This window comes from Argentina anserina, chromosome 1 (genome assembly GCF_933775445.1).
Source record: "Argentina anserina chromosome 1, drPotAnse1.1, whole genome shotgun sequence".
In the NCBI taxonomy this organism is placed as follows: Eukaryota; Viridiplantae; Streptophyta; class Magnoliopsida; order Rosales; family Rosaceae; genus Argentina; species Argentina anserina.
The window spans coordinates 11,252,071-11,314,977 of record NC_065872.1 but is presented as its reverse complement, the minus strand read 5'-3'; the positions used below and the strand labels follow the sequence as shown (position 1 = coordinate 11,314,977).

The 62,907-nt window shown below is 36.1% G+C and overlaps 2 protein-coding genes and 2 long non-coding RNA genes across 4 annotated transcripts; 1 reads left to right on the top strand and 3 right to left on the bottom strand.

Annotated features, from left to right (window-relative positions):
• Positions 1-3,138: 3,138 nt before the first annotated feature.
• On the top strand, positions 3,139-8,510 carry LOC126804996 (ATP-dependent 6-phosphofructokinase 5, chloroplastic). Its single transcript, XM_050532082.1, has 13 exons — positions 3,139-3,533; positions 3,618-3,708; positions 3,866-3,939; positions 4,193-4,304; positions 5,067-5,162; positions 5,317-5,418; positions 5,515-5,589; positions 6,009-6,149; positions 6,300-6,416; positions 6,528-6,632; positions 6,729-6,809; positions 7,389-7,517; positions 7,624-8,510. Exons 1-13 carry the CDS (start codon positions 3,211-3,213, stop codon positions 7,789-7,791), a joined length of 1,614 nt encoding a protein of 537 aa, XP_050388039.1. The 5' UTR covers positions 3,139-3,210; the 3' UTR covers positions 7,792-8,510.
• A 3,917-nt stretch (positions 8,511-12,427) lies between these two features.
• Positions 12,428-15,033, bottom strand: LOC126785360 (cyclin-D4-2). The gene is made up of 6 exons (XM_050511029.1): positions 14,615-15,033; positions 14,086-14,172; positions 13,868-13,966; positions 13,564-13,765; positions 13,325-13,449; positions 12,428-13,200 (listed from the first exon to the last, which is right to left on the bottom strand). The coding sequence occupies exons 1-6, from the start codon at positions 14,936-14,938 to the stop codon at positions 12,967-12,969; spliced, it is 1,071 nt and encodes a 356-aa protein (XP_050366986.1). The 5' UTR covers positions 14,939-15,033; the 3' UTR covers positions 12,428-12,966.
• Positions 15,034-27,365: 12,332 nt separating this feature from the next.
• On the bottom strand, positions 27,366-28,439 carry LOC126798610 (uncharacterized). The gene is made up of 3 exons (XR_007672549.1): positions 28,256-28,439; positions 28,037-28,133; positions 27,366-27,381 (listed from the first exon to the last, which is right to left on the bottom strand). It is a non-coding gene; the product is annotated as an uncharacterized LOC126798610 (long non-coding RNA).
• Positions 28,440-45,796: 17,357 nt separating this feature from the next.
• On the bottom strand, positions 45,797-54,213 carry LOC126789368 (uncharacterized). Its single transcript, XR_007671522.1, has 3 exons — positions 53,663-54,213; positions 52,910-53,007; positions 45,797-46,104 (listed from the first exon to the last, which is right to left on the bottom strand). It is a non-coding gene; the product is annotated as an uncharacterized LOC126789368 (long non-coding RNA).
• Positions 54,214-62,907: the final 8,694 nt, after the last annotated feature.

The window sequence follows — 62,907 nt, the reverse complement described above, 5'->3', positions numbered from 1 at the left end:
TGAGTTTTGTGAAAGTTTGTGAGGATTAGTACCATTCCATCTTATGTAATGTTGAATTATAAATTTGGGTTGTAATAATTAGTTTTTCTGAGTTGTATTGAGAACTCAGTGATGATCCGCTGTGCACGTTAAATGATTTCGATTCCATTGAGATTGTTTTTGGTGTTCTAACGACTTTGAAATTTTGAGTTTTTAGGCTCGAAAATTTAGGGTCGTTACACACATAGTTTTTCTTCATTATACACTGAATCATTGACATTCTCTTAAATTTAAATTACAAAATGCCACTATTAAAAGCTGATTAGTCAATCAACAAATTATACTCTTATTTACTACCTTAATTATAGATTTTCATAGTCCCTTAAATATTTGAAAATTTTCTTTTACTCATCATAAATTTAGAAATAATAGAACATTTCTTAATTACATATCTAGATTTCATAAACTTTTCAAATTTAAATCAATTTAATATCGAAATCACTTAATAGTAGACAAACTTTCCATTTTTTTGAATAAATTAAATATTATATTTCATAGATAGATTTCATATGAACAACAATGCAACCTACTTTTGAGGTATATATATATATATATAAGTTTTTTCCCTATCTAGTAGGTTTTTTATTTTTAATTACAACCTAATGATTAGGTATGTATCTATATGGATGTTTACATATTTTCTAGGAATTTTTATATCAATCTTAGGTATCTATCATTTCAAAGATCTCTTTCATAGGTTGATTTGCAATTTATACTGTTATGCATGCTTCTATCTATTAGGAAACAGTAAAGAGTGAAAAAAATCTCTAATTTTCTCATATATGGGGTATTTCACTAAACACCCATTTTTTGAAACTCTTTTAAAAGAAACCCACATAGTTTTTTCTTCATTATACACTGAATCATTGACATTATCTTAAATTTAAATGACAAAATGCCACTATTAAAAACTGATTAGTCAATCAACAAATTATGCTCTTATTTACTACCTTAATTATATATTTTCATAGTCCCTTAAATATTTGAAAATTTTCGTTTACTCATCATAAATTTAGATATAATGGAAAATTTCTTAATTACATATCTAGATTTCATAAACTTTTCAAATTTAAATTAATTTAATATCGAAATCACTTAATAGTGACACAAACTTTCCATTTTTTTGAATAAATTAAATATTATATTTCATAGATAGATTTCATATGAACAACAATGCAACCTACTTTTGAGGTATATATATAAGTTTTTTCCCTATCTAGTAGGTTTTTTATTTTTAATTACAACCTAATGATTAGGTATGTATCTATATGGATGTTTACATATTTTCTAGGAATTTTTATATCAATCTTAGGTATCTATCATTCCAAAGATCTCTTTCATATGTTGATTTTCAATTTTATACTGTTATGCATGCTTCTATCTATTAGGAAATAGTAAAGAGTGAACAAAAAATGAAAAGTTGAAACCTAGAACAAATGTTTATTGCTATACAAAGTTCATGTACAATGATACGAAAAGAAAATATTTGAGAAAACATATATACATACATATTGCATGGATAACGCCATACGTACCTTATTGGTAGATTCAAAAAATTGATACGAACAAATGATAGAAATACACAACAAGCTAGTTTGGAATTCTCTCATAGAATTTATAAAAGTTGGACTACTGTTTGTGTTCTAAAACTTTAATATTAGTTATATAAAGAAGTTTTGCTCAAGAAAAATTTGAAATCAAATCTTTCAGCAATTTAATGTAATGAAAAATTATTGGAGAGTTTGAATTAGACATGTAAAATGAAAATTTTTAAATAGATGTTAAGATTAAGCAAATTAAAAATGATTAAAAGGGCAAAATAGACTTGTATAAAAAGAATTTAGGTGTAGATTGAAAAAACATGTGGGTGTGGGTTTAATTTCAAAGATGAACTCCAATATTGAGTTTATCTCTAATTTTCTCTTCCTTTTCTTATGATCGTTGTCCAAATCTTCGGCAATGGTTCTACTCGGCTTGATTTGACGATGCTCCAGACTTTTGCCATGGACATGCTCAAGTTTCATATACATTGTAAGCATATGGTCTGCGTTCTCCCAATTCACCTAATCTAGGTTCATAAACAGCTCTTCAAAAACATGAGAATCTAATTGGGGCATCCATCTGGCCATATCTCCCTTCACCTGCTACCAACTCTCCGCATGTTTTGAGGAGCTTAAAGGTGATTGAATTAATTAGGAACAAAACTTGATGTTTTGCATCTCTCCTTTAAACTTTATATGTATTTGCATGAGGTTGGGTCGGGAAAAAAACCTACAAATTTCATAAATTGTTATGAACATGACCACTCCTGAGCTATGCACAGTTGCACACAATCAAGCCGTCGTAGCCAGCATCTGAAGAAAAATATCAATTAAAACAAAAAAAATTGTTTAAAGCCAACTTACTTGTAATAAAATTACATGACAAATTTGAAGAAAATATAATTAGAGGGGTCATTTGGTCATTCTAATTAAATATGTCAATTGTCAGTTTAGTAAAGTCGTTAATAGCTCCATGGACTAATCTTCTCTTGGGGTGAAAGATAAGACACTAAAAGTTAGAATAACTGAAAGATAATGTATTATTTGAACCATTTTTCATTTTTTCTAACAAGAAAAAAATTGAATCAAACGATTTGCGCCAAATCATCATAACTTTGTGGTTTTTTTTAAACATAGAGATGAATCGGTGATGCTAGCGTCGAGCTTAAACTCACTCTATAGTCTATACAAAATATAATTCCGAGATATACATTAACATCACCACCACAAAAACAAAGAAAGAAATGCAATGGAATCTACAATAGAAACTTGTAGGTATCTCATTTTATATACCAAAGCATGTTCCTATATGTCATCATCCTACTCACCCCATTATCAGTCTTCAAGTGAAACCCAACAAAAATAAAGAAAAACAAAAGCCGGCGATCGCATTTCTCAATCGAAGCAGAAGAAGAAGAACAAGGTAGTAGGTGGGTGACGTCGCCCTGGCCTAATAATCGAGTCAATAAAACAACGCCCTTTTTTCCTTCGTCCCCAAAAACAACGCCTTTTTAAGGGCCCCACCTGCTCGGCCTACTCACTGATTCTCCTCCTCAGTTTTAGTCAGCTCCTCCCAAACTCCGCGCTCTCTCTTTAGAATTCACCATCGGCATTGCAACGGCGTCGTTTCATGGCCACTCTCTCGCATGCGGTCGCCCCCGGGCTCCCCGGCGCTGTCCGCAACCGCCGTCACGGTAACGGAATATTCTCCTCTTCCTCCGTTTCTTCTTCTTGTTCTCGAAACTCACGCTCGGCTGCTTCGAGACTGACGAAGAGGAAGAGCTTGAGAGTCTTGGTCGGAATCAAGCACGGCGGCAGCGACATCGATTTCAGCGATCCTGACTGGAAATCTAAGTTCCAGAGCGATTTCGAGAAGCGCTTCGCCATCCCTCACATCACCGACGTCTTCCCCGACGCCGTCCCCATTCCCTCCACCTTCTGCCTCAAGATGAGGTAACGCCTCCGCCGCCGCCGTTGCCTCAATTATTCTCCATGAAGTTTCTGAGAATTCTGACCGGGTTGATCGGTTGTTTGCAGGACTCCGGTGATCGAAGACTTCGCCGGCGGATATCCGTCCGACGAGGAGTGGCACGGTTACATCAACAACAACGATCGCGTACTTCTCAAGGTGAATTAGTTGTGATCATGATTTCTTTTTGCTGAGAGTAAAGTTTTTCATTTTTTTACTACTGCTAATATTTTTACTTACCGGTAATTAATGAATTGTAATTTTAGTTTGTTTAGAGTGATATGTAACAATGCAAACATTGTGTTAAAATTTACAGACTATATACTACTCGTCACCTACGTCTGCCGGTGCCGAATGCATTGATCCTGATTGTACTTGGGTGGAGCAATGGTATATAGATTGTATCGTTTAGTTATTGTCGAGTTTTCGTGTGTTGATATGTTCTGTTGTTTTCGCATTGTATAATTTAAAGCGCGTTATTGAAGGATCATATGAGCTGCTCTGCTTTTAAATTTTGCTTGAAAAAGAGTGCAACTTGAGTTTAAACATGTTGTATGGATTCTTTTTTTTACTTGTATACTCGGCTTGATTAGCATACTGGGTGGTGGGAAAATTGTGACGAGTATGAGCTGAAATTTTGCAGGGTTCATCGTGCTGGGCCACGAGAAAAGATATATTTTAAACCAGAAGAAGTGAAAGCAGCAATTGTTACATGCGGAGGGCTCTGTCCTGGTCTTAATGATGTCATCCGACAGGTATACTTTTTGAACGATATTTGTAAATAACTAGCGACGCTTCTGGTTTTTATCCACACTGGTTTTGAACTGTTATTTTATATTTACGTCTTCGTGATGTGTTGCTACTACTGTTATGTTGGGTTGTAGATGATGTAGTAAGAGCTTTAGAGAAATTAACAAGATTTTGGATCGGTAGCAGAGAAAGTAGATGTGTAGTGATGTAGGAAGAAAGCTTCAGATGAAAGAGGGGAAGACTTGGAATATGTGTTGACAATGACTCTTAGATTGACTTCCACAAACTCTATTGTTTACCATGAAATTTCACCAAAAACTCTTTACATTATATTTCCTTGTGAAATTCATATATATGTCTCTTTTTAGTAACATGAGGGTTAACTATGGAAGAAACATAGTTAACACATTTATGTGCCAAGAAGAAACATAGAAAACATCTGTCACTGTCATTTTGATTAATAACAGGGTGAAAACCATATGATAGACTCAAGAGTTGTGCTACTCTCAAATTTCTGCAAAGACTATCAACCATATATAGAAATTGGTGTCACTATGCATGTTTTGTCTATAGATATAGTAGTCTTGAATGTTGTTCCTATAGTAATATTGCTTTTAGGCAGTTGTGTTGTGGCCTAAGGCTTTAGAATCCACTATGCAAAATTTCAATCACATTGGGGTTAGAATGTTACCGACTTGTTACCCTGCCAGTCTTCGTACTTTGAGATTTATTCTATCTAACATGTTTCAATCACCTATGACATGCAGATTGTAATTACACTTGAAATATATGGTGTACAAAAGATTGTTGGGATTCCATACGGTTATCGTGGATTTTCTGATAAAGAATTAGCCGAAATGCCAGTGAGTTCCTTTGTACAGCCTTGCGAGTATGTATTGATGTAAATTAATGAAACAATCTTCTCTTGGTTGCGTTATTTCTACTATAAGCATTTATTTTCTCTATAGAAAAAAATACATTGAGACTAAGATCTTCAGAATTGAATTGGATTATCAGCTATCAAGGAAGGTGGTTCAAAATGTCCATCTTTCTGGTGGAAGTTTGTTAGGAGTTTCACGTGGAGGTCCCAGCGTTAGTGAAATTGTGGACAATTTACAGGTGATTCTACGAAAAGTTTGTTTGAGGCAATTACTCTTCTTGAAACATCCTGTTTACTGTAATTTTGTTTTACATCCATCTGTGTGTTGATATCAGGAAAGAGGGATCAACATGCTCTTTGTTTTGGGTGGAAATGGCACACATGCTGGAGCTGATGCAATACATGCTGAGGTTGGTAAAGCTTGTAGCTCTAACTAACTTGTTGCACTAGTCACTTGTCGAATCTGGTGATCAATTGTTGATAATCTTTTTTCTTTTCATTGATAAAGATGTACCCACAGTCCTTCTAGTGCTATGCGATGTCTTAAACAAGATTGGAAGTATATAATAAAGATAAAAGCAAATGGATTATGCCTTGAGTCTTTTTTGATTACTCATGTTGTTAAAAGGTCTCTGTCAATGCTCTTGGAGGTCAAGTATCTAAACTGTAACATACACATAAATGTTATGATGGATATAAACCCTGTTTATTTATGTGACAATCCTAGTCATTGAAAGTTATGCCCAAGGTGAAAAATCTCGGTTCTTTCTTTTTCCTTTATTATGTGCTAGTTTAATGGTTTTTTCCCCTCCCTTTTGTTTTCCTGTAGTGCCGCAAGAGACAGTTAAGGGTGGCTATAGTTGGTGTGCCGAAAACCATAGACAATGACATTTTGTTAATAGACAAAACGTTTGGTTTTGATACTGCTGTTGAAGAAGCCCAGAGGGCAATAAATTCAGCATATATTGAGGTATGAGAGTTATATGTTCTTCATATGCTGCTTATTCCATGTGATTTTTGCTGCCCATGCATGGAATATATTAATGTGGGTTTTGTTCAACCATCTCCTGGTTCTGATGTCTAAATGGTAAACTCACTTTTCTCTTCAATCTTTTAATAGGCACATAGTGCTTACCATGGTATTGGCATTGTGAAATTGATGGGTCGTAGCAGTGGATTCATAGCAATGCACGCATCCTTGGCTAGTGGACAAATTGACATATGTTTGATACCTGAGGTACTTCAGTTATATCTTATTTGCATTATCATTGAGGTACTTGGACTCTGTTTTAATTGCATATTAGCTTTCCAACCTGGCACTGATTGATTTGACATTTGCACTTCCAAGGTACCTTTTCAAATACATGGTGATCATGGTATTCTTCACCATCTGAAATACCTGATTGAAACAAAGGGATCAGCTGTGGTCTGTGTAGCAGAGGGAGCAGGGCAGGTAAGTTATAATTTTTCTAGGTTAAATGTTTTTCAAAATGGGATTCAATGTCGAAATGAGGAGATTATTGAGTACAGTATGGTCCATTTTATGCAGAATTTACTACAGAAAACAAATGCGAAAGATGCATCGGGGAATGTCGTATTTGGCGATATTGGTGTACACATTCAGCAAGAGGTTGGTGTTTCTGTATTGATGAAATGCCCAAAATAAATCCAACGAGTAACTAATAATCCGGTTTTATGATTTTCATTGAATCTAGGAATTTTATCTCATTGGTTTGTGACAGTTACAAAAAAAAAAAGTGAGGATCTAAATTATATAACCTTGGATTATGTTCTAATCTAACAGTTTCATCCTTAGTAACATAATGCCTGAACGCTGATTCGTAACTCATGGATATGTATTGCTGCTCTCTGGGTTATGTTCTTGTGTTTTGTCCTTTTTGGTATCAATACTTTGCTTGTATTGCATTTTGATCCTCAATTTTAACTAGATGGATGCACGTAACATTTTCTTCATGTAGGCAATGATTGAAATAAAGAGTTTCAGAAAAATGTGTTTTAGAGCCTTGTACCTGAGAAACATGTATTTCTATATCCAAATAAAGGAAGAGAAAAGAAAGCTGTGTGATGCTCGAGTCCTTGAGCAATTTTGTTTCTGTTGATATGAACTCCTGTTTGTTTGATAAATTCATGGTCTTTTGATAAATTTGGATGAAAAAAATTGCAGTAACCATCTATGTTCTTCTGCCAGACAAAGAAACATTTGAAGGAGCTTGGTGTTCCTGTTGATGTGAAATATATAGACCCCACATACATGATTCGTGCATGTCGTGCAAACGCATCAGATGGAATTCTTTGTGCTGTGCTAGGGCAGAATGCTGTGAGTATTTCTCTCCTTCCATGTCCTACTCCCTTCTTAACTATTAGATCTTAAAACTACTAAGCTGGGACTCAATGCTGAAGTTGAACATGATATGATATGACAGGTTCATGGTGCATTCGCTGGATATAGTGGCATCACAGTTGGCATATGCAACACTCATTATGTATATCTTCCAATTCCTGAGGTTATTTCTCATCCCCGACTGGTGGATCCCAACAGTCGAATGTGGCACCGTTGCTTGACTTCAACAGGCCAGCCAGACTTCATCTAATCAATAGCCTCACCACATTTTTTGAGAAATATAAGTTCAAAGAGTAAATTATTAGGAAAAATAATCATCATCAGACAAATCTGGTTTATATGCTCACGTGGCGCGCGCTGTAGAAGAAATAATACAAAGGATGACAGTCACCTCATTCAAAATTTATCAGTGTATAGCAGAACTACTTCAGAGCCCTCTTAATACATCTGAAAGTTGGAATCCTAGAACCACCAAGCAATTGGTGCTTGGTTGATAATTTCATGTACATCATTGTTGTATCTTAGAAATATAATGAATGAGTTCATTGGTAACATGAACCACCCCTACCTCATAATATAGATTTGAACCGGGACTGCTTTTGCTCGGTCACATATTTCATGATATTATCTTGGTACCTCAATTCCTCGTACAAATTCTTGGTGTTCATCGACATCTTTTTAGTGTTTACAGTGCCTCACACGATGAGCTAATCTAGCAATTCCAGACACACTCCAGAGTCCAGAGCACCCTACAGAACACCAGTACTCGTGGGTTTACACAGGTAATGTTTCTACTTTCTAAAGACTACAATGAGGATGACAACAAGATCTGCAGAATATTATAGCTTAATTCCCAGTTTCTGAATTTCTGATTGACTGGTCAAAGATGTGCCTCAGCTCCTCTATTGTTGTGCAATTTAAACATTAGCTAATGGTTTGATTCTATTTTTTTTTCTCTCCCTACTGTGAAGATTCTACTTTGGATAATGATACACGAATGTAAAGTTACTGGTGTTGATTTGATCATTCCACTTTCGGTTAGGAATGGGATGAACCAGTGTTGTTTATATATATATAATGCTAAAATCAAGGCCAGGTTTGAAGTTTGCATTAGGAAATAGAGGTAATTCTCCTTACCATAGATAACGAAATGTTTTATATTATGTGTGAGGAAACTCAAATTTCGGTGTAAAGATAAATGCTCTTTAACTGCTGAAACGCAGTAGACTCTCCGACTTGAAATGATCTCTGTACTCAAACCTGTTCCACAAGATGGCCATATTATAATTACCAAAGAAAACATGAGATGGGGATTTAGGGTCAAAACCCTCGACCCCATTTTGGGTAGTGGTAAATGCTCTAGTCCTCCACTCATGTTAGGACTTCTTACACTTGGTTACATTTTTACATACCCAGAAAGTGGAAACCATTCTTTCACTTGGCCTCTCTCACAAAATCTTGCTGAGCATTGGATGAAATAGTAACTTCAAGTGGGGTAGTGACAGAGCATCAGCATGGCTAGGGGATTTGAAGTTGCTGACAATAATATATTATCATCCAGAGCTATGGACAAGTTAAAGAAGTGGGTAGTGAATGTGATTCTTCTGGGTCTCTGACCAGCTCCTTTTGGGTTCTCCTTTGTTTAACCACCACCACCACCTCCTCCTCCACCTTCACATATTCACATCCCCTTTTATTTTGTTACAGTTTTCCTTCACGCACTCTCGCACAAGTGTTCCCTGCACTGCTGCTCCAAGCTTGCCCTGCAGTTAGGTATATATTTCTTGGTCTCGTCCATTCAACATTCAATTTCTCGGTATACCCAAATCCAGCTAAGCCGCTCAGCCTCACAAAAGCCATATACATCGATCACCATTCTCCAACTCTAATCATATGTAATGGACCAATAATGTCTCAATCTACCATGCTAGCATTGACTGTTCAAACTGCATTATGTCGATCTACAAACTCACCTTGAAGTGTCTGATCACGTTGGTGTGTAAATGTGTCATATGACAGACTTTATTTTTTTGGGTATGATATGACATAACTACGACATTAACATGGGAGAGTTTGGTTACGTTAGTCAAAGAAGACCATACATGATCAAACCCTCCCAATATTGAAATTAGTTTCTAGTGTCGTGCACATTGATATGTCACAACTATAACATTGACATGTAGAGTGTCCCTGATCGCTTTAGTTTAGGAGCGTGATCAAACACTCTCCATGTTGAAGTTGTGTCATATACATTGATTTTAGAGAACTATATAGCATCGAGTGATTGTGGACAAAGATTATATCGCGGGGTAGTCCTTTCGATTAAGTTTATCACATAATGTTTGATTAACAATTAGAGACAATCCAGTAAGATTAGAAGAGGTTAAAGTTCTATCTTTGAACAAACATGTCAAATAATTGACCTGGCATTGGGGGCATTGCGCCATGAATCTTGAGATGCTGGGGGTATACAAAAAGAGACATAGATGCAATGATACGTACGAATGAGAATAACAACTTGCGGGTTTCTGTGTTATCAGTTCAATTCACAGGGAGCTGTTAAAACCTTTACCAAACTCGAACCAGATGTTGCAGTCACTGGACTTTAGGGTCCCCACGAGAACACATGCAGAGATCAGAGAGATAGAGAGAGCTTTAGAGTATAAAAATCGAGGTACGACTGTGGGGAGGCATGGTCTTCAAAACTGGACCCTGAAATACTGACGTGTATAAAATAACTTGACAAATCGGAAGGACTGGGACGAATGGCTTGTTTAAGAGTTTCAAGAAAATTAATTGTTTCTTATAGTTCTGTTGGATCATCTATGGGTGTGAAGACCTATTGGGATCCTTGATCATATAGTACAGTGCAAGGACTAAAATATCGGTAATTACGGATATATCGAGGCTTAAAAAAATGGAAATTTCGACGGAAATATCGGGGAAATATCCATCTTGAAAAATAATTGAGAAAACTGATGAAAATTTAAATAAAAAATGGAAATTTTGGATGTAATTTTAAGAGATGTTTCTTTAATCAATTGTCTACTATATTTCATAAGAAAATATTGTATAATTTTTAGTCTATAAGGAGTTGTAGTGATTTGAGATGAAACAACCATCGAGAATTCGTAAAAATTTATTTTAAAGTATAAACATCTAATTGACTTGGAAAGAATATAGTGAATAATGCATTGTTGAGCTTCTCTCATAAATTCATCATCAATTTATATGACAGTAGGTAAGTGGGAGAAAAATCTTAAGAAGAACAAATAAAATAGTAGTGGTGAAACAATGCGTTACATCTTTTTATGTATTCATAGTATAGTAAAGTTAACAAAGGAAAGAAATTAAAAATTAACTAACAATGACTTTTAGTTGAATAATAAGGAAGGAAAAAAGAAACTAGTAAAATTAGTTAGGATTAGACAAATTATTAAATGTTTTTTGTAAGATGGTATATATGACTCTAATTGCATAAAAGAACAATAACATGAATTGGTTGAAATGGTAAGGTCATTGGGTGCCTATCCATGTGATTAGGGGTTTGATTCCCCTCAAAAGTATGTTTGAATTTTATTTTGTGGTGGCGACACGTGGCAGAATGATGTTATAGTGGTGACACGTGTTTATATCGCGATATATCGGGAAATTTTGAAAATGTCGGACGAAATTATATTGGTATATGAATGATATATCCTTAGGCGAGAAAAACGAAATATCGACGATAATTTCGATTTTTCAGTCCTTGGTACAGTGTCAGTAGCTCAGTTGGTTTTGTTTTTCTAATCCAATTTAACCATGCTTTTTTTTTTGGTTAATAAATTTGACCATGCTTAGTGTTGGTAAATCCAGTCAAGGTAACTTATTTATGTATATACAAAAATATGGATAGTTTTGTATGTAAGTGAGTGCATGACTGTAAGATGCATCACACTGTTAAAAGAAAAACTAGATGCATCATATTTTCTTGAAAAGTGACCACATTGGATCACCATTTTTACCAACGAAGATGTGGTAGAATTTCATTTTCATTTTGTGCCACATAAGTAACAGTATCCATCTTCAGTGATTTGTCTTTACTAATATTTGATCAGAATAAAAAATGTCTCCCAAACTATATAACTAAGTAATGGCTAGTTTGGTGTTATTGCAACTTAAAAAAAGACGTTGCTGCTATCAATATATTTTCTGAAATAAAATCTTTTTCTGAAATCTACTACCAATTTTAGAAAACAATTGCTTATATTTGTTTTACCAAACACAATAGAATTCTATTCAAAAGTCTACTAAAATACCTTAAGTGCCAGTATTGAATTCAGTACCACCCGAGCTCATGCGTTATAATTAAGTTTATACATATATATATATATATATATAAGTTTTATTATCCAATTGAATTACAATGATTTTAAAATAAAAAATCGTTAATCACTAACATTATAATGTTAATATGAGAATTCATACTGACAAACTTGATGGACTAACTCTAGAACAAAGTGGCGGTTAATACAACATAGTTGTAACTTGTAAGTTTATATCATTTGAGTTGTTCAACATAATGGAATTTTAAAGTTAACTTTCAACTTAGTCTTATAGAGAACTTATACTAAAATGAAGTTGTCCACGAATAGATGTACCAAAAAGAAAATAGAATCACTAAAATGTTGTCACTAAATTATCGAAGAAATTGTACTGGTGTACCAAAAAAAAAATTCACTAAATTATCATGAGTCATGTCCATTATTCTTCACTCATTGGTTTATTCTCTGGACCTCACTTCCATCATTACTACTGAAACTTGCATCATATGGGTAGTTGGGTGCAGAACAAAGCTCAGATATTGACCAGTCTCTCACTCAAAACAAATTGTGGATTTGTGGTGGGCTCTCCTCTAGGCCAATGGGGGTCCATCACAGAAGAATTGTCAATCCCAATAGTAACACACTAGCCCAGAAATGGATACAAAATCTGAGCTCAAGTTTTATGTTCTTCCATCCAGTTGAAACACTGATCTAAAATTCTGTATTCATCTGAGATTGTCACTCAATGGAAAAAACCAAAGGCAAAATTTCCATATATATATTTTTTCACTTTATACTTTCAGCTTCATTGCTCATTGAACTGAAAGCTACAACAGAAAAGAAAAAACTGTATTGTGCACCACGATCACCCCCACTGTAGACCTATGGCTGTTCAGTATTGTGGTTATGAACTGCTGGTGATTTTACCTTCATGCTTATAGCATGAAACCCCTGAATGTTTTTTTTTCTACATGACTTTATTCATCAATGCTCTCTCTCCCTCTCTCTCTCTCTCTCTAAATCTCTTTCCTGTGTTACTAAAGGGAAAATCCAAAAGATACACCAAAACTTCCATTCAACCAAACTGAATGAACTAGGGTGCGAAGGAGAAAATTCACTACTCATGACTTTTCAGATGGATTGTCTGGTTTCCTCCTCTTAATGTCTGGACTACAATGTGAAGAATTTGCACATGACCCAACTGTAAATTCGTCACTTTTATAACTCAAGCACGCAGCATCCAACACCCCAACTGGACTTTGGGGCACGGACGAAGCTATGGCACTTCCTCTATTGGCAGAGCCACTGATCAATGACAAATCCTTGATCAGCTCAACACATTTCAACACTCTTTCCTGCATATCCCACAAACATAAAAGCTTCAACAACTAAGTAACGATCAAATTGAATACAACATCTTTCTTAAAAGCTAATTTGTCCTAGCATTTATGGTTTTGTATTTCTGAGGCAGCTCTTTACCTTTTCGACATGTATGAAACAAGAAATGGCCTTCTCAATGCCCACCCCTGGCATTATTTTTCCTAAAATACAAAGTGCAACTGCTGCAGCTATCTCAGATGGCCTGAATTCCAAGAAGTCAATACCTGCATTTAATCCCCATCCAGCAGTTCATTGATTCCATTATTCCTAAAGAACACCAAAGTGCAAAAAAAAAAAAAAAAAAAAAAAATCAAAACTACACATTGTCAGAAAAAGACCTCTGATTGTGGTCAATATGACTTGCACTGATGTACTGATGGATGATGTCGGCGGATGTTTATCATCATTGATCTTGCTGAGGAAGTAATTGATGAAGGCACACGGTGTATAAGCTTGCATTCTCCATTTTAGGGTGCTCAGTACAAGAAGCTCCATTCTCATTATTGTTTTAGCTTCAAACACATACTTGGGATCTCCGACCTGTGGGCAATAGTACATTGGTAAAGCATCGATCAATACCAGCCTCAAACATATCAAATTTGTAGTCCAACGATAGCAGATGGATCAACATTCATCCTGTACCTGTAAATCTACGGTCTGGGGTACATCAGTCTCTTCCATTTTGGAGGCCAATGATAAACAAGCCACCGCTAGCAGTTGCACTGCCCACGTTTTATCTCTCTAAAAGGGAGACACAAGGAAAATGCAAAATCAAGAACAGAAACAATGCGAACGAAAACACATCATATAATACTGAAACAACAAAATATGCAAATTCCAGGTCCAAGTTCTGAACTTACAGGCAATGGATAAACCGAAAGGAAGCGATCCCAGTAATTCATGGATAGACAAACACTCAATGGTCCAAAACTGTAATGTTCACGAGCCTGTTCATCAAAACACAGAGAAGGTCAACATAATTCATGATTAAGGAAAGAAGACAAATCTTCACATTGGCAATCAAAAACAAGATGAGCAAATGCAAAGTAAGCAAACATAGAAGGAAAACCAACATGATCAACATCCAATTCTAGAACACAGAGGAGTTGCCACAGAGAACTAGACTAGAACTAGACTAGGCATAAACGTCGATCATTGATCCCTTTACAACACAGATACACTGCAAAGCATATAGAATACAACCAAACAAGTAAGCACATTGTAACGAGTATGTTTAAAGATGCTATTTAAGAACAAAACCCAGTAGCAGACACCTGAATTTAATCAAAACAAGTAGAAGGACAAAATCTTTACAACATAAATCAATAACTAATGGATCAAAAAAAAGCAACACTCAAAGAAAAGTACTTAGATTTATGACCAACCAACCTTCAGAATCCAATCAAGGGCCTCTCTTCTACTGCTCAAGTTCAAGTCCCCACTGCGCAGTCTCTTGAGGTAATCGTCACTAGGCAAATGCTCACTTTCCCTCTTGATCATTTCTCTAATCCTATCTTCACTCTGTAAAGGAAACTCTACCATATATTTGGATCTATTATGATTAAATTTGGGGTCTTGATTGTGGGAAGCATTGTTTTTATGGGGCAGTACAGGGGAGAGCCCAAAATCATCTAAGGCATTAAACTCAACCTCATCAAAAGAGTTTTCAGCACAAAGAAGGTTTGAAGTGGCACAGTCAAAGCTGTCTGCCATTTGAGCACCTTCAAGATGCCCTGTCAAACCCAGTTAAATCTCATCAAATTAGAGCCTGGGTTTCATCAAAGATGGCATTTTGATTGTTCTGAAACCAAACCCAACAAGAAGATAGAGATTAAACAATTAAGTGTCTGTGTATGTGTGTGGTATATAGATACAAACAAAAACAGAGAGAGAGAGAGAGAGAGAGAGAGGTATGGGGAGAGACTAGAAGCGGAAAGAGAGGAGCCTTATGTAGGATACGAGCATGTGTGTTAGGGTAAACGAGAGAGACAGAGATTGAGGGAGAGTGGTGAGAGCTCAGGGGTAGGGATTCGTAAACACAGAAGACAGAACCAAACTAGAGTCCACAAAGAAAACCATGCTTTTATTGGTAGTTTTCTTTTGGTAGAGCAGATGGTGAAATAACGTATAGGAGAAACAATAAAACCCAATACGATACATATATGGTGTACAAAGTTTGCAAACTCGATGAATGAATGTTTGATAAAATCTCGTTTAAGTAATAATTTTTTTTCAATCCCGACTTAGACCTAATGTATTACTAGGAACTTTACAAAATGCATAAGATAATATTTTAAAAAAAATCTTTAAATTTCATCGAATATATAAAATAATAATTTATTTAGGGTTGTGCTATTAATACACTATAAAATTTTTATTCACATACCTACTCAATTATTTAATCACTAGAGTTTAATTGAATTTACAAATTCATCCTTGAAATTTGTTATATGATTGACTCTCATTATGGAATAGAATGGGTGTATGAATAGTAATTTGGGGTATGTTAATAGCATAACCCTTGATTTAATAATTTTTTTTAAAATAGTTAAAATGATTAATAATTAATCAAATATATAAAATAAATAATAAATAAAATTCATAATACAAATTAAAAGAAAAATAATTATTTAAACTTATCATTTTAAAGTTAGTTTTAGGCATGAAATTACTAAATTTAGAAAGTGAATAAATATATAAGCCTAAGTAAAATATACATAGTAGTGAGACTAAACTCTTTATAAAATAATAATAAAATTCTCTTTAAAATAATAATTTATTAATTTATCGATAAATAAATATTATTATTAAAGTAATAATGTCTTTTAGTCCCGACATTATTCATTTATATAGATTTTAATGTATAAATATTTAGAATTCATTTGTTTTAGAGATAGAGATTCATATCCATGGTGTCTTTGGCTTGTGAATTATCACAATGTAACTGTCATTTTTTGTCCAGTATAATGAATTCCAACCTTTTTACTAATGCAAATAAAGAAAAACATTTTTTTAATTTTCGTGTAAGATTCTTTTCTTCATACAAAGACGATCGAACATCGAACCTATGATACGATTTAGATCAAATGCTGGATAAATTCGTAGTTAATTCTGTCTTTTTTAATACCAGAAAATATCACGTATCCAATAAGTAGTAAATTTTAGCCACATGAAGGTAAATACTCTTGTGCTGAAACATGTTTATATGTAATTGCTGTAAAGTTTTTTTCGATACAAATAATTGCTGTAAAGTTGAGCTGTGATTGTCTCACATGATTAGCTAGTTATGATTGCCGGTATGATTCTACTCTGTGAACAGGCAGAGTCACTAGAGTCGTTACGTAATTAATTGTGAACATAAAAGACGTACCACAAGACAATGCAATTTAGTTTAGTTGGTCCACAAGTATTCTCATAATTATACCCCTATGGAGACAAAGAAAAATAAAAATAAAAATAGAAGTGATAATCGGTCAAGTATCTGGATTCTCATAAACCCAGTTTGATGCTAGCTGAATCTGACTTCAATGCATTAGCTAGTAAGCTACGATCCTGCACCATTTTAATGCCATAACATTAGAAAAGTTTGCCAGATTGGTAATAAAATGAAAGTCTTCAAAGGATCAAATGATTAAGGAGTTTTTTTTTTTTGAAAGAGGAAAATGAATCAAACGATTAAGGAGTTACTAACTCCAACCTCTACATTGTGGGAAGCGGAAGAAGTTCGCAATTCTAAGTGAAGATTTATGTTAGGTCTTTTTGACGTAGCGTGCTAATAACACATGTAATCTTTCATTTTCGTTGATTATATTAAGAATACATAATTACACACTTGACTAAGTTTTAATTATACTCATGAGTTTAGATTCAAAGCATTACTCATCCACTTGAAGTAAGTGGCCAAAGTGCACAAAATTATCATTCATAAATTGGCACCAAGATAATAGGTGAGATAGAAATTGATTCTCCCTCTTGGATTTAGATGAAACTACTTACTATATATGAACAAAATTGGAGGCATATCCTATTACATCATTTACATGTGAATACTAACAGTTCTAGAGTGATAAAAAAGCCAAAGCATGCTAATGATGAAAAATTTCTGAGCCAAACGGTTAAGTTTTTTTTTGGTCATTCTGCTGGGATTGCACAGATCACGCGACTCCCTCCCTAAGGTGGAAAATGACGAGCCATTTTCTATCAGTATTCTTGAGTTGAATCACTTCACCTCCACCTCACAAAACCCACTTTACACATAGTTTTCACCTTCAACAGCTCTAAAACCCTAAATGTCAATTGCCACTAAGCACTCCTGCCTCCCTCTCTCTATCCAAATGTTCCACCAAAGGCCTATTGCATTCACAATCGGTTGTCATGCGTATACTTTTAAAGACTCTTATCCATCGATATTTATAAGACTTTAGTTTTATACTACTTGTTTTGAGAATTTGAGTAGTGCTTATGTGTGTTTTCGCGTTCGATTAGAAAGGAGTTCTCAATAATCTTACAAAGTTGTTTAATAGATGGTCCGTTCGAATAATTGTCAACTATCCTGATCGACCAAAGGAGTATTGTAGTTTACTCCCAATTCTCACAAAGACCACATGATTAAAGACCGATTACCCCATTAATTGTTGCGACATATAAGCAAATTGAGTTGTAATTAGGCTAATCATGTACATTGTCTAAATGTATGATTGAGCTGTAAAGTCTAGCAATTCATACTGAAATGATGTACAATTATGATAGAGGTCAATTGTTGGACCAAGTTTGGTTCACATATCAATTTCATCTTCAGATTTCACTTGGAGTTTCTTCAAATTAGGCAAAGACATTCAAGTTTATAAAATTGGAATGGGAAATTCTGAAACTACTTTGGATACTGATCAATATTCCTGCATTTATAAAAGTAGGCACTTGCAAAATGAGATCTCGAAAGGAAAATGTGATCATTGAACCATATTCCCTTTTCTAGACTTTAGCAACACAAATCTCTAATCATTTTCCTTCTCCTAGAGATGCTCCGTCTCTTTCTTATATAGTCTAGACATATGAGACTAGCCTTTCTACCATCTCTTTTGAGCTATGAAACACAAACACGTGCTATGGGCACCGTATTGCGTGTCTGACATGGATACGGACACAGACACGTTCAGACTCGTGTGGACACGCTCAGACATGCGAACTGATTTTGGACACAGCCCGGACACGCGAGTATCCGAATCGGACATGCGGACACGCACCAACTCATAATAAAAGTAAAAATGCTTATGGTGAGAATCGAACCTTGGTTATCCAAGGCACTCAACAACTCCTCAACCATTCCAACAGAATTAGTTTTTGTTATATTTATGCACACTTTAATATATATATATATAAGGAGAAGACTCGTGATAAAAATAAGAATGCTTGTGGTGAGATTCGAACCTTGATTATCCAATGTACTTATCAAGTCCTTAGTTATTCTAACAAGTTATGTTTTCGTCATTTTAATGCACAGTTTGACATATATATACATCTAAAATTCTAAATACTTTCAAATTTATAAAATAATTTTTTTAATAAATATATATTAAAATAATATTTAATTAACGTGTCCACCAAGTGTCTGTGTCAAAAAAGAATTATATATGCCGTGTCTACGTATCAAATCGTGTCCAATACGAACACTCTGTGTCCGTGCTACTTAGCTTTTGAGGGGTTGCCTCCCAAAAATTCTCCAAGACCAAATATGAACCATTTTTAATCCTACATGTTCTAAATCACGTTAATCTTGTAACATAAGTCTCAGTTTATAGAAGCAGCCTTACTTGCACACTTCGCGAGACTTCATGAGCTTCTCAGGCAATGTTTGACTCACTCTAATAGTTCAATGGGGGTACTATCAGTTCACCAGTTTGTTTCTCAAAAATATGTTTCGTGAATTATCTCTCAATTAAGGAATAGATTTACGAAACGAACTAACCCTTTACCTTTTTCTTATCATTCTCAAATTGATAATTAACTATATATATATATGGTCATTCCACTAAGCGATCGTTTTTTAATCTTTTAAAGGGATAACTTATTAACCAACATTTTGACTACATTTCTACATCTTTACCGTTCAACTTTTAGGATCTAATACGTACATCACCTATATAAAATTTCAATTAAAATGATGATCGTTAAGGTAACAAGCTTGACAAAAGCAATGGATACGCTAAATCTGTTAAATTTGGACCGTTCATGCTTATAAGGTTAAAATTCATATTTTGAATGCCTTAAACACCTCCAATTTTGTCGAAAATTTATATAAGTAATATACACATTAGACCCTAAAAGTGGAACAGTTGAGATGTTAAAATATAATCGAGAAGCTGGTCAAGTGATCTATCCTTATTTTAAAATAAAAAAATGATCCATATACATATAGGGTCTAATGTATAAATTATATGTATATATATATATATATATAGATAAATTGGAGATGTGGAAATTTAACTGAAAAGCAAGTCAAGTAATGAAATTCATTATGTCATTTCAAAGTGAACACTAACTCATAATAAGGATCATATATAACATAGATTTACAAACGAACCAACCCTTCACCCTTTGTTTTTTATAATGCTTTACATATTTCTAATTTGGCCACTAACATAGCCACTGCCAACATAGTGTTAGAGATCTCGGTCTAAAAACGTATTGAGTTTGAAATCTCTATCCTCAACATGTCATTGGGCACATCATGCTAAGTTGCTATCCTCAATGTCATTGGGCACATCATGCTAAGTTGCTATCCTCAATGTCATTGGGCACATCATGCTAAGTTGCTATCCTCAATGTCATTGGGCACATCATGGATCCATCTTCGCTTGTCTATCTCAAAACTCATGTAAGAATTTTATACATTATACCATTATTTTTCTGAACTTTGTTCAATCTCTGTATTATTGACTCTTATTTTCTTTGATTTCTTGCGATCGAAGTATGCATTTCTCCTCCGGTAAAAGTGTTCAAAAAAAAAAAAACAAAAACAGATTAACCATCAAAGCTTAATTCTCTTTTTGGAAACAACATGCTCATGGTGGTCCAAAAGCACAAATTTTCTTTTTGGTTTTGACCTTTGAGGGTTTATCAAGTGTTTAGATTCGAGACACTCTTTTACCAAGCACCATGTAAAGCATCCAGAGCAAGAGCCAGGATCAGCAGGAGATACCTATATACAAATAAAACCATCTCTCTCTCTCTCTCTCTCTCTCTCTCTCTCTCTCTCTCTCTCTCTCTCAATGGATCTGCTTTCCATCCACTCGCAATTTGTATGTTATTACTTAGTTTAAACTTTCTCTGATGAGTTATACATATCAAAATTAATTAGCATTCTTCAATGTCCAAAAAAAAAAAATAGCATTCTTCCATTGCTGTAGAAGCTAGAGTTCTTGTACTAGAGTTAAAGAATTTAGACTAACTAATGTAGTTACAAATCATTCCCAAGTGGATCAATATTATGTATTCTGAAATATTAGCTTAAATATTAGCTGCACAGCCAATGCTTGACTATAAAACAAGAACACTGACGCAGAATTGTAATCTTCCATTGTTTGGTTCAACGAATACATATTTAGGTTAATTGAATCTCAACAACACATGAAATTAAGATGTCTTATTATATGGGACCAAAATGAACACACTGTCCCATTATCAGAGCTATATGTGTCACATCCCGGAAACACTTCCGGTACCGAAATGCAACAGTAACGCTGCAATCCGAGATAATGAATAAACCATAAGCCACTTGACTTATTGGTTATCCACTAACTCGAACTATAAGGCTAGAAAGAAGTAGTGAATACGAACAACAGATATTGAAAATAAAAATTTAGAAACAACGAGGAGTACAAACTTCACAACCCATATATATTACAAACGGAAGGTAGCATGACAAAGTGCGGATTAAAGTTCTCGCATTATTCAAACAGAAAGAAACACATAGCCCAAACAAAAGGAAACACACAACAAGGTCAAGAGTGCGCAAATATAACACAAAGAAAGACTTCAGAGACTACAGAAGAAGAAAACCACACCAGAGATGGACTCCTCGAAAACAAAGACTGAAAGCAAGAGTTGCCGGGTCACTAGCACCTAGTTCAAGCCGTCTAGAGTATGCTCGAGGGTACCTGAAATGTAAGGGTGAGCTCTCGTTCTCGCTAACCCAAATAAGGGCCGACCCAACCGAAGTTAGGTTTGAAAGCCCAAAAAAACTATGTATAGCTTTAAAAATAAAGTAAGCTCAACATTAAAATGTTAAAAAGCTTTTAAAGCGGAGAATCAATATCAATGCTAAAAAATAAAGCAATATCATATGTAGATGTTTAGGTAAGGAATGCTCAAAGATAAAGAATAAATATAAACCTGCAGGATTTTCGTATCATCCAAGGAAACTGATCTTAGCGACTAGGAGGCGATCAAAGATACACCTCGTAAGTCGAGGCCAACTATCCATTCATTGTCAAATTCAGTGAATGGTAGTGAGAATGTCCATTATACTAGCTAAATGCCCTAAATGATCGATCAACATGCTATTATATAAATACAAGGCATAGCCCCTTCGGAAGTTCACGGTCATCGACACCGTAGGATTTTCTAGTTCTCTAGGGTCCGTTCACTCTCAGGTCAACACAAGGATATAAAAATTATAGATATGCATATCGAGCCTCAATAATAATAATAATGCGGAAAAATATATCAACGAGGCATCGACGGTAATAAATAACAATTTCTACTCTGGGCTATTCTAAGTCGTTCCTGAATAATCGGGAGTTTCTCCGCTGTTTTCCGAATAACATCAGGACCAAGTAGAATTTTATCCTCAGTGTCGAGCCAACACGTAGGTAATCTACATGGCCATCTATAGAGTGCCTCAAATGGAGCCATGCCAATGCTACTGTGGTAGCTATTGTTGTATGAAAATTCTGCAAGAGGCAAACTATCTTGCCACTTCTCACAAAAGTCAACCACGCAAGCTCGTAGCATGTCCTCCAAAGTCTGAATTGTATGCTCTAATTAGCCGTCGGTCTGAGGATGATAAGCTGAACTCAAACTCAACTATGTTCCACATTGTTTTTGTAGTGAGCGCCAAAGCTTTGAAGTGAAACGAGGATCTCGATCAGAAATTATGTTCTTAGGCATACCGTGTGCCTAAGTATTTCAGTAACATAAAGATTGGCGAAGTACTTTGTGGGTGAAGCCATCTTGACAGGTAGAAAATGAGCAGACTTAGTTAGTCTGTCGACGATCACCCATATTCCGTCATTTCCCTTGGAAGATCGCGGTAATCCCGTGACAAAGTCCATAGTAATGTGATCCCATTTCTATTCTGGCACTGGTAGTGGCTGCAACAAACCCAAGGGATGGCTATGCCCAGCTTTTTTCTTTGACTTGTTGACAAACATAGCAGCATGACACGTACTTAGCTATGTCATTCTTCATTCCACGCCACTAAAATTGGCGTTTCATGTCTTGATACATCTTAGTTGATCCTGGATGCATGGTGAAAGCGGTTCGGTGTGAGTCTTCCATCACTAGATTCCGATCATAACTATCGTCAGGAACAACGATGCGTCCTTTGTACCTGACGAGTCCATCATTGCTCACGCTCCAATTTCCATCTACTTCACCCGAATAAACTCATGGTCGGAGTAAGTGGGTGTCTGGATCATTCCACTGGCATTGCTCTACAGTCTGTAGAAGTTGTGGTCTGAGTGTCGTGCTAGCAAGAAATCCGTAAGAATTTCCTATTTGCACATTTAGATCGTAGTTTTCCAGTGTCTCCATGTCTTCATTGCGAAATAAGAAAATGCTCGCAAGTGTACTCCTCGATTTTCGGCTCAACGCATCCGTAACAACGTTGGCCTTTCCTGGATGGTATTGTAGAGTGAATTCGTAATCATTCAAGAACTCTAACCATCTCCATTGTCGTAGGTTCAGGTCTCGCTGAGTGAAGATGTACTTTAAGCTCTTGTGGTTGGTGTAGATCTCGAAAGATGCGCCGTATAAGTAACATCTCCAATTCTTCAATGCAAAGACAACAACAACTAGCTCTAAGTCGTGTGTCAGATAGTTCTTTTCGTGTGGCTTCAACTGTTGAAAACTATACGTAACAACTTGGCCGTTATGCATGAGAACACATCCTATTCCTGAAGCGTTGGTATACACTTGACAAGGATCCACGCTATTAAGAAGAATAAGAATGGGGGCAGTCATCAAGTGATGCAAGTTTAGCTCCAAGAAGGCTTCTTTGCAACGATCGCTCCACTCAAACTTTACTCCTTTCTTTGTTAGTTGAGTCAAAGAAGATGCAAGTTTTGAGAAATCCCTAACAAATCGGCGATAGTACCCTACTAGACCAAGAAAACTTCGTATCTCGGTTACGTTTCAAGGTCGCTCCCAATTGAGAACAACCTCTATTTTAGCTGGGTCCACTAACAATCCGGATGCTGAAATGACATGTCCGAGAAAATTCACTTCAGTGAGCCAAAACTCACACTTTAAGTTCTTGGCGAAGAATTTGTGATTCCACAAGGTTTGTAAAACAACCCGAAGGTGATACTCATGCTCTTGTGGTGGGACTTGGAATAAATGAGGATGTCGTCAATGAAGACTATGACGAACTGAGCCAGGTACGGTCGAAATATTCGATTAATCAGGTCCATGAAAGCAGCAGGCGCGTTAGTTAAGCCAAAAGGCATAACCGTGAATTCAAAGTGTCTGTAACGCGTCCTAAAAGCTGTCTTTCCGACGTCCTCCTCTGGAACACGTAACTGATGATAACCTGACCGTAAATCGATATTAGAAAAGAATTGTGCTCCCGCAAGCTGATCAAATGATTCGTCGATCCTGGGCAAATGATACTTGTTCTTTATGGTGACCGCGTTCAGGCGTTGATAGTCGATACACAAGCGAAGAGTTCCATCATGCTTTTTGGCGAACAATACTGGAGCTCCCCATGGTGATGAACTCTTGCGAATAAAACTTTTACTTTCAAGGTCTATCAGTTGTCTTCCCAGTTCCTCAAGTTCCGTTGGTGCCATACGGAAAGGTGACATTGAAATTGGCATAGTTCCAAGAACTAAGTCGATTCGAAACTCAATTTCCCTATGAGGTGGCAAGCCTGGCAAGTCATCGGGAAATACTCCTGGATATTCATCCACAACTGGAATATACCCATTGCCATTTGATTCAACTAGTTGTGTTGACATTATCATGCTGAAGCAATTTAGAATCCTCCTTCCAGGGATACAAGGGCGTAGAAGGGGACTTGGTGGAGTGAAACGTTCATCCATTCGAATCACGATTTCTTCTTGCTGCGGAGGTTTCACCGTCACGGTTCTCCGTTCAGAATCAATGAGGGCTCGATGCTTCTCTAACCAATCCATGTTGAGGATAAGGTCGTAAATGTCAATTTCAAATGGATACAAGTTGGCTAGAAATTTTCTCTCTTTCACTAGTACTTGACACTTACGATATATTCTATCGGCATATGCTCCACCTCCGAGAGCAGAACCAAAACAGAAAATTCCTCCTATGGGTTCCGACTCTAAATTTAAAGCATCGGCTAACCAAGGTATGATGATTGAATGAGGTGCACCAGTGTCAAATGAAACTCTATCTTCAGTGTTGAAAATAAGAATGGTACTGTCAAGTGTGGTGGTAGTATCCAAAGCCATTTGTCCTCCAGCAAATGCATAGACTTGACCTCGACCACCAGAATTGCGTCTTCCACGACCTCTACCTCGTGAAGCCTAATTTGTCTGAGGCTCAGTAGTTTGCTTATGCTGTGGTTGAGTAGGGGACTGTTGAGTAGGTTGTGAGCTATTTTGTTGTGGGTAATGGCTAGAAGAAACAACTACAGAAGTAGAGTTGCGGATTCAGTTTGGACAATTATATCGAGTATGTCCAGATTGCCCACAAATGTAACAAACATAAGGTGCTCGTCGACTTCCTCCAAATAAGCCACTTCCACTGCTGGTACCTTGTTGGTATCCGTAGCTCCTTCGAGAATTCCTTCGGTTCATCTTCCTTTGTCTTATAAAAGAAGAACTGCCTCCTTGACCGTCTCTCTGTTTAGTTTGGTTGGCAAGGTCGGTCTCAATCTTGTAAGCGGCATTGACAAGATCTTCATAAGTCTGCTTAGGATCATAAAGCAACCGCTCATAAATAGAATCACCGAGTCCATTCTCGAACCTCTGGATATTTATACTCTCAGCCAAAGGAGGAATAAAGCGAATGAGGGAAGTAAAGTTCACCACATACTCATGGACAATCATATTGCCTCTTTGAAGATTGAAGAACTCGGATATCTTTTGCAACTTCAAAGCAAGCGGGAAGAAATGATCTAAGAAAACTTCTTTGAACTGTGCCCAAGTCATATCTCGAACATCTCTGGTAGCAATTACAGTTTCCCACCAGTTGTTAGCTTCTTCAGTCTTGCAGTGTACCGCAAACTGTACTTGATACTCAAGTGGAGTGTGTACTATCCCCTGAAGCTTTCTGATTTGTTTCAACCAGTTATCTGCTTCTACGGCATCCCCACAAGGCCTTTGAACTTGGGAGGATCCACTTGTAAGAAATCTTTTAAACAGGAAATCTCCTATTGTGCTCAATCTGTTCAGGGTTAGGAGGTTGTGCATTATTCATGGTTTGAAATGCTTCTAGCAACTTTGCCATGTTTTGAGGTGGTTGGCGACGAGGCGGCATCTTGTATTGTTACTGCAAGAGAAACAATATTAGTTGTTCAATTCAACGTTCAACATTGGAAGTATGACAATATACTGTAATCTCCGAAATTTGGAATTAATGAGGAAAGAAAATTATGCAATGACAACGCATTGCTTGTAAGAACTCAATGACTCGAGAAAAAACAAATGGGTTGTGTGAAAAGAACAAGGAAGGTACTCAAAACGATGCTGATACCAAGTAATTACAGTCACATCCCGGAACCACTTATGGTACCGAAATGCAACAGTAACGCTCCAATCCGAGATAATGAGTAAACTATAAGCCACTTGACTTATTGGTCATCCACTAACTCAAACTACAAGGCTAGAAAGAAGTAGTGAATATGAACAACTGATATTGAAAATAAAAATTTAGAAATAACGAGGAGTACAAACTTCACAACCCATATATATTACAAACGGAAGGTAGCATGAGAAAGTAGTTCTCGCATTATTCAAACAGAAAGAAACAAAGAGCCCAAACAAAAGGAAACACACAACAAGGTCAACAGTGCGCAAGTATAATACAAAGAAAGACTTCGGAGACTACAGACGAAGAAAACCACACCGGAGATGGACTCCTCGAAAACAAAGTATGAAAGCAAGAGCTGCTGGGTCACTAGCACCTAGTCCAAGTCCTCTAGAGTATGCTTGGGAGTACCTGAAATGTAAGGGTGAGCACTCGTCCTCGCTAACCTAAATAAGGGCCGACCCAACCTAAGTTAGGTTTGAAAGCCCAAAAATACTATGTATAGCTTTAAAAATAAAGTGAGCTCAACATTAAAATGTTAAAAAGCTTTTAAAGCGGAGAATCAATATCAATGCACAGAAATAGAGCAATATCATATGCAGATGTTTAGGTAAGGAATGCTTAAAGATAAAGAATAAGTATAAACTTGCAAGATTTTTGTATCATCCAAGGAAACCGATCCTAGCGACTAGGAGGCGATCAAAGATACACCTTGTAAGTCGAGGCCAACTATTCATTCATTGTCAAAATTCAACGAATGGTAATAAGAGTGTCCATTTTACTGGCTAAATGCCCTAAACGATCGATCAACATGCTATAGTATAAATACAGGGCATAGCCCCTCTGGAGGTTCACGGTCATCGACACCGTAAGATTTCATACTTCTCTAGGGTCCAGTTCACTCTCAAGTCAACACAAGGATATAAAACTCATAGATATGCATAATAATGCGCAAAAATATATAAACGAGGCATCGACGGTAATAAATAACATGTAGCAAAGAGAAAATAAAACGCATATACATAGGTGAAAACCACTAACCCGGAAGGTTACGACTCATCCTAATATGGGCGGCTCCCGTTACCTTACTCGAAGAACCGAAAGTCTACGCCCCAAGCCTTGATGCTCCAACTCCAAATAATGGTGTGATCCTAAATCCGTCATAAGGTATGTTAATATCGTATATAAAGGGAAATGAGGGGTTTTGCGATTTATCTATTAGGAGTAAATCCGAGTTGACGAAAGTCAACTAAGTTTGGATAACTCATTTAACCGTTGTAGTTAGTTTTATATGACGTCAAACAACTTCCGAATAAGATCGAAAGCATCCGATAATTACATTAACATTTTAATTTTATTATTTTCCGACGACATTCTAGGACTTGGAGACTTTTTGATTTTCAAATGTTCTACTTAAAATTCAACTAAAGTTTAAAAGTAAAGCTATAAAAATAATTTATGTAAATCTGTCTTAGTAAAAAAAAAAATTGTAAAACAGTAAAGTTAACAATAAAACAGTAATATTATGTCAGGGCGTAGAATAGTCTTTTCACATAGGCAGTAAACCGTAAAAAGGGCAACTTTGTAAAAGTAAAACCCAGGAATTTATCATGTTCATCTCCGACGTAAAACCAATACAAAGTCCGGCTAAAATCTGGAAATTTCTAGCTTCAAAACAACATGCAAGGACACAACAATATCTCCAATAATCCCAACAACAAAGAGAGGCCAAATGATTACAAAATTAAAAAAAAAAAAAGAACACACAAATCTATTTCAAAAATCAATGGGGACTAGGTTCTCTACCTCGGCAGAATTTTCTAGAAAAGAAGATTGGAAAGTCGATGGTTTCTGGCTTCAAGACGTTGGCTTTCTCTTCCATAATCTAAATGTTCTTGCTTGCCTTAGATTGGGTTCCAGAAGCAGAGGCAAGACAACAACAAAAAGAGGACTGAAATCAGGTCCAATTATAAGAAATTTGTGGAAGAAACGAATTGGGTCTTGAGAAGAATCTATCATGCTTACCGAAATGAAGAAGATTGAAGTATTAGGAGCTTTGATTCATCACAGAAATCTTCAAAATTGAAGTGAGCAGAGGCTATGGTTAAAGTGGAAAACGGGGCTGCATGTCTAGTTTGCTACCATGGTTAAGAAATTAAGAAAATGATGGAGATGGTGGTGATGGTGACTTCCCGTGGTTCTATAGATCGGTGAGAATATAGGCAGTGGTGTTGTGAGCAAGTGAAGGGAGGAAAAGAGAAAGTTACTCTCTGTGTGGGTGTATCTTGCACTAGAAGGAGAAGAACATAACCATAAAAAAAATAGTTGGCTCAGTGGAAAGAAGAAGAGGTGAAGAGTTGTTGGGCCTTCACACGGGCCACAAAGAAAATGAATAAGAGAGAATATATGCTTACAGAAACACAACATTTTAGTTTTAAAGGAAGTAAATATACAAAGAAAATAATTTTAAACATTAATTTTTGAGGGAACTATATTTTTAGAAACATAAATTAAAATCTAAAATGTACATGTATGACTTAATAATAAAATCGTAAAAATATAAGTTAATGTCGGAAAAATTAGTCCTAGTTGCCGGAAAGTAAAGAAACATTTCTAGGGGTTTACAATATGCCCGGCAAATTAGTTAGTAAAAATTTTAAGAACCATACATGACAAATGTCCCACTCTAAATTAAGGATAATTTAGTTTCATTAACTTCAAAATAGTACATGATGTCTATTGTCCTACCCAATATTTGTACATGTCGTCAACCCTCTGTTTGTTGTAGGGTTTTCTCTCTAATTTGTAAGGGTAATTGTGTTTTTCCCATTCTCTGGCCAATTCACTATGTGCACTGCGCAAGTATATCAAAATCCCTCCCAAACCAAAGAACATGGTGGAGCCCATTTGTCAGTGTCAAAATCCCTCCAAACCGAGTTGGGTTTCTTTGAATAATCTATCTATCCAATTCAAGTATTAAAGTGGTTTCTCCTTGTCAACTGAAGCATCTTGGCCTCTTTCAGACTTAATAGCTTCGCTATATTGCATAGAGAAACCAGATCAATCCCGATCTCCAAATTATTCTTGAAATAATCAACATACCTTGACTCTAACTCATAGAAGCTGTTCACAACAACTCTGAAGCTCTTGTCTTCTAATTTACTATTGTTTCTGGCGAGAATGGGGAGCTGGGACTTCGTCAGTTCGCCCCGATCGGGAAGACCCGGAAACATGGATAGCTTCAAATCGGAACCCACTTTCTCATATGTCCAAATCGATTGACGTTTTGCATAATACAACGGGAGAAGAACCCATTCATGTTAAAGACAATTCTTGGGATTCAAAGGGAGTCGATGACATCAGAAACCCAAAAGTGGAAGACATCGATGACGATGAAGTCAGAAGGGTGTTGGGAGAGAAAGTGTTGGAGGGGTTGTTGGAAGACGAAGGTGTCGGTGAAGGGGGCAGGGCACATAGAGGTGTCGGGTAGGGTGATGTTGTTTGGGAGGTCGAGGGCTTGGATGGTGATGCGATGATTGATGGTTTAGTCACAATGGATGGAGATGCAGAAGCGGACGCGAGAGAGGGGGAGAGAATAGTGGACACAATTACCCTTGTAAAATAGACGGAAAATTTTGAAACAAATAGAGGAGTAAACGACAGGTCCAATTATTTGGTCGAAATCTATACATCATGTACTGTTTTGAAGTTAACGAAACTAAATTACCCTTAATTTAGAGTGAGACATTTTTCAGGTATGATTTTTTGAATTTTCACATTAGTTTAAGAAGGTGAAAATCTTCAGGCTTCCAAATAATAGATCAAGTGTACTGAATGTGATTGTAGCCGATCGAAAGCAACATTTCAGGCCATCATCGTTGGAAGATGGAGGGTGGCAACCAGGAGAAAGAGCCACCCTTTTACATTCTCGAGGCATCAATTAAATTAACTGTTGCAAAACAAATCAAATATATCGAAAACGCAGAATTCCAATAGTTTCGGTTTGTCAGCTTTTTTGTTGTTTTCGATATGCCGAGGACTCAAGTCACTTATTTGTGTCATGTTCGTTTGCTCAGCACGTTTGGAAACGGTTGGCTTGTTGCTTTGGAACTTCTTTGCCTTCAGATGGTGACATTGGTACCTTGTTGAAGGCAATTGTTAGTAAACCGTTTTTTTTTTGTCTGAAGTAAAGCCGTTTTCTCTTCAATTGAAAAATTTCTGGAATGGTGGTTGTCTTTATGCTTTAATGGCTATTTGGAAGACACGCAATAGGCTTCGCTTTGATGATACACCTCCTTCTCTAATGATAGTTTTTCGGTCTACTAAAGCTTACATTTGTCACAGTTCTGAAATTTCAAATGACAAAATTCGAATTCAGAGCTATGATAACTCTACAACAATCTCAACCAATTTATACCTCAGTATTACAACAAACGGAAATGTAAAATTCACTCAAATTTCACCAGAAACAGAGGGAAGAAATCTTCATAATTCTTCAGAGTAAGCTCTCCGAATCTGCTAATCCCCACCTGCAGAACTATCCCCTACATCATTGAAATTGTTGCACCGGGATTGTAAACACAAACCCGGTAAGCTTTTTAGCTCGTATGAGTAAACCAACAGTATAACATACATCGCATACAAAAGAAAATAACTGATAATATTTAAAGATAAGCGTACTCATGAGACAATGGACGACCCATCTTGTTGTCCAATAATAATTGAAAATATGTGTACTCATGAGACATTGGGCAACCCATCTGTTTACCAAATATCATCTAAAAACACGGGTACTCATGAGACCCATGTACTTATCTGTTACCCCTCATGCAGTATGCCGACAGACACTGGGCAACCCATATGTTACCCAATATCACTCAAAACATGGGTATTCATGAGACCTAGGCAAGTCATATGTTACTCCTCATGCAGTACACCGGCAGACAGACTAGATCTCTAATGATCGTAACTGACACCCGGCCAAGGCTTGGTTCCGATTACTGCTAACAACGTCCGAAGACCAGAAATCGTTTTAACAAGACTCAATGTTAAAACCACGTACAATATAACAATTAACACATGTTTATTGTACTACAACCAAACGACAACCATGAACTCTAACCTATGTAGCACGGAAACACACGGGAATGTGCATTTCCCGCTTCCGAAGTAGAACCAATACGGAACTACAATGGAAGCGTCCGAAATCGAGTTTTTTTTATTATCATGAGTTTTGGAAATCGAGTTTCCATAAAAAAAATGAGTTTTGGAAGTGCGGTGGAAACGCAAGTTTCCGAAATGGAACCGCGCATTTTCGATAAAATAAGGGTTGTTTTTTTAATTTTTTTTTATATATGAAGGGCTAGACATATCATGGTGTAGTCAAATGACTCATTTCGACATATTTTCGACCTCCTGCCGAGTCGTCGACCCTCCCTCCTTGTTTCTACCTAAATCTCTAATTATATTTGTGTTATTTCAAATGTAGAACACTAAATTACTTAAGTTATTTGAGACTTTGAGTTACTTCAATTAAAAATTTATTATTATGTTTATTTTCTTTTTATAATATACATATATATATATACATATATAATTTTACCGACGCTTTCAAAACGTACCCAATTTCAAAAAAACATTGAAGAAAAAAAAACGTTTCTGCGTTCCGTACGTTTCATTTCTACGTACCCGTATCCGATTCCATGCAACTTAGACTCTAACTCATCAACAACAATTTTTATTTGTAGCACCGAAAAGAAGAAAACAACAGACTAATCTATAATGCATGAAGATCGAATAGGGCCGCCCTGATGTTTCCAAAGAAGCAATTATATTAAATATTATATAATTAGTACTATATATATTTTTATCAGTAAAAAACTTCATTAATAAACAAAATACACACTACAAAAAGGTTGAGCAAAGGCCACAAATGTTTTGTTTTGTGGCCAATTTGTGGCCTTTGATGGGGTGACTATTGCTTAAAATCCCACAAAAACACATACAAATATTGTGGCATTTGAATTATTAGAAACATGGTGCTTAATTACTACTTAACAATAGCCCTATAGCTAATGTCTTAGGTTTAAGTATTAAAAGCTTAGAACTCCGGAGATCGTATATATATGGAGCACATACCTGATAGGCTGATACACATGCATATGCTTATTGCTCCATACACACGATCGAAAAAATACGGTAAAACTTCTTACTTCTTTATTTTATAGCCAATTTGTGGCCTTTGGTGGGTTGACTATTGCTTAAAATCCCACAAAACACGTACAAATACTGTGGCATTTGAATGATTAGAAACATGGTGCTTAATTACTGCTTAACAATAGCCCTATAGCTAATGTCTTAGGTTTAAGTATTAAAAGCTTAGAACTCCGGAGATCGTATATATATCGAATAGATACCTGATAGGCATCACACTAGCATATGCTTATTGCTCCATACACACGATCGAAAAAATACGGTAAGAATATAATGCATCTGCCATTATTGCTAGCTGAAACCTCAAAATCAAAGTTTAGGCGCATGGTCTCTACTCTCAACATTAACTCTGGCCGGTGGTAGTCATCAAAACTGATATCTTTGGCAATAGTATACGGCTGTTGAGTATCTGATCCGGGTTCTATATCAAGTAAACAGACGTACCACCTGGTAGTTAGACGGATTAATTAGAACTTTAAAAAAATTCGGCCATTTTTAAAATTTTAAATTGTCCCTACGTGTGTATGCCCTACATAGGTGTTAACGCTATTAAGTAGAGGAAAACAATTTAAGTGCTCCCGGACAACCACGTGGCAATATCCAGTGGTCCTCCTCACATGTTATATTTTGACACATGGATTTAATACACTAAAATTATAATTTTATATATTTTTATTATTTGTGAAATGACCTTCATGGGTATTAATAATTTTGAACTAGAATTTAGAGTTTAGGGTTTATGGTATAGGGTTTAAGAGTATAGGGTTCATGGTTTAGGGTATATGCTTTTAGAGTTTAGGGTATTAGAGTGTAAGATGTATGGTTTTAGAAAGAAACCAAAAAAAATATTTGATAAAATGCCTTAAATATGAGTTTTTTAATTAAATCATAAATGTCAAATGATTATTAGAATTGAATACCACTGGACACTGCCACATGGTTCTCCGGGAGGATTGAAAAATTCCTCGAAGTAGAGTGAGTCTAATCCGCTTAATTAGTTATTCAGAAAATATTTTAGCGCCACAATATGACATTAAATCTGGCGCAATAATCTTATGTGACATGCCACATCATCATTCACGTCAGTAATTAAAATATTACAAAATTTCATTTGTAAATAAAAGACAATTATATCATTGTAAATAATTTAAATTTTTATCCTTTATTTATTAAAGATGGTTTTAGCAATAATTAAGAGATAATTAATTACCAAAATAAAAGAATCTTACCAAAACGTTTTCATCTAATAATTGATTAATTCAATCTTTGAATTTGCATATCCGCTTAATTAAAAATCTTACCCAATAAATCTCATTTTTCTATCACTAAATATGTCAAGAAAATTTTCAAATTTAATTCATGACTTTTTCAGTTTCTGAAATTTATATACATTTGTGAATTATATTAATGACTATAATTAATTACTACAATTACCATATACTCTATCGAATTATTAATTAGATTACAAAAATATGAAAAAATCTCTAAAAAAATTATGTAGGATACACACGTCTATATTTTAATCAGATGAATTTAATTTTGAAAATATTTTTTGCGCATACACACAAACACACACAGATATATATATATATATATATATATATATATATATATACTTTCGTAAATATTAATATTTGATGCAAAATGAAATAACTGTGTCTTTATTGAATGATATGGGGGCCTATATATAGGCATTACAAAATCAAAATCCCGTAGGATTCGGAGTCTTAATCTATTATAGAGATGCTAATCTATTTCCTAACAGGAAACCTATTAGGCTAAGACACACACAAGGACATAATAGTAATTCTCCCAGAACACTCCCCCTTGTGTCACATGCCTAGGTTGCATGGCGCGCAACGTTGTCTCGGTAAAAACCTTGTCAAGCAAAACAAAAACCTCTTAGGTAAAACAAAAGCTTGATCGAAGGGAAAAAGAGCACAACGTACCAACTACTTAAAGATCTTAACATGTGATGTGATTTAGGCAAAGACTTGGTGAACAAATCCGCAACATTGGATTCTGAACTCACTTGATTGATCTGAACATTCAAGAACTTTTGTTGTTTAACGTTGTAGAAGAACTTGGGCGAAATATGCTTGTTGTTATCTCCCTTGATGAAATCTAACTTTGTCTGCTCTATGCGAGCAACATTGTCTTCATCAATGCACGTAAGTTGATCAGTTGTAGAGACTAATCCACAAGAATCACGAATATGACGAACGAGTGATCGTAGCCAAATACATTCTTTAACTTCTTCATGGACAACGATGATCTCTACGTGATTCGAAGAAGTAGCAACAAGAGTTTGCTTTGTGGATCTCTAAGATATTGCCGTATTCCCAATGGTAAACACATAACCGGTTTGAGAACGAGCCTTGTGAGGGTTAGAGAGGTACCCTATGTCAGCATAACCAACTAACAAGTTGTTTGGAGTCTTTCGATCGGGGGAAGGAGTTGCACGGGACTGGTTGCTGCTCTCGGCACCGTGGTCTGCCGCCACGCTGTGGCTTCCGGCTGCGGCTCTGTCGCGTAAAGTGGTGCTGCCGGGGCTTTCTGCGTTGCCGGTGTGAGGTGGCACGACCATGGTGTTTTCTCTGTTGTAAGGATAGAATAATCCAATGTCAAGGGAACCTTTCTAATTGTAGGCGCGGAGATACGTCTAGCTAATCAGTTCACTACGAAAGATATGTTTGGTCTAGTACATTGAGCAAGATACAATAGTGCCCCAATTTCACTAAGGTATGGAATTTCAGGACCAAGAACTTCTTCATCATGCTCTTTAGGACGAAATGGATCATTCTTGATATCTAGACTTCGGACGACCATGAGAGTAGATAATGGACTGCATAGATCCATATTGAAACGTCGAAGTAGATTCTGCATGTAATTCGACTGGTGGACTAAGATACCGTTGGCCCTATGCATAAGCTCAAGGCCGAGAAAAAATTTCATCCTCCCTAGGTCCTTCATCTCAAATTCCGACTTCAAATAAGACACGGTCTCTTCGATCTCATCAAGAGTACCAATTATATTCATGTCATCAACGTAAACCGTAGCGATGACGAATCCAGAATTTGTCTTTCATCTAAACATGCATGGGCATAGTTAATCATTCTTATAACCTCTCTCTTTTAAGTACTTGTGCAAATTCTTCCGGATTGCTTCAACCCGTACAACGAATGACATAATCTGACTGCATGAGCACTCCGTGGTCTGGAGGCACTTGATGGATGTAAAGGTAGTCTCTCTAGAGATTTCATGTATATCTCTACATCAAGATCCCCGTAGAGATAAGCTATGACCACATCCATAAGCTGCATGTTTAGTCTTTCGGACACTACCAAACAAATGAGGTAGCGGAAAGTAATGATGTTCATAACAGGAGAATAAGTCTTTTCATAGTTAATGCCAGGTCGTTGTGAGAATCTTTGCGCCACGAGTCTTGCTTTATAACGCACGATCTCATTCATCTCATTACGCTTACGAACAAAGACTCATTTATGTCCAACTGGTTTGACATTTCTTGGAATCAATTCGACCTTTCCGAAGACTTCTCTCTTCACCAATGAGTCAAGTTCTGCCTGGATCGCTTCCTTCCACTTTGGCCAATCTGCTTTGCATTCGCATTCAGTTACAGCGCGAGGTTCAACGTCGTCTTCATATATGATCTCATGTGCGATGGAATAAGCGAAAACGTAATCAATGCATGTAGTGGCTCGGTTTCGGACCGACTGCTCACTTGTGAAGTTCACTAAGATTTCAATTGTTCTCTAGCATCAAACAAGATTCCATAGCGTCCCACGGTAACACTTGAGTTGATTCATGGACATAGCTGTAATTAGAGACAATATATGATGGTGATTCATCGTTGATGACGCGTTCTGCCTTGGTCATTTATTTCTTTCTAGGCTTTGAATCCCTAGAGTTTTTCAGTCTCTCCCTTTTCTTTTGAGGAGCCGAGGCCGAAGCTGCTCAATGCTGGACCATCTCGGCATTGGCGCCACAAGGAGCGCCAGCAGCGCCACCGCCGGCTGCCATCCCAGTGTCAGGGACGGTACCAACGTTGCTAGGTCCAGGAGCCTGTCTTCCACGCCCATATGTCGGGACATCCAACCCTGCTGGTACATTTGCAGCGGGTATGTTTGATCCTGTCACTTTAGCAATGTCTACAAAGCCGTCGGGCATCGAATCCGCGAATTTCTGGTGGTCGATAATGTGTTGCACTTCTAACTCACTTTGAGCAGTGCAGGGATCATAATGAGACATAGTGGGGACACACCACGTCAATTCATGACGTTCATTTGGAATGATAACGTTCTCATCTCCCCCTAACTACGGGAAACATGTCTCATCAAAGTGACAATCTCCAAATCTTGCAGTAAAGATATCTCCGGTAGTTGGTTCTAAGTAGCGGACAATCGTTGGGTAATTATACCCAACATAGATACCGAACCGTCTCAGTGGAGGCGTAATAGGCAGATATATGGCGTAACCAAAAATGTGTAATTGTGAAATATTGGGTTCGTAACCAGTTACCATCTGGTACGCACTAAACGCTTGGTTAGCTGCGGGTCTGAAACGATTAAGTGTGTCTGCATGCAACACTCCATATCCCCACGCAGAGACCGACATGTTAGTACCCATAACCATTTCCCGAGCAACAAGCTGAATACGCTTGATGGTAGCCTCTGCTAGACCATTCTGTGAATGAACATGAGGAATGAGATGTTCAATTTCGATCCCAATAGACATGCAGTAATCATCTAAAGTTTTGGAGGTGAATTCTCCAACATTATCCCAACGAATGGATTTGATAGGATAGTCGGGGTGGTGAGCCCGAAGTTTGATGATTTTAGCTAATAACTTAGCAAATGCAACATTTCTTATGGATAGCAAAGCGACGTGTGACCAACACGTCGATGCATCAACCAATACCATAAATTATCTAAAAGGTCCGCATTCTAGTTGAATAGGACCACAAATGTCACCTTGCATACGTTGTAAGAATGGAATGTTCTCGGTTGAAGCCTTAGCCAAAGAAGGACTTCCTTGAAATCTAGCAAGAGAACAAGCTTTGGAAAACGAGCGAGGCAGACTCGGCCACACCGTGTGGTGCATCAGTAGGCACGGCGTCACTGTGTGGAGAACGGGTGAGGTGATCCTCCAATCTCTTATGGGATTTGAAATATGGATGACCATGTGAATTCTTAAGAATTCTAATCACCATATCACGTCCAAGGTGCCCGAGACGGGCATGCCAAAGCATATAAGAGTCTGAATCACAAAAGTTGCATTCAACCGCATATGATCCAAAGATTCGAATGGAAGTAAGATACAAACCATTCCCGAGACTCTTCATTTTCTCTAAGATGCGGTGCTGGCCTGCTTTCTCAGAGGTAACACAAAGACATTCCTCTCCATTCACAACATAAGTATCGAGGTGAAAACTATTGGCACGTATGTCCTTAAAACTTAGCAATGTGTGAGGAGACTTCAGCGCATAAAAAGTGTCAACAACGTTGAGAGTCATACCATTAGGCAACATAAAAGAAGCGTGCCTCTTCCTTGAATGATGGATTTCGAGCCAATCATTGTAGTCATCGAAGAAGTCAAAAACACTAGATCCGTGAACAACTGCATGTACCGTAGAACAGTGTGGGTGATTCTGCAATCAGCTAGACATTCGATTTTACCGCAGGACATCTACAAAATGAAAATTAAGAAAGTCAGCAACAAGGGAACAATTCTATACAATACACCGTAGAATATTGTAAAAAAGGGAATCAGAACAAAGTGCGATCCCATCGAATGTATCACGTGACAATATTACTACATTCTTCAACTAAAGAGTTGGGAAACATGATATTGAAGCAGTGAAATACCAAACAGTAAACTAGGGTGGTAGAAACCATCTAAAAACGGTGGAAAAACACACATAAAGAGTGCCGGTGAGTGAATATAACAGACTTGGAAAAAACCGGAAAACTAATTGGAAAACCATGTCAAAAGAACTCAAAACTGGGAAAAATTTGGACTCGAAAAATGTGGCAGCAAGAACTGCTAGAAATATACCGAAAAAATGATGAGAAACGACAAAAAAAGTCAGAAAACTCGATGGAAACCGGCGGGGAAAAAAAATTCTAGGACTCTAAAAGTTAAGGGTTGTAGGGCACAGTGTGTGATAACGTAATGTATAATGAAATAACTGTGTCTTTATTGAATGATATGAGGGCCTATAATTGTGTCCTAATATATTACAGAGATGCTAATCTATCTCCTAACATGAAACTTATTAGGCTAAGACACACACAAGGGTAGAATAGTAATTCTCATGGATTAAATTTTTATTTATATCTTAGAAGCATTATCGTAATGAAAAAAATGATTGAAAAACCACACAAATTTAATTTTTATAATAATCTAGAGCTGTTTGATTAACAAAGATATGATTGTCTTTTGATTTAAAAGTGACAATTAATAATTATTTTAATTACTGACGTAACAGGGTGACAGTGCATGCAACATAAGATTATGACGCTATTTTGTGGCGCCCTAGTAGTACTCTTTGTTATTTATTTCCCAATTGGAAAATGTTTTAGCGGCATAATATGGCGCCAGATTTGGCGCCGCAATGTCACGTGGTATGTCATGTCATCTTGTCGTGTCAATAATTACAACTAATTACAAAATGTCATTTTTGAATGAAAAGACATTCTTATTCTTGTTAATCCAACGACTCTAAATTATTTTAAAAAAATTGTAGTTCTTTTTACATCATTTATGTTTTCAAAATGCTTTCAAAATGATACATACAAAATATGCTTGAAATATATATATATATATATATATATATATATATATATCTGTGTGTGTGTGTGTGTGTGTTTGTCTACCCTTGTGTGTATCTTAGCCTTATTAGGTTTCCTGTTAGAGATAGATTCTCATCTCTGTAATAGATTGCCGAATCTACGAGACTGTGGTTATGTAATGTCTATATATAGGCCCAATTATCAATCAATAAAGTGTGACGTTATGTTCTTTTACGTTATTATTATTCTCGTTTCCTTCCTTCTCCAACACGTTATCATGTACTTTGTTCTAAAGTGTCTCAGCGACAAGGCCACCAAAACAATTCAACTCTATTCTCGATTTTTTTTCCGGCAACCTCCTTTTCTTAGTATCGACTCAAAGTTCACCGTCAAGTATAAGAGTTAAGTTATAGTGTAGTGGGATTGTGAGTAGGGGATGTCGTACCTAACGAATTGGAAAAACCCTCTCTAGTTAGGAGAACCTAAGGGATGTTAGAAGAATATGCAAATGTACAAGTCACAAATCAAATCTTACAAGTGAACCCAAATTCTTGCTGGATATATGCAAGATGGTGTAGTGATTCAAATTTGTTTTGGGTGTAGAGTTGCTTATAAAAACTAACTGACTATTTAAAATGTAAACTAGGCTATGCTAAACTAGATGTGATGAAATAGATGGAAGTTAGGACTTAAGGTTTCCACCTCTAGCTTCTCTTGTGAACAATAATGCTACTAAATTGAATGATGCCACTCTAACTAGCCAATTTCTCTTCTTGCATTCCTCTCGGGTATGATAAGGGACAATCTCGTTTGTTGGTATCAAGCAACCCCTCTTCGGTGTAGTACTTAACTACTCAAGTCATGCATATGAATCCGGTTAAGTATAAAATGCATTACCCTAAGTGCATAAAGTTTGGGGATGAAGAAATCATGCAAACCAACCATACTTATCTCTAAGTGATTGTAGTTCACAACTCTAACATGCACATATAATATGCTATCATGATTCAAACAACTAAGGTTAATCAAGCCTTAATCATTCATCATGTCATAGCAAACAATCATACATAAATTGATTAAGTTTAAGCATGAATGTTCAACTTTTGAACTAGCATATTAGAGTGCTAATGAAAAGTGCATCAAACAAAATATTTATATCAATGTCATACAAGATTGGCTAGGGCTTTCACCCTAGCCTCAACAAATTAACTACTCACTCATAACCAAATACACAAGCTTTAACATATTTCTGAACATCAAAGTAAAAAGAGAGTATAGAGGTGACTACTGAATCTCAAGTTGAGGATGATGTGGATAACTCATGGAGATCTTGACATGGTGGTGATGGAATCCTTAAATGATGCTAGACTCCTATTATTCCTCCTTGCTTGATGATGGTGTATCAAAAATAGTGAATGATGAAGTGATAAAACTTGGTGTTTTAGAATGAGATAGGTAGATGTAATTGTTCTCTTCCTCCCATTTCTCTTGGCTTTGGTGGTGGAAATGGTGTGTATGGAGATGGTGGTGATGAAAGTTTTTATAAAGGAGAATGATGGTCGAAAATGTAGAGAAAAATGAGATATAATGGTATAGTGAGTGAGTGGGGTGGTTGAATATGGAATAAGTGGGTGATAAATGAGGAAGTGTTTGATCTTGGAAGGAAGTGTGTGTGATCATGGAAGGAAGTGTGGGTGATCATAGAAGGAAGTGAATGATCATGGAAGAAGTGGGTATGACTAGGTAATGATGGACCTAGAGGTGATGATTACATGCAAAAATCAAATCAGATTTTTGCATAATATAGGTGTGGATTTTTGGACAATGGGGAACTATGATTTTGTGAGAAAGAGAGAAAAGTGGTGTAGTTAAATCTCAACTAAAAAGATGAGATCTAATTGTGATAGAACAATGTGTTGCTCCTCCATAAAATTAGACGAAAAATGCATGGCACCACTAAAAGTGGTGGTGCTCCGGCATAATAGTACTGCTAAAAGTGGTGGTGGTTGAAAAATTGCCAGAATTTTACATTATTCTCTTCTTGTCAATATATTCTACAAAACATGGAAATGAATTAGTCTAAATTAAATTAAACACATAGAATAAATAAATTTCATGTTTTAGGGCATTAGAATATATGAGAATTATGATCCAACAATTAACATTGTCGGAAAAATCGAGAAAACCCGATTATAACCAAATTTGCTTATATTGTGCTGATAGTGCACGCTTAATTTTATTTGATGGATCATTCAAATGATCAAACCAATTCTTACAAATGGCCAGTCCACAAATTTCTTTCCCATTGAATGTCAAAAACTATCTAGTAATCATTCATAATTCAGTTCACAAACATATCTGGTAGAAATTATCATGTATTTCCACTATAATGAATATGAATGCTTACTGAGCAGGATTAAATACAATACAGAATGTATAAAGAATAAAAGGTAGGAAATGACCTTTTTACCTTCTTAAATCTTGAGACATGAACTATGCAGAAGAGCTAGTGAGCAATTGATTGAACATAATCCACACTGAACTATTCATGATGGAGTAATTATTATTTTTATAAGGATCAAATTTTCAATCTACGATCATAAATCAGACCCATAGAACTGTAATTGATTTCTTATAAAAAAATTATTATTGCATCATTGATTTTCGACCTTTAATTTACTGACCAACCTATTTGCCTCTTTACCAAATTTGAAGTCTTAAAGTATTTGGGAGAGAACCCAGATGAGGAGAGGATACTGGGGTTGGGCAACGGTATATGAGGAAGAGGAAGAAGGCGACGAAGCAGAGGATGAGGAAGAAGATGCGGCTTATAAGATCATTATGAAAAAAGCTTCGAGTCAAGAGAAAGAGGAAAGAAAAGAGGAAAGGGAGCAAGATGCTTTTACCCGGGTGATCATCATCTTCTGCCATATTCATGATTGTAGTGAGACGAAGAACTGAATGTAGGGTTTCCCAGTGCCTAGATAAAGTAAACAAATAACTAATCGGAGAACCAAAAAGCAACGGAGCTAACAGAGTGGATGTTTTTTACCGTTTAATTGGGTTTACTGTTTTTATTTTTTTACTCTGATGTGATGTATCAGAAAGCAACACGTGGCGTTTTATTAGTGGTTTGGCAGACCACATGTCATTGTCTAATGGTCCTCCGGAGGACCGAAAAATTTCTCATTACTTGAGGTGCAAAGAAACAGTAGCCGACCACAACTTTAATATTATATTTGTGTGTGGCATGCCACATCATCATACCACATAAGGAGTTATTTTTTTTTTATGAAAGAGGAAAATGAATGAAACGATTAAGGAGTTACTAACTCCAACCTCTACATTGTGGGAAGCGGAAGAAGTTCGCAATTCTAAGTGAAGATTTATGTTACGTCTTGTGACGTAGCGTGCTAATATATAACACATGTAATCTTTCATTTTCGTTGATTATATTAAGAATACATAATTACACACTTGAATAAGTTTTAATTATACTCATGAGTTTAGATTCAAAGCATTACTCATCCACTTGAAGTAGGTGGCCAAAGTGCACAAAATTATCATTCATAAATTAGCACCAAGAGAATAGGTGAGATAGAAATTGATTCTCCCTCTTGGATTTAGATGAAACTACTTACTATTTATGAACAAAATTGGAGGTATATCCTATTACATCATTTACATGTGAATACTAACAGTTCTAGAGTGATAAAAACACCCAAGCATGCTAATGATGAAAACTTTCTGAGCCAAACGTTGTTTTTTTGGTCATTCTGCTGGGATTGCACAGAGCAAGCGACTCCCTCCCTAAGGTGGAAAATGACGAGCCATTTTCTACCAGTCATTCTTGAGTTGGATCACTTCACCTCACCTCACAAAACCCACTTTACACATAGTTTCACCTTCTACACCTCTAAAACCCTAAATGTCAATTGCCACTAAGCACTCCTGCCTCCCTCTCTCTATCCAAATGTTCCACCAAATGCCTATTGCATTCACAATCAGTTGTCATGCGTATACTTTTAAAGACTCTTATCCATCGATATTTATAAGACCTTAGTTTTGTACCACTTCTTGTTCCACCAATTTGAACACCACTTCGTGTTCGATTAGAAGAGTTTTCAATAATCTTACAAAGTTGTTTAATAGATGGTCCGTTCGAATAATTGTCAAATATCCTGATCGACCAAAGGGTTAGCTGTCAATTATTGTAGTTTACTCCAATTCTCACAAAGACCACATGATTAAAGACCGATTACCCCATTAATTGTTGAGACATATAAGCAAATTGAGATTACGATAGGCTAATCATGTACATTGTCTTGATGTATGATTGAGCTGTAAAGTCTAGCAATTCATACTGAGATGGTGTACAATTATGATAGAGGTCAATTGTTGGACCAGGTTTGGTTCACATATCAATTCATCTTCATATTTTCACTCGGAGTTTCTTCAAAATTAGGCAAAGACATTCAAGTTTATTAAATTGGAATGGGAAATGCTGAAACTACTTTGGATACTGATCAATATTCCTGCATTTATAAAAGTAGACACTTGCAAAATGAGATCTCGAAAGGAAAAAGTGATCATTGAACCATATTCCCTTTTCTAGACATTAGCAACACAAATCTCTAATCCTTTTTCTTCTCCTAGAGATGCTCCGTCTCTTTCTTATGTAGTCATATACTCTCATTCAGTCTCATTAGCCTTTCTACCATATCTTTTGAGGGGTTGCCTCCCAAAAATTCTCCAAGATCAAATATCAACCATTTTTAATCCTACACGTTCTAAAGCACGTTAATATCAGTTCACCAGTTTGTTTCTCAAGAAATGTAAAATATGTTTCGTGAAATATCTCTCAATTAAGGAATAGATTTACGAACGAACTAACCCTTCACCTTTTTCTAATCATTATCAAATTTATAAGTAACTTCATATATATATATATGGTCATTCCACTTATGGATTTTTTTTAAATCTTTTAAAGGGGTAATTCATCAACCAAGACTACATTTCTACATTTTTACCGTTCACCTTTTAGGGTCTAATGCGTAGATCACCTATATAAAATTTCAACTAAAATGATTATCGTTAAGGTATCAGAGTTGACAGAAGCAATGAATGCTCTAAATCTATCAAATCTGAACCGTTCATGCTTATAAGGTTAAAATTTCTGTTTTGAACGCCTTAAACACCTCCTTTTGTCGAAAAGTATATGAATCGCTTGTCTTTTGTGCAATAACATGTGAGAAATGTATTGTACGTGGTTTTAATTTGAGTTTATGTTAAAACGTTTTTCTATCTTCGGATCTGTCTTCGGACGTGTTGGCATGTCGGAACCTAGCCTTAGCCGTGCGACAGTTACGATTCAGTTAGAGCTCTAGTCTGTCTGCCGGTGTACTGCATGAGGGTAACATATGAGTTACCAGGTTTGAGTACCCATATTTTTGGGATATTGGGTAACAAATGGGTTGCCCAATGCCTTGCGGTGTACTGCATGAGGGGTAACAGATGAGTACCTGGGTTTCATGAGTACCCGTATTGTAAATGTAATTGAGTAAACAGATGGGTTGCCCGATTTCTCATGAGCACTTCTATTTTCAGATATTATTAAACAACCAGATGGGTCGTTCTGTGACTCATGAGTATATTTATAATTGAATGTTTTCAGTATTTACTCTTGTATTACTATGCATGGTATATTGTTGTTTTACTCATACGAGCTGTAAAGCTTACCGGGTTTGTGTTTGCAATCCCGGTGGACCTATTCGATGGTGTAGGAGATAGTTCCGCATGTGTGGATTAGCAGAATTGACAGACTACTCTGAGGACTTCAAAGTTTCTTTATTTTATTTTGTGGTGAGTATTGAGAGGATTTTACATTTCCATTTGATATAATGCTTGAATTATAAATTGGTTTTGTAATAATCAATTCGACTGAGATGTTTTATAAACTCTAAAATGATACGTTGTGATGATAAGATGATTTCGATTTATTGAGATTGTTTTAGAGTTTTTCACGGCTTCGATTTTGAGTTTAACACTTGAAATTCGGGGTCGTGACAGAAACGTTATATTTAAGAAAGTCCTACTTGAACCGAAACGCTTACTACGTAACTTTCCTAAGAAAAAGAAGAGATTAAGTAAATAAAAAGAAATAATGCAAGACAGAAATAAAGAAACACCTAAAAAGGAGAAGAAAGAAAGAATTTATAAAAGTAGATTGCACCAACCAATAACAAAAATAACTGAAAGAAAAAGAGAGAAAGAAAAAGGAAGAGATAAATGATGGATTAAGTAAATAAAAAGAGACAATGTAAGAGAAATAATGAGACACCTAAAAAAGAGAAAAAAGATGAATTTATTAAAAGAGATTGCACCCACCAATGACAAAATATAAACGAAAGAAATTGATGAGAAAAAGTCAAAACTATAATATCAAGGAGCCAAAACTCTTCTATAAATAGCACATCATTTACAAAGAAAAATAATCACTTCTCCTTAGCATACAAGAGCTAAAACTCAACCAAAACACCACCATAAACTTTGTTAACAAATCAGCCAAGTCATCCACTCCAAAATTGTCACGACCCCAAATTTCGAATGATAAAAATTCGAATTTGAAGTCATGAAAACTCAAAAACAATCTCAAATATATTGAAATCATCTTATCATAACAATGTATCGAAACTGAGTCCACATCATGACTCAGTCAACTCGAATAATACACAACCAATGGAAATGTAAAATTCACTCAATCCTCACCACAAACAACAGAAAGAAATCTTCGACAATCTTCAGCGAAAGCCTTCTAATTCTGCTAATCCACACCTGTAGAACTATTCCCTACACCATCAAATAAGTGCACCGGGATTGTAAACACAAACTCAATAAGTTTTGCAGCTCGTATGAGTAAATCAATAATACAACTCGCATATAAACACAAAAGAAAGTACTGAAAACATTTAATTATAAATGTACTCATGAGTCATTGGACGGCCCATCTGGTTGTCCAATAATATCTAAAAATATGCGTGCTCATGAGAAATCGGGCAACCCCTCTGCTTACCCAAATACATTTATAATACGGGTACTCATGAGCGCTGGTATACCTCTATTAACCCTCATGTTAGTACGCCGCTTGACATTGGGCAACCTCTCGCTACCCAATATCCAAAAGAAAAATACTGAAAACATTTAATTATAAATGTACTCATGAGTCATTGGACGACCCATCTGGTTGTCCAATAATATCTGAAAATATAAGTGCTCATGAGAAATCGGGCAACCCCTCTGTTTAGCCAAATACATTTATATTATGGGTACTCATGAGCGCTTGTACACCTCTGTTAACCCTCATGTTAGTACGTCGCCCGACATTGGGCAACCTCTCGCTACCCAATGTCCAAAATATGAGTACTCATAAGCGCTGGTACACCTTTGTTACCCCACATGTTAGTACTCCGGCAAACAGACTAGAGCTCTAACTGAATCGTAACTATCGCCCGACCAATGCTAAGTTCTGACATACCAACACGTCTGAAGGCAGGTCCACAAACCATAAAAACGTTTTAACATAACTAAGTTAAAACCACGTACAAACAATTATCACATGAATTTTGTACAAATCAATCGACATGCTCAAAACAAATAGATATCAATACTAAAATGAACTGATCTGCAAACGGAAATTACGACAGTATATTATATAACAAACCATATATATGCACCTATTTACTATTTTTACACATACACAATCCACTATATCATATACATATCCTAGTTCATTTACTAATTTAACAAGAACTGAAAAGCCCCAATTTAAAAACCTAGAATTTCTTTTCTTCGATTCTCCTAGCACACAATGATTGGGGTTAAATCTTTTGGAGGGTTTGTAGTATGGAAGGAGACTTTCAAAATGTGACAAGAATAGTATTGATTGGTTGTCGGAGGAGGGAGATCCGACGAGTTGAAGTTCGGCGAAATATGCTTTTTCGGGAGAACTTCCGGGCTTCACCGCTCCTAAACGGCGACGAGATGGCGGGTGGCGCTACCACCAATCGACAGGGGATGTAGCAACCTTTCAAACGTGACCAGTTCTTATAATTATTGAAGTTTGTATTTCTATTGTTGTGTTCTACTTTTCTTTTACTTGCTGTTAGATAATTTTCAGATATGTGCATACGAATTTAGTGCTTGAATGCAATTCTTAAGATTGTATTTGAGTGCTATCTTCATCATCCATATTGATACAAATCGAATCTTGGCATAAGTAGATTCGGTTTGTGTTAATTAAAATGAGAAATTATGGAAATTTACATGTACCCCATGGTGAGTGACGCCACCGTGAAGCATGTTTTAAAGAAAGATTTAGTGCTTAAATGTAATCTTGTTTGATTTATACCCTAAGTATTGGTAAACTTGATTGCATGCAATTTAGGTGAGGCCCTAAGTTAACCTAAACGTCAATAGAAATCTTTAATGATTAAATGTTCCCCTAAAGCTCTAATTGTATTGGTGTCTAAAAGTATGTAATCAGATGAATTAGAATGCATGATAGAACCAAACTTGTAACTATGTGGTGCATTGGTGAATTTGGTTTAGTTTGGTAAAGAGAAGTCAATCATGTAAATAGTAATTTATGTTTTATTTTAGTAGTTAATAATCAAACTCAAATCCTATATTATTTGTTAATACTAAAAGTTTAGAGACAATTTCAATTCCCCGGACTGAACGATTTCTGTTTATTCTATACTAACGATGTCATTTTATAGGGTTAATCGTGTGACGTTCGCACGTCCCATCAATTTTGGCGCCGTTGCCGAGAAGTTGAAAAAATCTCAATTCTTTAAAGTGTTAATTTTGTACTATATTGTGATTTGTGTAATTGTATATTTATATAAATAGATTCCGGTGAACAGTATGGTGAATAGTAAATCGGTAAAAATTGTGAACAGTGACGGTTTGTTAAACAAAATGTTACTTTTGTTTTGTTCTTTTTGTAAAGATGTAAAAAATACTTGTAAAGTGTAAAAAAATTTACTTTTTGTTTTATTCTTTGTTTTGTGTTGTTTGTTACGTTTTGTAGTAGTATGTGTATATGATTAGATGTTACACTTAGTTAAATTTTTAGGAAATTAAATATTTATTTATTCTTAATTTATTTTAAGTTTTAAAGGAAACGGAATAGGTAAATTCCATTTTGTTAATATTAACATTAACCCTCCATTTGTACCTTGCTAAGGTCGCTTGGGGTTGAGGGCGGCTTTAATTAACACTTTATGAGCAGTCTAATACACATATTTATTCCGAGTTAGGTAAGCGGCATGTTATTTTCAATACCCTGGTTTAAGGTTTACAAAATTGGATTCAGAGGCCCATAGACTGACATACATCTTAGTGATGGAGTCGATAGTGGAAATATCCTTTCGAGGGTGTAGCCTCCGTGGTGTCCAACAAATGGAAATATCCGTGCGACTATCTATGAATCTAGCTATCCAGCCTTCTGAAACAAAGGAATTAGTTTGTGTCTAGACGACATACTTAGGCCGCACATCCACCTTGCAAATGAAAATCATACCCTAAAGCAGAAGGTATATCAGATAAAAGCAAGAACCTACCTGCAACTGTCTCAGTCTTTTGCACAGTTAGCTCATCTGCTCCATGTACCTTGATTTTAGGATTGTGTGAATTAGGCATAGTGTTAGTCCAACATTTCTGTAAAAACAAAAAGAAGAAAGAAAAAACAAAGAAAGAGAAATGACGAAAAAGTCTTTATTTACTCATACTTGTATTTCATACTATGTAAAATTGCTAACACTTAGTCTTTTCAGGCACATGAATGTCCAAGTTTAGTGGTGCATCTCTCAAACTTAGTGAACGCCTGAGTAGAATTCAACTACAAGGAGAGGGAGATAACGTTTCCATCAACTCAGATTGTTCATTTCACGAAGGAAGAAACTTTGGATCAATTTCACAATTTCCAGGTTCATCAAGTTGTAGTGGGCTTAATCCATTGTTCTTTGAGGATCCAGAGTTAGAATTGTTGACAAGTCCGTGTCCTTTGAGCCGACTGAATTTGGATTTACCTGATCTAGTGCCCACAGTCAAAACCGAACAGAAGAAAACCCAGTTCCAAAACCAGAAATAACATCGATCAGAGAGCAGAATGACCAAGTAGAAGGAGCAGTTGGGGGAACATCATCCTCGAACATAGCGTACCATGTTCTAGGGAGAGCAAGACGAGTGATTTTGAGTTGAAAAGTAGGTTCCTACATCATTTGACTAAGTTCCATGGACTCTCAGGAGATAACCCCATTGTTTCAGTTCAATTGTGAGACCATGTGCCCCAGAGGAGCTGATATTCAGATAGTGAAGATGAGGGCTTTTCCATATTCATTAGAGGATCAAGCTCAAAAGTGGTTGTTTGAGGTACCTGTTCGTCGTATTACTTCATGGACAACAATGGTGAATGAGTTTTTGTTGAAGTATTTTCCCTCATCAAGGGTGACACACATCCGGAAGCAGATAACAAGAATCAAGCAATGGCCAGATGAGTCATTCTACAATTACTATGTGAGGTTCAAATCTCTTGTAGCATCATGCCCAGTCCATGGGATTAGAGAATGTCTCTTGCTTCAGTATTTCTATGAAGGATTGCTACAAATGGAGAGAGAGTTTCTAGATCAGAAGCTGGTGGATCATTTCTAGACAAGAGTAATGTGGTAGCAAAAGATCTATTAGAGAACAAAGCCATGAACAATCAACAATTTGGAACATCTGTTAGTTCCACAAGAAAATGGCAAGGACATTGCGGAGTTGAAGATGCATATGGGCCAAGTAGTTGATTTCATGGGTCGTTTCTCTGAAAAAAGAAAGCTACCAAGTAGAGTTACCTAACCTAAGGAACGAGCAAGCCCAAGCCATCATAATAAAGAGTGGGCTCGAGCTAGTAGATCAACCTAAAGTTCTAAAAAAGGCCCAAACGGGCCACATTGCTGATGATGATAAAGATATTGTGATCAATAAGGATTTGGAGAAATATCCAACGACCTTCAAGACGGAGAGCGTGCCATTCTAAGAGGCACAAAGAGGTACAAGTTCTAACTCAAGTGATTTAGTTAAGACTAATCATATTTTGTGTGTACCTTTTCCTTCTAGGTTTGCTAAGAGCAAGAAAGACAAATCTAATGAGGAAATGTTGGAAGTTTTTAGGAAGGTGCAAGTTAACCTTCCATTGTTGGAGTGCATCAAGGAAATCCCAAAGTATGCCAAATTCTTAAAAGAACTTTGCACTTCACGTAGACAAACTAGGGAGGGGTAGTAATGATGAATAATCAAACTAGTTATCACATCCACTGTAAACTTGCGATATCTTCTCATGCTAAACTTCGAGCATGTCTAGCTTCCATGAAATAATACCGAGGTGATGCTCAAACCTCGTAAAATTTCGTACCAAGGCCTAGAAATTAACATGTTTGGATAAATTGTTTTCCCATAGCCATACCCAAAAATGGGTGGAAGATCTTTGTCAATATAGAATTTGACTTGTGATCTTTTCATCGTTAAGAGATTTTTAGATCTCATAGCTCCTATAAATTTTTAGAAATTTAAAAGAGTACACCACAATAAAAAGATAACACTTGGTTGCGTTAGTGGAATTTTGATAAATCCTCAACAGTAGTATACTCAAGCCCTCGAAGAAAACTATTTCAAATGAATAGGCTTGGTGAGTTGAACACATAATTAATGCCAATAAATTTCCACTATTTCAAATAGTCAAGTCCTAAATAAAGCCAAGAGATAAAAGAGGACTTGATAACAAAGCACTATTATTAGCTCTCAACGATTTTAAATTATAACAAAGTAACAACCAAGAATCAAAGGTTCTTTCAATAGCGACACTTGAATGCAATAACAAGAAATATATCGCCTAATTTCATTCTTATAGGAATACAATCCTACAAATGTTCAAATAACATTTAGTCGTTGATATATTAGAAATGTGAATTGACAATCTCCTAATAAAATTGTTACTTAAATACAATAAATTATTTCAACGACTAAGTCTTATCAAATAAAGAAGTGGGATAATCCATTCCTTATTCCTTAAAGGAACAAATAATTAGATAATCAAGTCTCATTTAGTTGTTGATCTGATAAGGACACAATTTGACAATTTCGAATGAAATTGTCATTTAAGAATGTGAATTTATCAACAACTAATAGTCAAGGAATTTAAGAAATGATACTTTTGGGTTGCCGCAAAAGCTTAAAATTGGAAGTCTAACCTTAGAGTAGACTTGGAGATTTTCTTTTCTAAAACTTCCGAGAGATGTATCTTTAAGAAACTCATAGAAGATTCAAAATGCAGAAACTTGAGATACTAAAATAGTTCTCAAGCCAAATAGCATAATTCAAGAAGACTCGCTCGCATAATTTAAAACGATACTTGGCTAGTTAGCTCGATTTTAAGGATAAATATACAAACAATGGAACTCATACTTGAAAATTAAGTGTCATAACAATAATGTTCAACTCAAATTCATAGAGTGAAACACTGAAATGCCTTAAAAGAAAAAGCACAAGATTGAATGTAAGAACTAAATACATTCCAAAGAGACAAGTGGAAAACTTAACATGAGCCAACAAAAAGATGTTTGGTATCCGAGGTTTAAAAGCAAGTTGAAAACAGAGTTCGAAGAAAGTTCAGCTCTGATACCAAGTTTATACTGTCACCTCCCGGAAGGGAAAATGACGGTATTAGAGTTCAAAATTTTGGATTAACAAGCGAACAAATGAACAGAGTCTGTTTGAACACTCGCTAGCTTGGAAACTTGTACAAACTTTTCGCAAACAACATAACAAATCAAGTTTACAAAACACAACTTGATTATAAAATAGAAATACAAATCACAAATAGACTTTGGAAATAATTATACGAGCTTTACAATATTTTGAAACAACGGAAGGTGATCAAATAGTCACCGACGTAAAAACAAATACAACTATGACAACCCAAAATATACAACAAAGGTGACATGGTTTATAATACAACCTCGAAACTTATATTTCAATAAGAACAAGATACAAGAGCGAGCTAATAGAATAAAAATGATTTCAAACGGCCCAAATGATGTGTACTCCTAAACTTTAATTTCCTAAACTCTTGTTGGCTCCTAATATGAACATAAACTATAGTAGGCTAAGTTTATGAAAACTTAAATAGTTTTAGATGTGAGTTCGAGCTATAAACCTTTTTATTACAAAAAGGATAAGTTATCTTTTAGGAAAATCAATGCAAACATGTATGATGACCACCAATAATATCCAGTCAGTGGTGACCAATCCTAACGACTTGTAGCAAAACTATAAAGTGAGGCCAACTGCCTCTGTTGTAACAACAAATGAGTGAGAGTGTCTATTTCCTGGAATGCCCTCAATAATACTGAATAGGTTGGATCCAAATCTTAAAACAGGGCATTACCCCTATTTATGCCATCATTCTCAAGTCTACTCACTCACAAAGTATTCGTCTATCCTCGAGTTTAAGCATTTCTAAAACATGCATTTCATTTAACATTTTAATAAATCAACCGAGGCATCGACAATGAATTTAAGGGCACGAAATACACACAGGGGGTTAGCTCACCCTAACTGGATTGAAGTGCAGAATCCTTGCTGCTATTCTAGTTCTGAAATAATGATGTTGCTGCTGCTCCAGCTTTGTATGATTTCGTTACATCAACTCTGAATCCATTTATCAAATAGTCAACACGAGTTTTTGAGTATCTTAAATTGACTCAATTTCAGTATTCCTAGTTTGACCCGGAAAGTCAAATTGACAATGTTGAGCAATTGTCGACTAAATCTCGGAAAACCCGAAAATAGTCTAACTTCAAATGTCGAGCGATAAAAAGCATACTTTAATGATATTAAAGTTACTCAGAATCGTATCGACGACTTTACTATTTACAGACACATTTCTAATAAAATGTAATTCTCGATTCTCGAACCGGGCGAGAATCGAAAATAACTTAAGTCGTAACTAGACGTTACGTGAATCGTCGCCATTGTAGAATAAATCAGGTTTTCACTAAGTTACCGTAGGTAAAAGTGAAACTGTAAAATCACTTGGTAAATAGTAAAATTCAAATGGTCTAACAATAACTTCTTGTTAAGGGAAAATTAGTAATTTCACCTCACGGTAAAACATTAAAAAGGTAACTGTAAAAGGGTAAAAATCAAGGGATTTACCCCTTACTCTTCCGATAAGTCTCCGATCAAAATTATGTCTCTACTCCTAAGTCCAACCAAAATAGACATACAACAACACAAGGAGCATCACAACGACAACAACAACGCAAAACAATAAAAATCAAAGGTTGAATGGGTTGATCTCTACCTCTGTGACTTAAACGCAGAAACCGCACAAGTTACTTCTCTTCATCTTATTAATCTCTGCTTCCAATTGCTTTATCAAAACTCCCAAACGTCTCCATAGCTTGTTGCACTGTCTGACCCCATGGTGAGGCTCGGCAGAGAGAAGAAAAAAAAAAGACGATCAAGGCTAGAACACAAGAAATCAAAGGCTGGGTAATCTCATAATCGAAGAGTGAGAAGTAAATTAACAAAAGAAGGTTAGAGAGCTCGCCGGAGCAATTGATTCTTGCCGAATACAAAGATGGCGATAGTGGCACGGCGATGACAAAAACCCAGAAAAATATGAATTTGATTTTGGCTTCAAATCGATGAAATCAAACATAGAGATGGATTGGGAAATACGATTAGAGGCTAGACTTACCAATAGATGATATAAGAGCTCACCGCAGCTCATGAACCCGCCGGAATCCCAAGATTGCTCCACTGTTTCGTTTTTGATTTGGGGGAAAATACGGCATCAATCACACATGTAAGGCATGGATCTTGTAGTGGAAGAGAAAGGGAAGAATTTGATGGTGGTGCGCCAGTCCGGTTCGGCTGGACGGCAGCGACGTTAGGAGAACCAGGCCGTGGTCGGTCTCGGTGAAGATTGAAGAAACAGAGAAGAAAAGAAGAGGATTTCGCGAAATGAAGGAAGAAGAAGAAAGAGACAGAGAAGAAGGCAGAAGAAAATGGGCTCGGGCCTTTGGCTCGGGTCAAGGTTTTAGAATGGGTTTGGGTCAACAAATGGTCTGAGCTGGGCTTCTCAAGCCCATAAACAAACAAAACCCAAATTTGTAAAATTATTTCAGAAAACATTTAAAACCAAACTAAACTTTAGAAAATCGTAAAACCAAAACTGAGTATTGGAAAATATAACGAAGATATTTTCGAGCTCGTAGCGATATGTAATTTAATATCGACGTATTAAACTATATTTTCGATATTTAAGATAAATATCAATAAATTAGTCTTAATGTGTAGTTTAAACGAAATTAAAAATCTCGGGTATTACATCTGAACTTTTTCTTCTTGCTAATATGTGTTGACGGTTCAGTGATACCTTAATTTATGAAGTTCTCAGTTTTACAAATTCAATATACTTAAGAACAATGAAGTATCTTTTTGGCAACTGGTAAAGTTTTTCATTATAATGTGCTTTTGGGGTGTGTTTTCTATGCAGGATGTTATCATCCTTAAATTGTTTGAATTTTTTGCAGTTTCTATGTATATATACATATACATATTTATTTTCAAATATTTTTTCGTTTCAACAAGAAAAATAAAACTCTTTTATTTACTTTGTCTCCAAATATGAGTTATGTTTTATCCTTGACTAATATTACCCCTGTGAATGGGTCCAACTATAAGGATTGGAAAGCGTCTATTAAGTATATCTAGGGCGCAATGGTCTTGACTTTTGTTTGACTAAACCACAACTTGAGATAAATGATGAGAGTGACGAACATGAAATAGCTAGGCATGAGGCTTGGGTGAGAGCAAACCATGTGACCAAGTTTATCTTGAAGCAAACCATGTCACCAATTGTGAAAGGTTGTGTGACTGAACCTGAGACTGCCAAAGAGTTTTTAACTGCTATTGGTGAAAAATTTACTGAGAATTCAAAAGCTGAGATCCATGACTTTCTAGACTAACTTATGGGAACCAAATATGAGGTTGGGGGAGTATTCGCTTGCACATCATGAATATTATCCATCTGATAACTAGGCTTACAGAGTTAGAGATCACTTTTCATGCTGCATTTACTTTCAAAATACGTTTTGAAAAATTTGTCTGCTAGTTTTGCTCCCTTGAGGTCTGCCTATTTTATTAGAAGGAGTAGTGTGATTTAAATGAGCTGATTGCTATTCTTGTCCAAGAGGAAAAGTTTCTTAAGAAGGGATAGGTGGTGGTTCTTAAGAAGAGGCAGGAGGCTGCTACTGTTAATTTGGTGAATAAGCCTAAATGGAATGGCAAAGGTAAGCTTTTTGATTCCAGTCTGTCTAAGTATGGTGAGGGTACTAGTGGTACTAAGTCCTACAAATCTGGTGAGGGTACAAGCTTTATAATTTTGGCCCTAAGAAATTTGTTAGGATTGGGAAGTAATCAATAATTTATAAGTGCTTCTTTTACAAACGAGAGGAGCATGTCAAGATGGATTGCAATGCCTTTACTGGTTAGCCAAAAAGGGTAAGATTTCAGTATTTTATGTTGATATTAATGCCTCGTATCTTGACACGGCGTCACCTGTCCATATTACTAATTGTTCGCAGGACTTTCTGACAAAGAGACCCCTAAGAAGAAGTGAGAAGAATGTCTCAGTAGGAAATGGACTGAGAGTGTATGTGCGAGTATTTGGCACAATCAAGTTGCTTTTAGGATTTGGTCTAAATTATCTTTTGCAAAACATTTTTTATATTCCTTCTATGAAAAGAAAGTTAATTTTTGTAGCTGGTTTAGTTAGGAATGATTGTACGTTTTCAATTAACTCTCAAGGAATAAAAATCTCTCATTCTTCTCGTTATCTTGGTTCTGCTTCTTTTGTTAATGATTATTGGATGCTTGATTGGTCTAAACATAAAGATGTCTTGCTTATTGAGGATGAAAAAAATAGTTTGAATAAGAAAATAAAGTTTAGTGAAAATTTTGCCTACCTTTGGCACATGAGACTTGCACACATTTAAAAATATAGACTTAAAAGAATGGAAAGGGAAAAGTTATTGCCTGAGCTTGATTGGTCTGACTTTGATAGTTGCATTGATTGTGTTAAAGGGAAATTAACTATGTCAAGAAAGAAAACCTCAAATAAAAACACTGAACCTTTATAGCTTATCCATTTTGACGTTTGTGGCCCCTTTGCAAAGACAACTATATGTGGAAATAAGTATTTTATTACCTTCATTGATGATGCAACCAAATATTGTCATGTCTTCCTACTTTCTGAGAAATCTCAAGCTTTTAAAAAAATTATTATTTTTAGAGCAGAGGCAGAAAAAGAATTAGGGAAAGAGATAAAAGTTGTTATGTCTGACAGAGGGGGAGAATACTACAGAAGGTACACTGAAGCTGGGCAATGAAAGGGTCCATTTACACTTTATTTAGAAAAGTACGAGATTCATGCTCAATACACTACACCTGGGACACCTGAGTCTAATGGTATTTCAGAGAGGAGATATAGATCCCTTCTAAACATGGTGAGAAGTATGATATGTAAATCGGGACTGCCTAGATTTCTTTGGGGTGAAGCCTTAAAAACTACTAATTATTTGGTTAATCGTACCCCTAGCAAAGTTATCTCAAAGACACCCTATGAGTTGTGGAAAAAGAGAGCCGAATGTTGAACATATTCACATTTGGGGATGTAGAGCTGAGGCTAGACCTTATAATCCTGATATTGGAAAATTAGACCCCAAAACCATTACTGCCTATTTTGTTGGCTATCCAGAGAGATCTTTTGAATATAGATTTTACACTCGACATCATACCACTAGAATTATAGAGACAAATATGGCTGTATTTTTTATGAAATAAATCATGCTCATCCTTATGAAGACTTAGAGCTTGATTTCCAAGAGTTATCTGAGGAAGAACTAGATGCCATGAACACATTTCTTTAGATTCAACAGCTGTCTCTGTGCAACTTGAGGTTGTGCAACAAAACCCAAATCGACAAGCTCCAAATCCTGTAAATGTTATAGCTGAGGAAGAAGTTCAAAATGTGGCAGAAGAGGCTCAAAATCAAATGGAGGAAGAAGAAGCTGAAAACCAAAATTTGGTAAATAATCATGTTTTGAGAAGGTCAGGGAGAATTAGAAAATCCACTAGTAATCTTGATGTGTACGTTTATTTACAAGAAACTGATTTTGATCTTGGTGATGAGAATGACCCTCTAAGCTATAAACAAGTAGTTGAGAGTTATCAAAATGTGAAGTGGGATGCAGCAATGCAAGCTGAGATCAAATCAATGTATGATAATGATGTGTGGGAGCTAGTTGAACTTGTTAAGAACCATAGAACAATTGGCTGCAAATGGGTTTATAAAACCAAAATATATGTGGATGCTTCGATTGATAGGTACAAGGCTAAGTTTGTAGCTAAAGGGTTTACACACCAAGAAGGGATAGATTTTAATGAAACATTTTACTTGTTTCCACAAAGGATGCTTTTAGAATAATTATGGCATTGGTGGCACATTACGACATGGAATTGCACCAAATGGATGTAAAAACAACGTTTTTGAATGGAGACTTAGATGAGGAGATATACATGAAACAACTAGATAGATTTATAGAGCCTGGTAGTGAACATTTAGTGTGTAGACTCAAGAAATCCATTTGTGGCTTACAACAAGCTTCAAGGCAGTGGTATCTTAAATTTGATGCAGTAGTTAGTTCTTTTGGATTTTCTGAAAATTTAGTTGATGAGTGTGTCTATATGAAAACAAATAGAAGAAATTTCATATTTCTTGTCCTTTATGTCAATGATATTTTGCTGGCAAGCACCGATAAAGGCTTACTGCGTGATACTAAAATATTTCTATCAAAACATTTTGATATGAAAGATTTGGGGAAAGCATCTTATGTGTTAGGAATAGAAATTAGCAGAGATAGATCTAAGCACATGTTAGGTTGTCACAAATAATTATATGTCCAAGGTGCTTAAACATTTTGATATGCATAATTGTTCTTTTTGTCATGTACCTATGTCCAAAGGTGATAAGTTGAATAAGAGTCAGTGTCCTTCTAATGAGCTGGAGAGGGAAGACATGAAGAACAAGCCGTATTCAAGACTTATGGGGAGTTTAATATACGCTCAAGTCTGTACAAGGCCTTATTTAGCTTATGTAGTGGGTATGCTAGCTAGATTTCAGTCCAATCTAGGTTATGAGCACTGGATTGCTGGAAATAAAGTTTTGAGATATTTGCAAAAGACCAAGAGTTATCAGCTAGTTTATAGAAGAGTGGATGAGCTTGAGGTAATAGGTTATTCAGATGCTGATTTTGCAGGACAATATCCAGATTTTGGAAAGTCGACTTCAGGACATGTTTTTATGTTAGCTGGAGGTGCCATAGCTTAGAAGACTGTGAAACAAACACAGACTGGAACCTCCACTATGATGGCAGAATATATTTCAATTCATGAAGCTACATTTCAAGGCTTGTGGCTGAAAAATTTCTTGTGGCAAACTAAGTTAGTGGATACCATAATTTCCATGCCTTTGAAAGTTTACTGCGACAATTTAACAGCAGTTTACTTTACAAAAACTAATAAGCAATCTATTAACTCTAAGCATATCGACTTAAAGTACTATAGTGTCAAGGAGAGAGTGAAGCACAAGGAGCTTGGAGATCTTAAGATCAGTACACAAAATCAGCTTGTTGATCTCTTCACCAAACCATTAACTGTTAAAGCATTTCAAGGTCATGCTGAGAGTATTGGCATTTTACCTACTCTTGATACTAGAGCTTAGTGAGAGTTATTTTTTTCATTTAAGTGGGAGCAATTTCGTTTTGAAAACTGTTTTTGTTTTGAGTTTTTTTAGTCATCTTCTGCTTTGGTTTCAATTCTGTATCAAGACTCAATTTTGAGATACATGATTTCCATATCCATGAAGTTTTATTTATCCATGGGTTCAGATTTATTTTATTACTGCAGTTTTTGGTTTTATTTTGCCTTGATACTTATAAGTTACAACAACTTCATATATATGTATACATTTGAAATTGGTTGTTGTTATGTAAAAGTTTGCGTGTTTTCAATTTCAGTTATTGTATTAACTGATGTACAGGTTCTAGCACATTGAACCATTGTGAGGATCTTATACAATGATTTTGTAAGTGATTCTATTCATTTGCATTGTATATATTAAGAGATGTTTTATGTCTCATGTGATGTTGAGCTGTGAAGATTGTAATTATAGAACAATCAAGTTTTCTAAGCTTGAATCGTTCTTGTGGTTTTTCTTTGTGGCTTAGCATTGACAAAGACTTGTTTGGACTGCTAAAACATATTTTATCTCAGTGCACACTTCAATGATTACTGTATTTGGTTATGATAACATTCTTGTCATAATGAATTTATGTGTGTTCAAGTGGGAGATTGTAAGATTAAGTTTGAACACGAATACAATTCATCTACATATGACAACTTGTTATTCCTCACTGAATGAGTAGTCGAGATAAAGTATGACTCCTTATCCTTGTTAATTATGTTTGTGATAGAATCTCACTTACATGATATGAAGTCTATTTACTTAACAACTAAGAATACACGTCTAATAAGGATATAGTGAACCAGTAGTAATTGGATTCATCAACCTCTTATGGGGAGGGCTCTATTACTTCTGCTCTCTATATATACATGATCCGTGTGACCTCTCTAATACACGAGCTATTCATAATCTTGCCCCATAGATAGAAGTTTTAGAGAGAATCACAGAAGATCAGGTATGCAACAATGATTGTTATCTTCTAATATTAATTATTTTTGTTATGTGTTTATTGAATGTGCAATCGTATGATTTTGTTTGATAGTCTGTGTACTTACAACATGCAAAACTCAAATAATGAACATCATAACGAAGCAACCATCACCAAGACCGGAAAATGTAATGTCCAGATAAAAATCACACGAGAAACAAGATGTTAGCCAGAAAGTATATACAAAGAGACAAAAATAAAAAATAAACAAGGCGTGGATTTACACGGCAAGAACTAAGAACTATATATCAATTTTCCTTATTTCGATTCAGTACTTCACAGATGGAAACTTATCTATTTAAAGCTTTATTTTGAGTGTCACGTAGGCCGTGCTTGCCCACCGCATCCTTTGCTCTCAGTAATTCTTCACTACAATCTGACTCCATTTTACCTGTCCTATATTTAACAAGCTTTAATTCTTCAATCTCCGACAATCTTTTAGATGAATGAAAGTAAAATTACAGCAATACAAGCTAAAAATAGGGCAGGATAGCTGCCAGAACATCAATCAACATAACAAAAGCGACACTACAAGACTCGAAGTGGTACGAGTGTACGACTCTCAGAAAGAAATGGAAGAAATTTTCAGATGATCGAAAATCACAGACATAAACATAGTTCATGTATACTCCAGAAGCATAAATACAAGAGCATGAAAGGAAAAGGTATTCAATTATACAAGAACTATATTGTCTATGTATTTCAGTGCGTCACAGATGGAAAATCTCCCGTCTTTCTAATCGTTTCAAGTGTCATTGCTAGACCATGCTTGCTCACCGCGTTCTTAGCTCTCACTAATGCTTCAAACTTACTTTTACCGTCTGACTCAATTTTGTGTTTCCTAAATTCACAAAGTTTCTTCTCGAACCCAGACAAGTTATTATAACATGACTCCAACCACTTACAAGCAAAATATCGGCAGATACCTTTTTTAACCTCAGGGCTTAAATTCGGAGAACAATTAAGCCTTAACCATGCCCTCATCATCTGTTCAGCTAGAAGTGACCCTGTCAATATTCTAGGAAGGCCATACAAGATTAAAATTTCTTCAACTTCACAGAAAATCTGCCTAGGACTCGCCATGATGTCGCTGGTAACAGTATGCTCTCCATACAAGCAGACTGCTCTTATTACCGGCAATGGGGGATCAGAACCGTCACTCCCCTCCTTCATGACATCGATTATATCTTGACTGCCGACCATCCTCACCGGAATCTTCTTTACTGTTACATGTAATTTCTCAAAAAATTCGCGTACTTCAAGGAAAATGGATTGAAGTCCATCATCTGTATTGATAATGGATCCCTTGCACTCCTCGCATAGTGTTCGACCATCATTGAGCTTATAACATGTTGTGTCCCTTGGATGCAATCTTTCACAGCTACAACACCGAGGGGTCCGATCGGTTACATGGCAGCAGCAATATCTTTTTCGCCAGATTGGATGTTCCATATAATCAACACCTTCCGAATTACCTTCGACAGGTTTCTTGCAAACATTGCATACCACGCATAGTAGCTCATAGCAGCGTCTATGGTAAGGGTGACCCTCACATTTCCAACACTCTAGTTCAGTAAATTTTCTATTGCATCTTTTGCAGACAAGACATGCTGGATGCCAAACAGTACCCAGACAGTTGAGGCCATTATCAACCGGTTTGTTGCAGCCATCGCATGCCAGTTTCTTATACAAGTCGTCTACAATTTCTTTGATAAACTTGGCCTCGTCTCTACAAGAAAAAAAAAGAAAGGAAAACAAAAATGAACGTCAGGTGAGACAATAAGAACCATAACGTACTAGAATAAGTACATTTCATTTGATATGGTTAGTCATGCATACTGATTTTGTCCTGATATCCAGCCAGCTACGCCAGCAACTTTCTTCAAAGCCTCCTTCCACGCTTGCATATCTTCTGCAGGTATACCATCTTGTTCATGCTTATTGAAAGCTTCTTCAAAAGTTCCTCTTATGTGTTCTACATCTGATGGATGCACCTTGTAAAAGATCGGGATAATTGTCTTCCTCTCCTCCATGCATTCAAAGATCTTTACAAGTTCTTTCAAGCACCACGTTGAACTGGCGTACTCTTGTGAGAGGACAGCAATGGCAAACCTTGATTCTGCGATTGAAGTAAAGAGCTCTGAGATAGTTCTGCCTCTCTCAAGTTCGTAATCCCAGAAAACTTGGATTTTTTTCGTCTGTAATGCCTCATGTAGATGGGTTGTAAAAGTATTGCGGGTTTCTTTTCCCCTGAAGCTCAAAAATGCATCATACTTCCATAAAGATTCGACAGTAATGGGCATAGATGCGTTTTGGGTGCTTGATGATGCCATCAGAACGTGTCCTAATAATATTTTGCCACGCAATTTTCCTGACTTATGGGTTGAGAACTTGAGTGTTGGAAATCAAGATAGGGAAGAAGATATAAACAGGTAGAGGCAAAGATAGAGAGACTCAGAAGTCAGAGACGAAGTGCCTGGATATGCTTGATAGTATTTTGATGATGATATATTGATAATCTTGTTATTGTGGTCGGATACCAACTAGGGCAAGATGAAGATAGAATGAAGATAGAGACAGAAAAAGAATTTGAATTGGAAACCAACTGCTAGGTAATTTATCTAATGATCGATGACTATGCTGGAGGCAAGACTTTTATGCATTGATTTGTTCAGGATGTGGATGGTGTTGGGTACAGAGAGAAGAGTACTTATAGCAAGAAATGTAAGAGATATCAGGAAGCAACGTG

Coding starts and splice junctions, on each gene's coding strand:
- LOC126785360 (XM_050511029.1), bottom strand. CDS start 14,938: ATGGCAGACAGCTTTGACTGTGCCACTTCAAACCTTCTTTGTGCTGAA. Junction 13,967..14,085: donor TTTCGGTTTATCCATTGCCT/GTAAGTTCAGAA, acceptor TCTCCCTTTTAG/AGAGATAAAACGTGGGCAGT. Junction 13,766..13,867: donor CCCAGACCGTAGATTTACAG/GTACAGGATGAA, acceptor TATTGCCCACAG/GTCGGAGATCCCAAGTATGT.
- LOC126804996 (XM_050532082.1), top strand. CDS start 3,211: ATGGCCACTCTCTCGCATGCGGTCGCCCCCGGGCTCCCCGGCGCTGTC. Junction 5,419..5,514: donor AAATTGTGGACAATTTACAG/GTGATTCTACGA, acceptor TGTTGATATCAG/GAAAGAGGGATCAACATGCT. Junction 5,590..6,008: donor CTGATGCAATACATGCTGAG/GTTGGTAAAGCT, acceptor GTTTTCCTGTAG/TGCCGCAAGAGACAGTTAAG.